This window comes from Brassica napus, chromosome A8, assembly GCF_020379485.1.
Source record: "Brassica napus cultivar Da-Ae chromosome A8, Da-Ae, whole genome shotgun sequence".
In the NCBI taxonomy this organism is placed as follows: domain Eukaryota; kingdom Viridiplantae; phylum Streptophyta; class Magnoliopsida; order Brassicales; family Brassicaceae; genus Brassica; species Brassica napus.
In genome coordinates, this window is record NC_063441.1 from 14518740 (window position 1) to 14588774 (window position 70035).

Genomic DNA, 70035 nt, shown 5'->3' on the forward strand with positions numbered 1-70035 from the left:
GCGGAGTCCCCGCGCAAGCGCGGGATTGTTGATAATTAGATGTGTTATAATACTTTTAAAATGTTATAGGAAGTGTTGTGGAGGATATCGTCAATGCAGGATTGATGGTTTGTAATTCCAATGGTGATGCTATCTTTTGGGGCAGTTCGTATTTGGTGATAGTATCTTCTGCATTAGAGGCTGGAGCACTTGCACGAATTTCTGTAGCACAACTATTATATTTTAGAGGTTTTGCTTGGATAGTATTTAACGTGATCGTCTTAACTTGGTAAAATTGATAAATGATCATAACTTCTTTTACAATATAGTTGTTGTGGTCCAGAATATGAAGTGGTGGGCCATATAAAATTGCTTTGCTTGTTTTACAAAATCGTCAAGTAGAAAAAATCATATATCAGATGCATTGGCAAAAGGACCACCAAAATATATTTTTTTGGTTTAGGATAACACAATTTTATGCAATATTTAGTTGGGCCATATAGGTTTAACGTTGAAATAAATAAAATCTAAGTCCATTATTTTTTTCATAAATTGGGCCATGTTTTGTGTTGAAATAGAAAAGCTTTGTTCTCTTCGAGCTTGAGACGACCGTCTGAGAAGGCCCCTTCCTGTTGCAAAATTTGATTTGCCTGGTTAGGAATTTTGAATTGAGGTAAGGAATTATTCGGGAATCTCATGGTATTCTTCTAAACCTGCAATAAGGAAAGTCAACTGGGGGCTAAATGTTTGAGACAATGCTTATTGTATATAGTTTTGTTGAACAGAGAAGTGAAGGTCGTGTGACATATCTGTTGTTTGTGGCAAGCCATTGAAAACTTCACTGTAGACGATATTAGCGATGGTGTTTGCCAAGCTACCATATCTTTAGTCCTTTTGGTGTTGTAATGTCCTAAATATTTAGTCCTTTTGGTGTGGTCACTCTTGAGAGTGCCACATATAATTGACCATGGCTAAAAACAGGCTTTGGCAAGTACAGAGCAACCTTAGCCAATGTTTGGCTTTACTTTTGTTTAAACAGGTTTTTACCTTTCTTTTTAATTGCAAAGAGAAGCTTTAAAATCCAAGGCTTTGTTTGCTGCCAAAGAAACAATAATCAATTACAAACAAAAAGTCTAATCTCAGATGACACAAATGACAGATTCATAGCTTTTGCTTCAAACTGAAACCAAAAGGAAAAACAACAGAGTAAAAGCTGTTTGTATTGCAGAGACAGAAAAAGACAAACAAATGACCGTAACACAAAGGTTAACATTTCTACTTAGCCTCAACTCTTATATATGTCATCTGTTAAACCAAATCACGAGCTTCTTATATCTCATCTTTTAAACCAAATCATGAGCTTCTTATATCTCTCCTCTCAATGGGTTACATCTCTCAACGATTGTATCATCTTGTTGGCTACCACCACCTGCTGAATCCAAGCTCAAATTTCTTTGTGTCTTTCTCTGTGATCACAATCGTCATCAATATAGCAGGCTCTTTCCTGCTGACAGTCAACAAATCAAAAATGCTTTAGAGAATGCGCTTAAAGAGAGACTATAACCTAGAGTTTTTTTAAAAGAGAAAAATAACCAACACTTGCGTACAACTAAATCTTGGATATGTTGTTCGAACAGAAATGTGACTCTTTTAAAGCAAAACACAGTGTAACACCTTTCATCAATGATGATGGCTTCTTTAATGCAACTTAAGGGGAGGTTTTCAGTACCCATTGCTTTAGAAAAACACTGTTTCTCCTTGATCAATCGAGCCATTGCTCAAAAAGGATATTCTCTCTTCCTACAATAAAACCATTTACAGCACCTAAGTGAATTAATATGTACAAAATAAATGCTACTTGATTCCAATTCAGTTTTATGAGTTTCGTGTTAACACACCTTGAATCAAGGTCCTTGATCAATGCTGGTTCCGGCACAGCTAGTTTCTGCTCTTGGCTTTTTACCTTCATTTGTTTCCCAAAAGAAAACCTAAATGGAGTTTGATCAAACTATGCATGGTATCACCATCTGTTAACAATAAGAAAATAATATTTAGAAGAAATTCGCAACCTTACACAAAGGCAAATATGCGTAACCAACCCAAAAATTGAAACAAACCTGTGCGTAAAGAGTAATCATCACCTTATGGGTCAAGATTCCAAGACAGCCACATCAGTCTCTTTGAGACTATAGGAGGTCCTGTAATACTAAAACATTCCCTCAAATTTCAAGCTACATATCTTACTTTATGCAGCATGGCAAACAGATACAGTTAGACGATTTAAATCATTGGGGCTATTCGAAAACAAAATTAAGATAAAAAATAAAATAAGATGCTTCTTGTTACAATACCTTCTCATCAAGGATAAGTAGAGTGATTCTATGAATTCACCATGTTCTTCATACTTTCCGAGTCCCAAAAACGGAGAAGCCGAGCGATAACGAACTGCGACGATCGACCGAGGCGAAGAGCGTCGAAGGCATTGCGCAACAGCAGCATCTGAAGACAGTTACGAAGATTCTTTGTACGCTTGATAAAGGAGATTAACTGGGAGCGTTTAGGAAGGTGGGGGAGAGGAAGAGAATCGACAAAGGGTCTGAGACGGCGCTTAGGGTTAGGGAGGATGAGTGATTTTCAGAGACACGGGATCGATAAAGGGATATAACCTGAACCGTCTCTTATCATATTAACATATTGGGCTGGGAAATGGTTTAAATGGACTGGGCAACTAACTTAATTTTTTTTTTCCAAGCCCAGTCTGGGATGACATGGCACTTTCATTGGCTAGGAATATTTGTGCCTATGTGGTAGTGCTTAGAGAGCTCCAATTTAGCTGCTTTTATATAGTAGGATCGTTAATGTGATAAAACCTATATTAAATAAATGTAAGGCCACGAATAAAAATAAAACCTATAAAAATTAAAAATCTATATACTATTAAAAATATTGATTTCAAATTCATTTAGGTCACCCAAGTCAAATTTTTCTTCAGACCAATCAAATCATCCAATATATTCACGTTAACTATGCCAAGGCACTCACGACCAAGAATTCTTGACTAATTTGCTTTATTTCTTTCTCCATTTTCAGTTTTGTTGTCGTCTAAAAGCAACCTTAAATCTTCAAATATACGTACGATGATACATCATTTCCACTCTTTCTACATCGCATCCACCTTCGTACTCAATGGCCGAACATCAGTTCACTGTTATTCCTCATAAAGAACAAAGATTTCGAGATGGTAGTAAAAGCGAATGTGTGAGCCGTGCGGACAAGGTGCCCTTTATTATCCTCTTCGATTTGAATCTGAATCAATATTAATTAATCATAAGAACAAGATTTTGATTGTAAACAAGACAGATTCATCTTCTATCATCTTCAAACCCTGTAGATATACATATGGTACATCATTCAAATTACTCTAAAAAGTGGTTTTACTCTCTCAAATAAGAGGTTCGGTTGTAGTACTTAATATCGAATCCACAGCGAGCGTGAACACACAATAAACTCAATACATTCGCAATTAAGCTAGGCAATAGATGAATAAAGCAGTAAATAAAGTAAAGCAGGGTAACAAGACAATTGTTCAGTTGGTTGATTGAGGTTGTAAACAATAAGAATAAATAGCTAGAGTTATGATTCATGTAATCAGAATTATAGAGATAGAATGATTCAGATATGAGGATGAAAATTCTAGAACTCAGTATCTAATGCACAAGATGTCTAGCTTCCGCTGCGAATCAAGTCTTTTGATTAAGTCCAATATCTCAAATGTCGTTTGTTGATATGGATCGAGCATCGATCGATGCTATTGAGTTAGCGTTGATCGATGCTGCCTTAGGCAAGCATTAGAGAGCTGATTGATAGCTTCACTAGTCTTAACTAAATCAATTGTTGCTTGTTTCTAGCAATCGTAGCTCAATATAATATATTCTGGTGCAGAACCTGCTGCGGTAGTTGTCCACAATCCTAATATCAGGGTTCGAGTTAGCTCCTCTAGAACACAAGCAGTAAGATTAATTCTAATAAAGGATTTTCTATAAATTCACCCTAGCAATTCTATAATTTTTTCTAATCCATCAAGAACCCTAATTAACCATATAAACTCACAAAAAACCATAGATGAATAGATAAAATAGAATAAATAATAAAAACAATGGAGTTTTAAAATTACTCCAAAGGAGTTCCTCTATTCTCTCTTAACCTAAAATTAAGAACAATGAATAAAATAAAGTGTAGCCGTCAACAATGGCTTAGAAAACACATAAATATGGTTTAAAGTCGGTCATAAGCATTCTGGTAATTTGTGGTGACTTCTGGGCTTAAGTAGGTCTTGAATACATACTTGGCCTGCGTTCTGGTATCACCGTCGATCGACAATCGATCGACACTAAGGCTGTGTTGTCGATCGACATTCATTCGTCTCCTCAACAGCTTCCTCTCGTGAGGCAGACATACCACTCTTCAGTAAAACGGACATAAGTTTAGATCTAACCGTTGGATTAACCTCAAATGGGTGGCATTGGAAATCTAACTCAAAGCTATATCTATTGTCAAAATATCAGCTAAATCGCTCTGTGAGAAGGTCTCCATCGATAGGTAAACTTCTAATGTATCTGTGCAGTTTGCACTTCAAAAGGTTCCAAAATCACCAAAGTTCTCCAAATCTTTCCTGAACCTGAAAACACTCTAAAACATACTCCAAGCTCATATAATAAACTCTATATAGTACATATAATATGGTCTAAATGTGGTGAAATCCATGGTATATCACCATATATAGTGAATGAGGGAGTTTAGAGTAGGATGTCAATTTCGTTGCTTAAGATTACTTCTTAAAATCTGCTATTATACCTTCTTTTAAAAGGGTCGTACATTGTAGTTTAATGCGTTGAACATATTTGTTTATCAGGGATACAACTCAGTGACACATCTATAATCTTGAGAAGAAGTTTGCTACGGGAGCTTCAGTTGTCAAGGTTTGCAGAAGATGGATTTCAAATACGAATAATAGTTTATGAGCTTACATATATATCAGTGATACTGAGTCCTGCTGGTCTTGTGATCAGTGGGGAACTATATGATCTAAGTTACGTAGCTTATGGTTTGTAGAGTTTGTTATTCCTTAAAGTTTGGGTCCCTAATTTCAAATTTGCATTTACAGAACTATTGACCCCTAAACGCATCAAAACGTAATCACTTGGTTTAATATAAACACGATTTTTCGATCTGTTTGTCCCTAACTAACTCATTAAGCACTTGATCGAACCTCACTGTCAACATTCCCTTAACAAATATTTGTACTCTTGATCTTCTTTTGAAATTATGGTTTTGATTGGTAATATTCTTGTATATTATTTCTCTATGTTTTGTTCAAATACATGTCAATCAGAGTAGCTAAGCTGGGAAAGGATTCAGCAGCTTTAAATGAAGATAGCTAAATATATAGGTCGAAATCCTGATACTTTTCCCGCACTGTTTTATAAATAATTTTTTATCCATGTGACAACAAAAATTTCGGGTCTTGTTTAACATCATACGAGATACATTTAAGCTTAGCAAGTGTAAACACAACTGCAAATACTGTGTGGCTTGCTAGGCTTGTTATTTGCCAGACAAAGGCCATCCCCCTGTACTTCATAAAAAAGTGGTTGGCATTCTTGAATATTGCATGGCCTGTTAAGCTTCAAGAGCACAATACGTGTTCTTCTATCCGCTCCATCTGCACTTGGCAAAGCCAAAAAGGTATAATAAGAATAAAAGAGCTTACCAATAGATTTATATTTAAATATACACTAGATTTTGATCCGCACAGGCGTGCGGATATATTTAAAAAAAAAATATAATGCTATTTGCTTTTTATGTTACTATTTAGAGTTGGGCAAAAAACTCGAACTCGAAGAATCGAACCGATCCCAATCCGAATAAGTAGTACTAAATCCGAACCAGAATTGATTAAATATCTGAATTATTCAAAATTTTGGTATTTGAAGAACTGAAACCTAATCCGATCCGAACCGAAGTATTTTGGGTATCCAAAATAGATTTATATATTTATATATATTAATTATTTTTAGATTTAATATATATAAATACATCCAAAATATATATGATACTTTTAAGTTCGCATAAATGCTTGAAAATATATACAAATAATCAAAAGTAAATATCTTATATAGTTAAAAAATACTCAAAACTCCAAAATACGTAAATAATTATTAATTCTCTATCCAAATATGTAAACCAAACCTATTTAAATTGGTTATCCAATTCCGAACCAAATCCTCAAAGATCTGAATTGGACACGAAATCCCAAAAAGACCCGAAAACGAACCCGAACCCCCACCCCTAATCACTATTATATATATATCCTATATGTGTCATCATAGGTTACAAAATATGTGTTATCATATAATTAATCGTATTTTATACGTACCATCAAATAATTGTTTTTATAACTAATAATATTTTATACGTACAATCATATAAATAATCACATATATTATATTTTAAAATTTAATTTGAAATATAAAAACCATAATTTAAGTTGGTGTTTGAAATTGGGCTTTGTATTGTATTTTTATTATATATATTGAAATCATTTTTATAATAGTTATTGGAAATATGTTAGTAAAAATCAAATTAATATATGTATATTTTTGAATGAATTTTTGATATAAATCAATTTTAAATCATTATTTTGATTTGAATATATATATCAAGTAACATAGACCCATTACTTTTTAATATAATGTAATGGATTTCCAAATTTTTAGTAGCATAGCCAATTTTTTTTCCTAACTTACTGCTATCCATGTTTCCAAACAGTACTATTTTTTTAACTACTATCCATATTGCCAAATAATTTCAATGTGTACTTCAACTTTAATAATATAGATACTTTATAGCAACAAAGGAAGAGTTGGTTTCACCTCTTTATCCGGAACTCAAGCATTATAAATAGTCTCTTCCAACAAAAGAAAAGTTCTATAAGTAAGTATATCCCCTATATATTAAAAGAGAAGCATTAAAAAAGTTATAACATGTAGTTTGTATTAATTAAAAAAGTGACATGCTGAGTTGTCACGTAATTGGAATGCTAATTTTGTTTAAGTGGCGGATTGAGAATCAATTGAGAATTTTGTTAGTCCAAAATTAAATTGTTAGGGTATGTTATATTATATAGTATGCCCATTATGGACCATTCATTTATCAAATTGAAATTATTATATATTTTTTCTTAAATAAAACCTACGAAATTACCTAATGTGATTAAGATTAAATAATAAAGATTTGCTAACAATCTGTATACTTTCTATCATTTTTGTTTAATTATTTATTATTAAAATAAATTACACAATTACATGAATCATATAATAAAAAATTAGATTTTTTGTATATGTTGTTTTTTGAATTTTTCAAAACGAGTATAAATTACTAAAACTGTTATAAGTCTCACATAAACTTTTGTGATTAAGGTTTAAATTGTTTTCTATAATAAGATACAATGATTATAAAATTATATGAATAAATCATTTTATTTTAGAGAAAAAGACTAAGATAGCACCAAACCAAGTTTTTGTTCACAAAGTAGCACTCAAGGCTCAAAGTCACAAAAATAGGTTTCATTAAAGAGGTAAATATACACTTATACCCTTTGGGTTAATTAATCCAAACCTTAGGGTTTAGAGTTAAGGGGTGGGGTTTTGGAATTAGGGTTTAAAATTTTATAAAAAATAAATACTAAAATAAAAAATAAAAATTTTAAAAACAGTTTCAAAAAGTATTTTTAAATTATAAAAAGAAAATTTGAAAAAAAAATAAAAAAAAATTTCGAAAAAAAAAAATTTCAAAAAAAAAATTATAAAAATTTCGAATCTGAAAACATATAATCTGAAACTATAAAAAAAAAATTATTTTTTTCATTTTTTTTATTTTTATTTTAATTATTTTTATTTATTTTTGTTTGTTTATTTAATTTTAAACCAAAGGTATTAGGGATATTTTACTCTTTAATGAATGTCATTTTTGTGACTTTCTCCTTATAGTGTTATTTTTGAAACATAAACTTCAAAAGGTGCTATTATTGACAATTGTCCTTTATTTTAATAGGTGTTTATGTTAATATATATATATCATATTTTTTAAAATTAAACTGTACATCTTATGAAAATACATACTTATATTTTCATATATGCGTTGAACACATACTGAAAAATTAATATTTTAATTTTGAAATATTTTTTTAAATGATTATAAATTATTGAAACCACTAAACATTCCACATTTTTTTAAAAAATCGTTGGTGTAAAATTTTGTTACAAAATTATGCAAATAATCATAAAATCAGTAGAAACTTCATTTAATAAATATTCATATTAAAAGTAATGTATACTATATATATATGTTAGTATCGTTTAAATTTAATTATATATCATATACGATAGATAATATTGATTGTTTTAATTTATTTACCCTATACGACCGTTTAATTTATATGCGTACACTATTTATTACATAATAGTAACTGATTTCTTAGTTATTTAATATATACTTATTATTTTATTATTTCATAATATGCATAAAACATAAAATAAGTAATAATATAAAATATGTATTCTGTTCAAGGCGCGGATCTTAACCTAAGTATGTATCTCTTTAATAATTTTAAATCTTAAACATATTCTAAATCTCAGGCCAAAACAAAATAATGAAATGAGAATAAACTCAAAAATCAATATTTATATCGAGCAATAACTAAAATGAAAAAAAACGACACAAAAATGAAAAAAACATATTGAAGATATATAGGATGGGCACGCGAACGTAAGGTTCTCATAACTATAATTAACTTTTAAATTTCTTAATTGTGATATAAAACCGATATGACATAGTTTCATTGTAATCAAATAGTAGGTCTGAGATTTTTCGGCCTAAACGTTAGGTTCTTATGCGATAAGTGATTTTTTTACCTAAAATATTTTTAAAAATGAGATGAGCTTATCAGTAAACAAATTATGTAATTAACAAAAATATTTTTTAAAATTTTTTTAAGAGCCAAAAATATTTATTTGATCAAGAATATAAATTTTATTTTTCCATACGATATTTCTTAAATAATTTTTATATAAATTCATCATGCGCCTTCGCAGGTCTTTATCCTAGTATGTTAATATATAAACGAACGAGCATATATTATTTGAAAATGATTAGTTGAAATATCTTATACATGAACATTTTTGCCATGACTTGGGAAAAAAACTAGAGGATTCTGGTTCCATGCACACTCTTAGGCTATAATTATTTTTTTCTCAATTTTTGTACATAACTATTCGTTCTCCTGATGATTAAAAATTTAACATTTCATCCAAAAAAAACTAGAGGATTATGTTAACACAATGATTATTTGATTGCTACAAATGTTATGATATTGATAAATGGGATAGACAAAGAGCGTTTATATTGATTAGAGAAACAGAGAGAAACTCTTTCTAGCAGGGGTGGGACTTTCTACCATTAAGAGGAGCATCAGCACCACCAGAGAAATGTTCGCTACTAGGTCGACAGATGGAGAGAAGATGAGGCACTGGCTTCATGGAAGAAAACCGTACCTTTGTCAGGCGAGAGATATCCAGACTTCTCATTTTGAGGTTAAAAGAAATGATTTAGAGCAACTTTTTTTTTGGTCAACAGAGCAACTTTGACTAAGACACTAAATTTGATGTTAAAATAATATTATATATATATATATTTTTTTATTATTATTATTATGATGTTTTATTTTATTTTATCTTCAATACAACACCAAGATTTAACATTAAAATTTTTGAATTTTTTTATACATAGTATTTGTTTTAATTGACTAATTCATTTAAATTTAAGATGAAAAACTGAAAAGAAATAACTGTTTATATATTGTTCCTAAAATTATTTGATCACATTTAGATTTTATGCTTGTTTGATTAAAATTTTGAATTATATAAACTTTTATCTTTTTAAAAAAGTTAATTTATGTAAAATACCAATTGAAATTAAAAATAACACTATTACAAATGTTAGTATAAAATATCTATGATATTTATCTTGGTTAAATTTTTATCTAATTTATAATATTCATTTAATTATATTATTCACTGAATTGTTATGAAATAAAAATGATAAGTATAAAACAACTAATGTGATATATTTATTTTTGCTTTAAATTTTGAATTAACTAAAAATATTAATTTAGTTATATTACTAAATAAAATAAAATTATGATGATAACTAAGATATGACAAAACAAAAATGTATTAATTACATTTGACTAATTATACACTTATACTGTATTATTTAAATGATTATTTCCATAAGAGATGCCTAGTTTCTTTTTGTAACACCTAAAATTTGTTGACCTCACATCTATATTTAAATGAACTGGCTAATTAAACTGACTGATTATTTTATATTTTATTTCGCTAATGATATCTCTAGTGGTCAAAAGTCTATTATAAGTAAAATCTGATATAATTTATTATATGTATTGTTTTTCTCATTTAAGTATATATTTTTATTTTATGTGATAAAAAATTAACAAAGAGAAAAAGAACATCCCATATTTTACAACCTGTATATATAGACATATAATCATTAATAGACCAAAGTCATTTGAAAAGAAAAATATCAAACAGATAATATTGATCATGGCCAAGTTATCATGTTCAAACAGATAATATCAAACAGATTATATTCTCGGGTAATTTCAATTTCTCATTTCCAATTAAAAAAAATTACGATTATCTAAGTAAGTGATTTATTTATTTTATTTTGTCGATGCTTTGCTTTTCTAGTATGTTTAATGGTTGAAAAATCCGAGGGAATGCTATGTGAAATAACCATTGACCAAGAACAGGACTGTGAAATGTTTTTTTGCACTCAGGACTGCGCCAGGCATTATAATGGCGTTGGAGAATGTTTGGACGATCCTAATGTTTTCGGACCTCGTAACTGTCGTTGTAAATATAACTAGATCTCGACCCGCGCAACCGCGCGGGTTTTTGTTTTATTTATTTTTATATAAACATTTTGTTTTCAATTTTAAATTGATATATATTATAATATATATATATATATATGTCTATCAATTTTCAAAATATAATAAGTTTATGGTATATTTTTTCATTGAATAGATTGTTTCAAACTTTCACATGTATTTTCTTCTATATATATATTTTTGGATTATTATTTCATTATTAAAACCGTAACTATATATAAAGATTAGTAAAATATTATTTTATTATTATATTCAAAGAGATTATAACATTTCATAAATTTATAAAGTTTTTTAAAAATTTAAATTTTCGTTTCATAGATTTATATTATCGAGTAAATAACTAAAAATTTAGTTTTTGTTGGTTTAAAGCAGTAAAGATTAATCATTGTTACATAATATGATTTTTGTTGTTTTAAAAAACATATTTATAATTTTACAAGTTAACATCGACAAATAAATAATTAACATATGGAGGTATAGTATTACAACACTAAATTATATCTATTTAATTTATACTATCTATAAATTCAATGGATCATCTATTGTTTAAATCCAATTAGTGATAACCCAATAAAAATTTCTGATATGTCTAAAATTTAAATGATAAGATTAGAAATGAAATATAATATGATTTTCTAGCAATATGTCCATTAAATTCATTTTTAAATAAATCACACATGAATCAAGGTTGTGACTTATGTTTTAATATATAAGATGATATATATTCTAATGAGAAAAATGTGTATATGAATTTTTCGAACACAATAATGTTATATCTTACGTGTTTCTCGTCAAGCTTCAAACTGTCACATGTATTTTTATATTTTCTATATATTTATGCTTTTTAAATTGTGTTTAATTATTATACACATTAATATATGTAAACTTTGGTACAGTAGAAAATTATTTTCATGTCGAATTCTTTTTAGTTGTGATATTATACGTTGCCTTAAAAATGATTGTAGTATATTTCAAATATTAGGTGAAAAACACCCACGAACAGCTTGCTTCTCTAACATATACCAAATTTTTGTATAAGTAAAAAATATACCTATAAGATATAATCAATACATTGACGATAAATACGGATAGTTGAGCACGATTTGGGGAAAATTTTAATTTGAAGATATAGTTAATTATTTGGCAATATTTTCGTTGATATTAATTGATTAGTTAACCAAAAATAGTTATAAATACCGAAATTTGTGTACAATAATTAATTACTTGTTTTTTTTTTAATGCGAACCAATTTCAGTTTAAGGTTAGAAGAATATATCCATATTATTAATGGAATATATCGGATTTTATTATGGAATACTCCACCATCTTCATCTTCTCCAAGTGCATAATGTGGTAAAGGTGTATAAAGATGTAACATTATGTTCAAAGAAAATAATATTGACTTCGATTAAAAAAATAAGTATTGACTTGTGTAGTATAACACAACCTCAAGAAAAAGGATTAATAGATGACACGATCACGATAGTTAAAAAAGAATACCCGATCAGCAACATTTCAAATCGTGTTTGAGTGTTTGTTCATGGCCACAGCGCTGCTACTATACTTATATATATGTTTAGAGTAGTTTCAGTAATCCACTTTAAATGCATGTGCACTACGGAGAAACTTTGAGGTTTCTTGATGTTGTAAACATGTCGAAGGATCTCAGGAAAAAAAAAGTAAACCTGAAGAAGAAACACGAGTTAAAATCATATAGCGTTTGATATAAATGTTTTATTATAGTAGTCACGATTTATATTATATAGCAAAGTTTTATTATGTTTTAACTCATAGACATTAGCTGATTTATGCAATATGAGACTTATGTGATGTTAATATGAAATTAAAAGATAGGACAACTAAATTTTATGACTTTCTAGTAGATAGTCCATTTTTAAAAAAATCACACATGAATCAAGGTTGTGACTTCTGTTTTAATATATAAGATTGTTAAAGGGATAATTTTGTGAAAATATGTGATAAATATATTAAATAAATACAAGGTTTTAAAATAAATATAAGGTTTTTAATTCATTTAGATCATCCACGTCAATTTTTTCTTCAGATCAATCAATTCATCTAACTTATTCACGTAATCTATTAACTATGTCAAAAGACTCACGACCAAGAGTTCATGACTAATTGCTTTCTTTCTTTCTCGCTCTTCAGTTTTGTTGCCGTCTCAAAAAACCTTAAATCTCCAATATACGTGCGGCGGTACGAGGTTTACATCTTCTTCCCACCCCTTCCATGAATTTAATTTTTAACTCTAATTATTATTTCATCCGTTTCATAATAGATTGATGTTTTAGAAGATGTTTTTTTTGTTTCAAAATAGATGATATTTTCATATTTTGATATTATCTTTAATTTTATTAAAAAATGTGTAACCAATCAGATTTTGCAGTTATTTCTATAATTGGTTGAATGATTTTTAAAATATATTTTTAAATTTACTTTTTAGAAGAAAAAAAAAATTTATTAATATTTTTGCATCAAAAGAAAACATCATGTATTGTGAAACAAATGAAGTATTATTTTTTGTTACTCCAGCTGTTACATAAATTTGTTATTTGAGAATTTGTATCCCTTTTTATATCCTCTTTTCCTCTCTTTCTAAGTCGCATCTGTCGTCTTACTCAACGTCCGAACATCAGATCACAGTTATTGCTCTTAAAGAACAAGAGATCTAGAGATGGTAGTAAAAACGAATGTGTGAGACGTGAGGACGAGGTGCCTCTCTTTTATCCTCTGCGATATATTTGAATTTGAATCGATCTTAACTAATCATATCATAAGAACGAGATTTTGATTGCAAACAAGGCAAAATTCATCTTCTATTATCTTCAATGAATGAGGGAGTTTAGAGTAGCATGTCAATTTCTTACTGGCAATTGCAATCGCAGAGTCTCAAACATCCGAGAGCTAAAGCATACGTAATAGTCCCTAGTAGGCCTGGGCATAATATCTGTAACCCGAAATCCGAACTAAACCCGAACCCAAAAACCCGATCCGTATCTGGTCCGAAATGTAAAAAATATCCAAGTTGATCTTGTAAGGCGGTACAAAACATATCCGAACCCGAAGTGTTATTAACCGAATCCGAACGGGACCCGAAAAACCAAAAAATCTAAAAAAATATCCGAAGAAACCGATCCGAATGTCCAAAATAACTACCTTAAATACTTAATTATATATAAATAAATATATATTTCTTATGTTTTACTTTTAAATTTTATTTTGGGTATATCCGAACCGATTCGATATAACCCGAATCCGAATTATATATGATTAGTTTATGGGTTCTATGATATGATACAAAACCGATCCGAACTCGATGTGTTATATCCAAACCCGACCCGTACTTGCAAATTTACTAGAATGAAACCTAAAAGATGTTATAAAAGAAAACCAAAATCTGAAAAACCCGATCCGAATGCCAACGGATACCCGAATGCCCAAGCCTAGTCCCTAGTATGTAGGAAATGGACTCTCAAACAGGGTGATTGAATAAAACAGAGAAACGGATGCTCTGTTTTGCTAGACAAGTAGATGCTTTATCAACGTGTGACTATAGTTGTTTCCCTTTAGATGCTTTACACAAATCTAATATTCAAGATTTTCCCAAGCTATGCAGTTTTTTTTTTTAACACCCTAAGCTATGCAGTTTAGAAATCTTTTTAAACAGAATGATGAAACTACACAAATACTTAAATCTGAAAAACTTGGAATCTGAAATAGGGAGCTTCAGATTACTTCTTTAAATCTGAAAAGGACCGTATATCTAATCTATTAAAACCGAAGTACATTTATTACTTAACCCTAATTTTTCCTAAATAATTATAAGGGATTGCCACTGACATAATACTATAAACTAGATTTTGACCCGCACGCCCGTGCGGGTGTATTTTTTTAAAAAATATGATGCTATTTGATTTTTATGTCACTATTTAGGGTTGGTAAAAAAACTCGAATTCGAAGAATTGAACCGATCTCAATCCGAATAAGTAGTACTAAATCTGAACCGGAATTGATTAAATATCCGAATTATTCAAAATTTTGGTATTTGAAGAACTGAAATCTAATCCGATCCGAACCGAAGTATTTTAGGTATCCAAAATAGATTTATATACTTATATACATTAATTATTTTTAGATTTAATATATATAAAAACATCCAGAATATATATGATCTAAATATATACAAATAATCAAACGTAAATACTTAAATATATGATGTAAATATTTAAGTTCGCTTAAATGCTTGAAAATATGATGTAAACTTTTAAGTCCGCTTAAATGCTTATATATTCGCTTAAATGCTTGAAAGTATATACAAATAATCAAACGTAAATATCTTAAATAGTTAAAATATACTCAAAACTCCAAAAATATTTAAATAATTATTAATTCTCTATCCAAATATTTAAACCAAACCTATTTAAATTAGTTATCCAAATCCAAACCAAATTCTCAAAGATCTGAACTGAACACGAAATCCCAAAAAGACCCGAAAACGAACCCGAACGCCCACCCATAATCACTATTATATATATATCATATATGTGTCATCATAGGTTACAAAATATGTGTTATCATATAATTAATCATATTTTATATGTACCATCAAATAAGTTTTCTTATAATTAATAATATTTTATACGTACAATCATATAAATAATCACATATATTATATTTTAAAATTTAATGTGAAATATAAAAACCATACTTTAAGTTGGTGTTTGAAATTGGGCGTTGTATTGTATTTTTCTTATATATATTGAAAACATTTTTATAATAGTTATTAGAAAATATGTTAGTAAAAATCAAATTTTGAATATATATATATATATATATATAACAGTTATTAGAAAATAACTAATAACTATTATAAAAATGTTTTCTATATATATATATATATTTGAATAAATTTTTGATATAATTTTAAATTATTATTTTGATTTGAATATATTATATATCAAATAACATAAATCCATTACTTTTTAATATAATGTAATGGACTTCCAATTTTTAGTAGCTAAGCCCATTATTTTTTTTCCTAACTTACTACTATCCATGTTTCCAAACATTACTATTTTTTTAACTACTATTCATATTGCCAAACAATCTCAATGTGTACTTCAACTTTAATAATATAGATATACATAAATTAAATGAAATAAATGGTTGCTAAAAACCTTATATCACGCTAAATACACTAGCTTTAATATTAGTTTCCTAAAATCACGTGATATCTTTTGTCGACAAAATCACTTGATATCTTATTTATTATACTTCACATATTTCAACTACAATCTAATATTTGTGATTTAGTTTTAAAAAAACAAGCTTAACAAAAAATTATCATGACTTTTTTAGATACAAGAATAAAATTGTGTTGTAGGTCTTTGCGCCAAAAAATTAAATTGATGGGACAACTAAATTTTGTCAAATTCATATATAAATGTTAAAGGTCCATTTTTAAATATTTCTGCAAAATAATTGTTACAATATTGTCGTTTTATAAACAAATATTCACCAAAACTTTATAATATATTTTGTTTTTAATATTAATATAGAACATCAGTTTATGTAAAATAATTATATTACAGTATTCCTATTTTAAAAATAATATTTATTACAAAAATTAAAAATATAAAGTAAAAAATTAAATTTATATAAATTATAAAACTTAATAGATTAAATAGGTTTAATATAAATGGAATTAAAAATAATTTATCTAATATACAAGTTATTTAATATTTTTTATTACGTCAATATACAAAACCAAATAAGCAACCGACATAACTTATAAATATTTAAACAATATAGTCAAAATGTATTAGATCAAACAACAATGCAATATATATATATGTGTGTGTGTATATATATATTACTTTTGAACAAAGTCAAAAATGTATTAATTGAAAACAACTATAAATATTATATATTACAAACTAAAATAACATCCGCACCCACGGATTAAAGTCAACTAGTTTTTTTTTTTGTCAACAGTCAACTAGTTTAATGCATTAAACACTTAAACGAGAAAGATATCCAAATGCACATCCTATAGTTTAAATGGGCTAACAATTATATTCAAAAGCCCAATATAAACTGCAACATCTGTAAACAAACATTAAAACCTCTCAAAAACCCTTTCGTCATCGAAATAATCATTTCCAGCTGCGACTCCTTCCTTCACTCCTTGTTAGCTCGATCGAGAGAGAGATGCCGCTCGGAGAGAGAGGAGGATGGGAGAGCAGCGAGTCCATGTACTGCGGCGTCGAGACTGATTTCTCCGACGATGTTCCTTCTCTTCTCTCCTTCCACATCTCCACCGGCGGATTCGACTATGTCCTTGCTCCTCTGGTTTGTTTCTTTCATTACTATTACTTCCCTCTGGATTCATCTCTCTCCCTGACTTCCCTTTTTGCTTTACGACTACAGATGAACCCTTCGTATAGGCCGAGCTTGGTGGAAGCAAACGGTTCTTCGGATACTCAGGCTCTTCCAGTCTCTGGCTCTGACTTAGTTTTGGCACCTTCTCAGTGGAGCAGCCATGTCGTTGGTACGATCCTCTTTGCTTTTCCCTATGTTATCAATGATGGGTTTTGATTAGTGGTCATTTTTTCATTTTTCTAGGAAAGGTTAGTTCGTGGATTGACTTGGATTCTGAAGATGAAGTCTTGAGGATGGACTCAGAAACCACTTTGAAGCAAGAGATAGCCTGGGCTACACATCTCTCCTTGCAGGTGATTTGTGAATCCGTGGGTTTGATTGTTGATGAATGAGGAGGAATTGCGCATTGCTAATGTTTGTTGTTTGTTGCAGGCGTGCCTTCTTCCTACTCCTAAAGGGACCTCGTGTGCTAATTATGCTAGATGTGTGAACCAGATTTTACAAGGGCTGGGTAACTTACAGGTGGTTTAATGAGTCTTTTGCTTTCTTTAAAGAGATTTTCATTCCAGCTTTAATAGTTTATTTCTCCTTCTTTTGTTTTGTTTGAATGTGATTCTGCTATGAAGTTATGGCTGAGGGTTCCACTGGTGAAGTCTGATGGAGATTCAATGGATGCCACCTCAGAGGGTCTGGTAAGACGTTGTATCACAGTTGATGCAAACTTTAGATTGTTCTTACTTTTTGAGACTGCTTGTGTTACAAATGAATGCCTTATAAACCTATAAAAACACAAATGAATATCTTGTGCCTTCGTGTTTTTTTATCCTTTTTGTTATGTCAAGTTGGCTCTAATAAATACTCGCGTTTATGCAGAATGATTCCTGGGAACTATGGAATTCGTTTCGTCTTCTTTGTGAGCATGACAGTAAGCTGTCTGTTGCTCTTGATGTTATGTGAGTTGAGAAGAAACTTGTCGTGATTGTTTTTTGTTAATCTGGACTCTAAAAGTTTTTTTTTTCCCCTCTGCAAACATAACACCATTTCCTTTATGCAGGAGTAACCTACCCTCTGAAAGTTCACTAGGACGCTGGATGGGAGAGTCTGTGAGAGCAGCCATAATAAGCACTGATGTAAGTCCCTCACCTTCTTACCACATTTTAAAAAATCGGTTTTGAAGTTCTGTGAATCACAAAATGCTTCTAATTTGGCTGTGCAGTCTTTCTTAACAAATGCTCGTGGTTATCCTTGCTTGTCAAAACGCCATCAAAAGCTAATAGCAGGATTTTTTGATCATGCTGTCCAGGTAATTTATATTCCAGTCTTTGATACGTAGAACACTAAATATAAATGCCAAGAATTTTTACTCTTTATGTGATCATCTTTTTTTACTGAGTATGTCATTCTGTGATAAGAATCCTCTTTTCATTCATAAATATATGTTGTCTCGTCCTAAGGCTCATTGTCATCAATCTTGTAATTGCAGGTTGTAGTTTCTGGAAAGCTTGTTCATAATCTTCAAAGGGCTTCTGATTCTAACGCTGAAGGTAAATTTTCCGTTTTTTTCTTTCTCCGCTAACACTTAGCTGTTATCCTCCGTCCGGGCTTGTTTTATAGTGGTTCAGTTTATAATCGGCATCGTTTATAAGAACATCCGTTCCATGTTTCGAGCTAATTAGTTTGTATATAGTGTTGTCTTTTGACAAGTTCCCAAATGTTTTGTTTCTCAGGTACGCAGAGGCATCCCCTGCGGTCATATTTGGATTATGTTGCTTATCTGTTCCAGAAAATGGAACCACTTCCTGAACAGGAACGCATAGAGGTCATTTGTTGGATCCTTTACCTCACCCCTCTATTTCTTTTTCTTTTTATCACCAGAGATGCAGTCAGGCAGAACAAAACTCAATTCTTATCTTATTTTTTTTACAGCTTGGCTACAGGGATTTTTTGCAGGCACCCCTGCAGGTTATTCTCTCTTAATAAGTATAGTGATTTCTGTTTGTTTACACTAATACCTTACAGTCACTGTCATGAAACTGCTCCATTCTTACTGTAAAGAGCTTCTACTGTGTTTTAAGTACAGCCTCTGATGGATAACCTTGAAGCCCAAACCTATGAGACATTTGAGAGAGACTCTATTAAATACATCCAAGTATGTTGCGTATGCTTGTTTTATTTCCTTCACATCTTAAATTTTAACACCTCTATTTTCTGGACGACCCTTCTTCTGTTTTCCCTTCGGTTAGCAGAAGGGAGTAGACCAATGGATGATTTTGTTATACAACTCAATATTATATGAATATCTTGCGTGGTTGCTTCTTATGTCACGCCTAACTTTTGTCTCTTTTTGTTGCCAGTATCAAAGAGCAGTTGCCAAAGCCTTGGTGGACAGGGTCCCTGATGAAAAAGCGTCTGAGTTAACTACTGTACGTTACATGTCAATGTTTTGCTTTCATCATAGCTTACATGTGGCATTTTCATTTATAAGTGTTTGTTTTTGATACCTTATAAAGTACTTCAATAGCACTAAAGTCATAGTTTGTAGGTCTTGATGGTTGTGGGAGCTGGAAGAGGACCCCTTGTTAGGGCATCGTTGCAGGTAAAAACTTATGATGCAACTCCACGCTGATCACAATGAAACACTGTTTATTAATCAATTGTCTTCATTTTTTCATCGGTTTCACAGGCAGCTGAAGAAACTGATCGCAAGTTGAAAGTTTATGCGGTCGAAAAGAATCCTAATGCAGTTGTAACTCTCCATGTGAGTTGTCAGCAACCGAGTCAGTTGTAACACTGCTAAGTTTTATGTTTGTTTCTTTCGGACGTGCGCAGCGGTTTTATTAACTCAGAGAGCATCTTTATCCTTTCTGACAGAATTTGGTTAAGATGGAAGGGTGGGAAGACATGGTTACGATAATATCATGCGACATGCGTTTTTGGACTGCTCCTGAAAAAGCTGATATATTGGTCAGTATGTACAGGTTTTGGCAGCTATTAGGCATACCGACATTATACAGTTCATCTAATTCTCGTTTGCCTCTGTTCTTCAGGTTAGTGAACTGTTGGGTTCTTTTGGGGACAATGAGCTCTCTCCAGAGTGTCTTGATGGAGCCCAAAGGTTTCTGAAGCCAGATGGAATTTCGATACCATCCTCGTATGTGTACTCCTTCGCTAAGTTGAATTTCCATTAAAAAACTATGCTCTTATAGCTGCTAGTACAGTTTTAAAGCTTGAAGTATATTACATCTGTTCTTCTGTTTCTCTAACTCGAGTATCATTATTGTTACTTTTGCAGGTATACAAGTTTCATACAACCTGTAACAGCTTCGAAGCTTTACAATGACGTAGGTCCATCTTCTGTGTACTCTTTCTCACAAGAATTTTCAGTTCAACTTAGTATTTTACACTATAATTGTGGCAGGTTAAGGCCCATAAAGATCTTGCGCACTTTGAAACTCCTTATGTCGTCAAGCTGCACAGTGTAGCTAGACTTGCTCCTTCTCAACCTGTGAGTGTCTCTCTGTCTTCAGGATTGGCTAGTAGTAGCTTAAGGCGTTCTCTTTGAGTACATATATGCATGTCTTGTAGATCTTTCGATCTCATGTATTTTGTTTTGAACTTTTGATCTTAATTAGGTTTTCACCTTTGCTCATCCAAACTTCTCAACAAAAGCCAACAACCAACGCTACAAAAAGCTTCGTTTCAATCTACCAAGCGACGCTGGCTCAGCCTTGGTTCATGGTACAAGGCTACAAGCTTTTCTAGTCTTTTGTCAGCTAAAGTGGGAATTATTATCTCCGTTTTTCCTATTCTGATGTGATCATACATAACTCAACAAAACAGGATTCGCTGGCTATTTTGATTCCGTCCTGTATAAAGATGTCCATCTTGGGATCGAGCCTACAACAGAAACACCAAACATGTTCAGCTGGTAATGGCTTAATGTTTTGAGTATGACATTTAGGCAGTTCAACCTACCTCTTGCTTTAAAGAAGAAAAAGAAAACCTATTTAATATGGTTTTCTTACTGGCAGGTTCCCGATCTTTTTCCCATTGAGGAAGCCTGTGGAGGTTCACCCAAATTTTCCATTAGAAGTACACTTTTGGAGGTGTTGTGGTTCGACGAAGGTACACAAATTGTTAAAACCACAATTGTTGCATAACTATACTTCCATTGTCCTGGGAACCATTAATTGATACTCTGATATTCGGATTCAGGTTTGGTATGAATGGTCGGTGTCTTCACCAGCTCTATCTCCGATGCACAACACCAATGGCCGTTCCTACTGGGTCGGCCTTTAGGATCAGAGGATACTAAGACGAGTCTTGGACTGATGATGAAGTGATGTAATTTCATTGTGCTGTATTTTTATGTCGAATGAAAGACTACAAGTTAATTAAATCTCTTTTGACATTATGACAAAAGACCAAGTGTTGCAAGTACATCAAATCTCGTTTGACCTTACGACAAAAGATGAAAGTTTACAAGTGAATCAAATGTCTTTTGACCTTATGACAAAAGGCCTAAGTGATCAAATCTCTTTTGAATTTATGACTAAAATCTAATTCACAAGTCAGTCAAATCTTTCATTAAAATTTAATTTTGAAGAAAATATACAAAATGAAGAAACTGTAACTCATAGTATTTATTACAAATATGATCCAAATTTTAAGATTGGATACATTGACAAATGTAAATCAAATTAAAAAGAATTAAACCCCAAAAACGTATTAACAATCATCGTTTACCACATTGGAATCGTAATATTTACCCACCAAAACCATGTTGTCTTCTTGTATACGCAAAACTGTAAGCACCTTATTAACAATTCATAGCAAAAAAAAAAAATACCTGAACGAGTACTCACATGCACATACACACCCACATAACTCTCCCTCTCTCTGTAACACAAGCACACAAAAGCCTTCTTTCAGCTTACTGGATTACTCAGCTGGGTGTTCCGGTCTCAGTAGTCGCAGCTTCCTCTATTTCTGGAATGGGGCTGTTTCCACGTTCACTAGACGAGCTGCTGCTATTAACCACTTCACTGGTTTCAATCAATGACGGGGAGTCTGTGACCAGTGGAGCGGGAACAGGAGGAAGAAGAAGTGGATTCTCCTGTGAATACTTCGGTTTGTTCAGGGCGTTACAGTGAGGGCAATAATACGTAATGTATGCGAAATCCTCTTTCCTAGCAAGTCCTGCCGAATTATGAAACACATTGCAAAACCATGTTAGAAGCCAGTAATATATTGTAATGATTCAAGTAACGAATGATGTTTAGAGATTCATTTACCGTTGTGCATATGACAATTTTCACAAATAATTGCAAATGACTGTGTAGGGTCTTCGCCAACAAGGAGAGCCGCGATGCGTGAGATCCAACTGCCATCGGGAGCCGCATATCCCTCAGGACTGTAATGCGTGAGATCCATCTGCTGGTTTTGCTCTGCGGTGCCGAGTAATCTCTCGCTTGCCCCAGAATGGCGAGACTCATCATCAGAATGATGTGTTGAAGTGCTTGCAGAACTGTGGGGTCTAGCATTCGGATGTCTTCGATTCCTCAGCCCTCGTGATTGGTTAACCTCCATGTCATTGCTCTTTCCCCAAGCCGGATCGACTTGGGATTCATCTCCTAACACTACTTTTAAGCCAGAGTCAGCACCTAATTTGGAGGCCAGGACAGTTGCAGCTGCTGCTTTAGCCGCGGGATCGGGGTCATATCTCTGCATCAAAAAGGCCCATGTTAGCACCAGATGTAGCTGCAGTAGTAAGCTATCAAAGACCTCAAGTCACAGTGACAAGCATTATCAATTATTAGAACATACTGCACCAATATCCCACGCATACAATAATTACTTTCAAAACAACTAATGTTTTCTTATGGGATGCTTGTCACCGTAGTAAATGAATTCCATCTGCCAACCCTATCTACGTTCATATTCGCCATCATCCCAAATACAGCAAACAAACTTTGAAGTTTGAACACATAGTAACTACAAGTGATAAGCACTCAAAGCATCAGTACTTGAACAAACCAATACGAGCAAATAAAGAAATGGCAAACAAACCAAGATGTTAACCACACTCACAAAACTCCCTTGGTTACCTTACCTCAATAAGTTGTTGCGTGATGTAAAAATTGGTCCTTTCCTTAAGCTCATTGATCTTATCCAACCTCTCTGCTCGAAGCTTTTCCAAAGTCCTTTGATCTCTGCGGTCAACTATACAACCAGTTTTACACAGAGAAGAAAATACAAACATACAAGAGCCTATCAAACACAAGACTCACACATCTTTGAGAAAGTGACGATGGAGGAATAAGCAAGAGCAGAGAGAGCAGGTAAGAGAAACATAGGCAAGATCCGGAAACTCCTCATCTTCCAATCCAAATCCTTAGTTCTGGTTGCCATGATCGCATACCCCACTGCAATTACCTGAAAGGAAGCATTTTTAGCAACCTATTCAAAGGACAGGGCTTGAAAACAACTAAATGATGAATATGCAAATGATCAAAACATCAAAAATTCAAAATTCAAAATCAATAGTGCTGACCTCAAAGAAGAGGGAGGAAAGGACGAGGTTTCTAGTGAGTTTCCTCCATGTGATCGATCTGCGCTTGATCCTTGACAGAACATTTGCTTCTTCCTTTGAGATGTACTCAAGCCTCTTCTCGAAATCGTCTCCTTTGTCTCTAAACATCGCGTTCCAAATACGCGAGAAGAATCCATTTTGTTTCTTCTTCACGCTATCATCGGAGGTTGCGGTGGCGACGGGGGAATCATTCTGATCACGTGTCTCAGCCACCGCTCCTTCCTGCTCCTGCGCCATGTCCTTTATTACTACCTTATTGATCTGGAGTTTCTCTTAGAGACGAAGGATTTGAATATTTTGAAGGATCATCAGCTTCATCATCATCATCATCTCTCTCGAGCCAAAGGAGAAGAGGGAGGAACACCGGTAAAGCCACGACGACGTCAACGCACGTGATTCCCGCGTGCTTCTGTATCATAAACTCGACTATTGGGCCCAGTTCTTCTTGCCCATTCTCTTCCAACTCTATTTGGGCCCAGTTTCTATCGAACCTTTCATAATTTCCTTTTTTTATTTTAACGTTTCTGATTTTGGCTAATGTAAGCACAATTTACTTATGGATCTTAAGTTCGGTTTATAAAAAAGTTACTACCGAAGAAAAAAAAGTAGTTTTGTCAGATAGTGACACACCCAGTGGGACTCGAACCCACAATCGCTTGATTAGAAGTCAAGCGCCTTATCCATTAGGCCATGGGTGCTTGTTATTATTCCACTATGAGGAAGAGATTATTTATGTAAAACACACCATAAACTAAGCTTGAAGGTGGTGTAATGCATTTTTGTGGTTTCAGCAGATCTTAAGCTCATCAGTGCTGTCTTCTCTCTTTCTTGCATCAAGTTGGTTTCTACTCATAGCCTGATATTGTCGGTTTTATACAGAGGTTGGTAAATGGAGAAGTGTAGTAGGAGAGGAAAATCATGTGGGAACAGATATTGAAAACAAATGCCTCAACACATGCAACATAGAAGTTAGGTTGGACGCCAACTCCTAATCGTTTTATTCAATTCTTAACATCTCATGAAGTCCAGTAGAGAAGAAAAAAGGAGGACACACATGCAAAACCAGAACAACAAACTGCATGCTAAACAAAACAAGTTCAACAAATACAATGATACAAGTATACCCTCACAAATAAGCATCTAAAGGAACACATGTAACTAGTTGTTAAACCATATTTAGCACTAAAAATGACTGCAAGCACTAGTCTAGATTGTTTATCCAGTCCATTATGAGGAAATTGTCCAGCTGTAAGTCTTCTACTGAATATATTGATTCTGCAGTTGCGTCCACTGGGAGATAATGTTCATTGGCAGAAGACGCATCAGAGGAAGCAGGAACATGAGATGGAACCTGATATGTTGCCGGGACTGTGGTGGTCGGCGAAGAAGGCGCAGACGCAACTGATAAAGCATAGTCTGTTGCTATTGTCTGTATGTCATGCTTGGACAGAGGCCGGACAGAACCTTCAGGAAGCTGAGGCTTTTTATCATTTGGAAAGTTGAAAGCTCCTTTCTCACCCTTAATGCAAAACAAAGCAGAGTCATAGGCTCGAGCTGCCTTCTCTGGAGCATCATATGAGCCTAGCCATATTCGTCTTCCGGTCCTTGGAACTCTTATCTCAGACACCCACTTTCCCCAGGACCTCTTTCGGACACCCCTATAGCATTTGAACTTCTGATCTTCTTCAAGTGAAGAGCTAAGAAGATGAGATTTAGGAGTAGAGGGTGGCATCAGGACCACAACAGAAGCAGATCTTCTAGATTAGTGTTTATGCACAAGTATAGAGACTGAAAAGTAAGGGTATAGCAAGCACAAAGAACATTTGGAGCAGGTGGAGATGAAATGGAGAGGCACGCTAAGTTTGTTAACAGCACGTGTCAATGAAGAAACTGCTGTTGTGACAGGATAGTAGAGTTCTATCCGAGATATCGACTGACAAAGTAAAAGACAATGTACTTTGTCAAAGCATACGTTTCTTTAAAAAAGAGACACTGCAGAAAGAAAGTTAAAAAAAAAAGAGGGGAAGAACCTACGGGTTGTTACAAAGTCTAGTGACCGTTTTTTTCCCAAGTTGAGACACTTGTAAGAACCACCACAGATTCGGAAGTTATTATGCGATTAATCCAAAGCTAGATAAAGTTTAAGTTTTCTTCCATGTTAGTCAGAAAACCAGTAAAAGCATTTATGTAGACTGACACACCCTTTGATGGAAACATTTGATCCAAGTCATGTGAGCGTTAGGAAGATACCTCTAGTGGAAGCTTCCTGCGATCCTGAGGAATCGAGCCAAACAACATTGAAACTGAAACTGTATAAATGAGAAAGAGCCAAGAAAAAGATAAGATGGACTGCAACCTTCTAAAGTTAGAAACATTAACTATGTCATATAATTATGTGCTAAACTTCTGAAGGCACTAAAGCATAATCTTGTCCTTGAGTTGGAGAATCTTCTACTATTACCTAGATGGACAACAAAGGGTCCGTTGATGATCGACATACATTGCTCAGAGCAGTCTAACATCATATGCAAGTGGAGCTGTCGAACAAGGTCTAAATCAAAAAATAATTAAGAATTTTGAAAATAAATATACAAGTTTAGACCTTGTTCGAGGTAAATTTAGATAATGTTTTTAAAAAACATATAATATATATCTATAAAAATAGTTAGTTAAAACTATTTCATTACTTTGTTAAATTTATCGATAATATTTTTGAACAGGACTCAAAACATAATTTGAGACGGCCCTGACATAGCTGATAGCACATTGATCTCCATCAGCAAATTGCAAACTGCATAAAGTCTGGTACGCATAAAAGAAATATCAGCTAGTTATGGAAATCACTACTGAAAGCTCATTTTATTAAAAATGAATTCACCATTATTGGACTAACACTAGTTGCTACCTTTATCTCTTTGACGCATAGGCTTGGCCTTCAATTTCAGCAAATACCTTAACGCAAGAATGCTTCCCGGAAAATTTAGGACACAAACGCATGTTCGTGTCTCTTCTTAAAAGATCTAAAGATAGATGTGTATAAAGTGCGAGTAACTATTTGAGCAAATAGTTTACAATAATGACAAACAGCCAATAAACCATTTTTTATATTCAAAGAGATTACAAATAATGTTATAGAGATTGCAAGGATTTTTATCACTACAAACATTTGAAAGACTCAGCTTTCAGAATATTAAGATCTGAAACAGTTTGCTTCTCGATTTGAAGCTGGAAAACTTCAGAGAACTCCTTCAGTAAAGACTCATGAGCTACATCCATTAACCTCAAATCCCCAACCATTCCTTGTTCTTCTCCATCTCCAAGCAAACCCTTTATGCTCCCAACTTGCCTGTCTCTAATCCCACATGGAACTATCGAGTTAAACGGTGCTAAATCCGTTGTGACATTAAGAGCCAGACCATGATACGTTATCCATTTTGACACACGAATCCCTATGGCCGCCACCTTTTGGTTGCCTATACAACATTATCAAAACCAAAAGAGATCAAAACTACACTACACGCATCTAAAAGACAATATAGGGGGTTTGAGACATACCGACCCAAACACCAGTTAAACCATCAAGACGAGAAGCTGTGATGGAGAAAGCTGAGGAAAGAACACGGATGACAACCTCTTCAAGCGTTCTGAGGTACCAATGAAGATCCATCTCGTGGTTCCTAAGGTTGATTATAGGATACATAACTAGCTACATTGTTCAAAACAAATCACATTCTTTCTTTAGCTTCAAGAACTCATAAAGAAGTGTATTGGTGAGATTAGTTGTTACCTGACCAGGGCCATGGTAAGTGACTTCACCACCACGCTCGGTTCGATACACATCGAAAGGAGCGTCCTTTATGTTGAAGTTGAGATACTCCTCTGAGCTGCCAGTTCCCATTGTGTAGACAGGAGAGTGTTGTAATAGAATCAGAGTGTCTGGACAGTCTTGGTTTCTATCAAGCAATATTTTTTTCTCCTCGACAAGGCTTTTCTGCCATGTCCAAGCTTTCTTGTATGGAACCAATTGGTCGTAGAGATCGAAACATTGACACCTGCAAACGGTGATTGCACAGAAGGTGTTCGTGAAAATGCCTCAAACAAAAATAAATGGAGTGACTTGAAAAGATCGAAACTTTACTTTCTTGAGTTTACATGATTGGCTGTGTTTAAGATCTTGACAGATCTGGGAACTCTGTTTCTGCTGGCGTTAGTACGAGGGTGATAATGGAGACCAGAGAGTAGTGTTTCTACTCGATGCAACGACTCCATAACACTCAGATTTGTAGCAAGTTGGAGTTATTTTTTTTAACTTTTAACCAATTAAAACCCATTAAAAGAGAGTGCCTTTATATACTTATTTGTTCGGAGCTTCTTGCCCTCTTCTTCTTCACTGAGTTCCGTGTTCAGGGACTGTAAAGCTGTAGACTTTACAAAGGAATATGCTGTTTTTTTTCTGGGTTTCTTCGTTAAAGAGTATGTGTACAATGTTGGGTTTGATTCTTGTCCTTGATGAGAGAGGAGTGCATAAGCATTTGATCACATTGGTAAGAAACTGAAAGTTCATACCGGAAAAAAAGAAAAAAAGAGCCTGTCAGACAACCGTGCGACCACCCTAGAGAGGTCAAGCCAGACTAGGTAGCGATCCTCTACAGCTTAGAGAGTCCGAGGACAACCGCAGCCGTTAATCACACTCAGATCGCACGGCCATGATTCATCAACCAGGGTTTAGGGACTGTCTCCTTAGAAATCAAGGATACAGAGGTACGAGCCTATAGAACAGATCCTGTTCAAGTAAGGTCGTGACCAATGATGCTTTCTAGACATATATAAACAAGCTATAGTTTTTCTGTCTCTCCGATGTGGGACTTTTACTTCCTAACTTATTAGCTCCTTTTGTGACACGTGTAATTGTTAGTTGAACTCTTTTTTTTTCTTTTAAACTTTTATAAAGAGAGTCGCTTCATCTATCGTTTGGTCCAATCATCATCCTCTTCCTCTTGCAATTGGGGTTGTAACTTTGTTCGGAGTTTCTTCTTCTTCACTGAGTTCAGTATACAGAGGGACTGTAAAGGTGTAGACTTTACAAAGAAATATGCTGGTTTGTCTGGGTTTTGCTCGTGGATGATTATGTTTTAGACAGTGCTGGGTTTGATTCATGGTCTTGATGAGCTCGCCATTAGTCTTATGCCACTGCTTACCTTATCATACGATGAGATTTGTTCCTAGTGAGGGGAAGAAGGATAGTAAGAGAAGAAGAAGCTGGTGGGAGAGGTTTTTCTTTGATGATAATGATGATGGGAATTGGCTTGGTTTGAGGGAGGAAGACATTGTTGATGAGATGTCTAATGAAGAGAAGTTGGAGACTTGGAAGAAGAGACGAGCAGAGGTCATTGTGGAGTTACGGGAAGTTCAGGAGGAGATTGGGGATAATGTTGATGGTGATGTGAGACAGAAATGGGAGCCGATACTCTGCTGGTCGTGAGGGAAGTGAAGACAATTCAGAGCTTGATGATTTAACTGGTCCTGAGAGAGGGTTTGTTAAAATGGTGAGGGATATGGTTTTAGGAGTAGAAGAGGAAGATACTCTATACGAAGAAGACAAGACCGTGTTTTTGCTTATGCATCTTCAAAATCGGTGAGTTGTGTGATAATCTCACTATGCAACATCTTTGCAGTTGTAGCATATGTGTCTTATTACATGTGTTGTTGAGTCTAATGTAACTCTCTTTGCAGGCAATTTTTTTTAGCGGTATTGATCGTCATACCATGTACACTGGACTTTCTAGCCCGTGTTATGTACTCATATGCCCTTTTAGACAGGTGATTTCTTCATTTACTACTTTTAAGTTCCCCAGATTCTTTCTCCATTTACATTTTGTTAGTCCCCAGCTATAGGTCCCCAGTTTGATTGTTTGGTATGTGCCTTTGCTTACAAATATGTAAAGACTGTACCACTTGCAAGTTGCAGCCAAGACGCTTGCTGTGAGACGTAGTCAGAAGCTAGTAATGGTGAAGGAACTGCATAGAAAAAAAGCTAGGTACCGTCTTGAAGTCGGGATTGGCAAATCTCCGCATCTTTCTGATGATGATTTATGGTTGCGTGGTAAAGCGTAAGATTCAACACCACAGTTTTAGTTTCTTTTGATGTTTAAGTGTTGAAAACTCATCTTGATCTATATGCCACGAATAGCCTCACTGTTGTTGTTTTTTGGTTTCTTCAACAGCTTGGAGCTGGCAGAGGAGGAGGTCAGAGAACCGGAAAGCATTTGCCAACATATGGTCTGATATGGTGTTTGGGATCTCGCTTTTTGTTATTTTGTATGCCAAACAGAGTAAAGTAAGCTTCTGTTTCCAACCTATAATGACATTCTAAATTCCATGTCAAGCTACTAGCTGTTAAGTCTACTTTGTTCACATGTGCTGTTTTTCGATAAACCTTTTCAGGTAGCCTTGTTAAAAGTTTACAGGATATCAGACACGGGGAAAGCATTTCTCATCATCCTTGCCACCGACATTTTCTTGGGGTAAATGTCCTATTCTTTGCTTTAGTTAAGAGCACAACCACCAAAAATGAAGCTCGTAACAAGTGTTAAAAAAACCAAAGATGTTATAGTTCTAGTAACCTTTTCATTAGAGATAAGAATGGCTCTATTGACAACCAGTTTATGTGTAGAGAAGGTATATAACTTAATGCTTCTTCTTGTAGGTACCAATTCTGAATCTGGAGTGGGAGACATTGTTAGAATTAATAATGGAACATTATGGTCTTGCAGTTGAGCAATCTACTATAACAGATTTACACCATTTTAAACCAAGTCAAGTACATATAGATTTACGTATAGATGCTGCATAGATCATCCATGATATGCATAAGCTAATGATAACATACTACTATACTAGGTAGCATTTTGTTACTAAGCTTAGCATATTCACCATTACTTTACTAGACTTCTTAAGAGATGATATTGTAGCTTCCTTTGCATAAAAGGTGATATTCATTGATATACACCTGTAGTTGCCTCAATTTAGCATGGCCGATTTCAAGGGGCAGTTACAAGTTAAAACCTATAATAAGCACCATCTTGTATGATTTAATTGTATCATTAGTATACACCATTTGCTATGATAATAGTCAAAATCTGAAGCAGACAAATCCCAAAAGCACACAAATAGTGTCAGAAATTAAAAGCAATGGTGAATATGCGTTAAATTTGATTTGATCCGATATTTGTTTTGCTTCGATCAAAAAAATCCGGATATCCGTAAAGTTTCGGAGCAAAACAAATATTAAAAAATTAATATTCGTTAAAAACAATACAAATCATAAATATTGAAATTTTAAGAACTGAATATCCGCTCCGACAACTATATAAATACATATATATTGATTAAATATAGAGTTTTAAATATATGAGTTTATATAATTGTTATTTTAACGTATGATTAAATAAATTTATCACATTATTACTTATAAAAATATTAAAATAAAAAAAAATTATGATATCTATAACTTTTTCTTAAGTTTGTCTTTCTTATAACTAGTTTTAAAATTTACAAACATATAATTTCACTGCTTCTTTTATTTTATATTTTATATATCATGTAAAATATTGTAAAAACAAATTTATTCCAATTTTTCTGGATTATTTGTATTAACTAAAACGAAAGGATATATCCGTAAGTATTCGCAAATATCCATAAATATCTACATATTTTTTGGATATCCGTATTTTTCCGGAGCAAGCAAATCAAAAATTTTAATATCTATATATACTAAATAAATTATAAATACTTCTAAAAACCCGGATATAAGATCTGTGCCCATCCCTACTTGTCCAAACAGAAAATGACTCCTTTGTTTTCTACTGCACTTAAAACAAAAAGTGAAACAATAAATTGTAAAGTGAAAACATGACAAAATAAGGAAAAAATAGAGAGGAATGTCTGACTTATCTGACAGTCAGCAATTCCATGTGAGACCATCACTAGCAGCCTTTGACCGAATCCTAGCCCTTCAAAGGCTTACGCAGCATTTTAGTTACATAAACAGAAGTTTAATTTTGACTAGGAAAATATATATTTTTATTTATTACGCCATCATAATTATCAAACCATGCACGATGTTCTGAATATTATGCGTCATAACTATTGTTAAATCCTAAGAATTAAAGATTAAAATGCATTAGTTGACTATGATTCTATAAAAACCTCTTGAGATAGTTGGTTTGATAAAAGAGAACACAGCTCATCTTCTTCTTTCATCCGCCAAGATCGGATCCTATCCATCTCTCCTCCACCACCTTATCTCAACAAGTTAACACAATCCCACCAAACAAATAACAAAAACATTTTTTTATTCTTTTCTTAGACAGAGAGGGAGAATTTGGGGGCTTGTGTTCTTCTCCTTCTCTTCATTGAAAGTTGTCTTTTATTTTTATATTTCTTGTTGGATTTTGTTTGGTTAGATGGGTAATGTGACATCGAATGTGGCGGCCAAGCTTGCCTTCTTCCCACCTGAGCCGGCTACATACACCGTAACGAATGATGAAGAGACCGGGAACCTGGTCTTCTCAGGAGTCTCGCCTGACATGAACATGGAAGTCCATCAGCTCAGCACCAAGCCAGGCAACAGAGTTGTGGCCACGTTCTGGAGACACCCTTTTGCTAGATTCACGCTTCTCTATTCTCATGGCAATGCAGCTGATCTTGGCCAAATGGTCGAACTCTTCATCGAGCTGCGTGCTCATCTCCGCGTTAACATCATGAGGTATATAATAATAATACACATTCAGATATCTAAAACCTTCTAATGTTTGTTGTTGTTAGATTCTTGCATTTAATTTTTTGTGTGTGTGTTTTTTAAACAGTTATGACTATTCAGGGTATGGAGCTTCAACAGGAAAGGTAAAAACATACAGAGATCATTTATTTATATTTCAAAAGTTTAGTGTGGTTTTTGATAATTTTGTTGGTTTTTTGGTGGTATAGCCGTCTGAGTTCAACACATATCATGACATTGAGGCAGTGTACAATTGCTTGAGAGGCGATTATGGTATCAAGCAAGAGGAGGTGATTCTCTACGGACAGTCTGTAGGAAGCGGGCCAACGCTGCATATGGCTTCAAGGCTGAAGAGGCTGAGAGGAGTTGTTCTTCACAGCGCCATCCTCTCTGGCATTAGAGTCCTGTATCCTGTCAAAGTGACACTCTGGTTCGATATTTACAAAGTAAGCAAACACATAAAGAGGTTTCTTCATACTATGGTTCTGTATTTAATGTGTTTGTTCTGAATGTCTATACTGCAGAACATAGACAAGATACGACATGTCAGCTCCCAAGTTCTTGTCATACATGTACGTAAAGCTCTATCAAGTGTTAAGAGTCTGTCTTCACTATTTATTCTGTTGATTGATTTTTTTTGTGATTTGACCTGCAGGGAACAAATGATGAGATTGTGGATTTGTCTCATGGGAAGCGGTTGTGGGAGCTGGCCAAGGAGAAGTATGATCCGTTATGGGTGAAAGGAGGAGGGCATTGCAACCTCGAGACTTATCCTGAGTACATTCAGCACCTGCGCAAGTTCATAAACGCAATGGAGAAACTCTCTCTAACCAACCCACCATCAAAACAACTAGCCAACGAGCCTAGTATCTCTGAAACTAAACATAACCGGTGCTTGAGATTTCGAAAAAGGTAGGATGGGTTAGTGGCAGAATCAGAAGACAGTTGGTAGATTCCTTCCTTTGCATTCGCATGTGCTTTCAACTCAGAACACTCAGAAGCTGCTCAAATGGGATCTCTTCAGAGTTCAGACTCAAAAACCTTGTGCAGAGTCATTTCCTCAGTGTGATAAAGAAACAATGCTAAACACTGGCGATCATCTAGGGATGTATTTACTGTAGAATGTAGCTCTCTGTTCTTGGATATTCTTGCAAAAACATGTATTGTAACACTAAGTTTGGGGGATTGTAAAACATCATTGCTTGTGGGAAGGAGGTAACAGAGAAAAGATGTAATCAGCATGTTCCTCAAGCTTATCCACTGTTCCTAAGCGAAACAAATAAGTACAGCACATGAGTTTACTTTCACAAAAACCTCCCAAAATCTTTAAACATAAAATACAGAACCAACTTAGTGGCAGTGAAATGGACAATTATAATTATGCATATAAAGAGAGTCAATACAAGGCCAAGCCTGTCTTTAGCTACAATCTGATCCAGAAGCAAACCAAAAAAAAAACTACATATATGGAGGATAGAATTGTCTTCTTTGACAATTCAACAGTTTCCTTTTCTTGAGCTAAGTTGGGAAAGTTCGGTTTTCATGGTAGACATGAGAAGTGCAATCAGTTTTACTCACCTTCCCACCCTGATTGCCGAGCTCTCTTCTCCCACAAAGCAGTGATCTTCCTCTCCTTGATCAACAAAGCTTCAGCTCTCTCCCTAGCTGACTCACAAATCTCAGTGGCGGCGTTGCATTTCTCAGCTTCCTTTTGGTACTGAGACGCAACTCTCTTAGCTTCTGCGAGGGTAACATTCATATGACGGCTGTGCTCATCTGCAACTGCTTCTTGCAGCTTCAGCTCCTCGGTAAGAAGATCCACAAACTGCTTCTCCATTTCCTGTTTGAGCTCTGGATCATCACCTCCACAATCTGTTCACAACACAAGTCAGAGAAGGAGCGTAAAGACTTCACAGGAGAATACAAGAGCTATATAACTTTTATGCTATATATCAGTAAAACGTCATGCAACAAGATAAGGAAATGATATTGTGTCCGAGTCTGATCACGGATAACTATCAGAGTGCTAGCCTATTCTGGAACCAAAACTCAATTGGGATAACTAATGGCTACTAATCATCAAAACTTCACTTCTTCAAATTACTGAAGGCTCCTAAATAACAATCAAGCCATTCTTGTAACTTGACAGAGAAACATTACACGCATAGCAGCTAAAACAAAATCAAGCTTCAGGATCGAGATCTAACCTGTAACAGAGAGATTCGCAAGCCCTGCAACAAAAAAGAAATCAACTTGTTAAACTATCCACAGGCTGAGATTCATTCTTAATTGCTTCAAAGAGGCAGCTTTGATTCAAAGATTCAATACTGAAACCAGATCAAGGACACGTCAAAGTTCTGATCTTTAACACTAGAAAGGAACTAACTTTTCACAAGAAGCTGTGAAAACAAACTTGCCATCACGAATCCAAACGAACATTCAGATCCAAGACACCTAAAAAGTTCTGATCTTTACTCTAAAAGGAACTAACTTGCCATCACGAATCCAATGGAACATCTAGATCCAGACCAAAAACGAGAAAGAGACAGAGGAGAGGAGATGGTGGTTGTACCAGGAGCAAGCTCGAGGAGAGACACAGGAGGTGGGCAATCACATACGCAAGGAGGACAAACAGAGGTCTTACGAGTGGATCCAGCGAAACCCTTGTTGAATTTCCAATACAGGGCAGGCCCACACACCACTAAAGCAGATACAACCGCGAAGATCACCAGACATTTCATGCAGTCTCCGGAACGACGCGCCATCGCTGCGTAGAACACGAAAGCTCGATCGAATGAAACCAGAGTGGAAGTTGCAGCAGCAGCAGCAGCAACAATGGCGATTAGTGTGGAAGAAGAAATAGAAACAGAGCTAGCAAGTGTGAATGAATGGGACAAAGTGACAAACGACGGCGTTTTAGTGGATCCGGACCAGTTGTCGGTAGTGCATTTCTCACGGTATATCACTGTAACTGATTATTTTGTTCCAACCAATTACTTTGCTATATTTATGAATTTACCCTTTTAAAATTTTGTGGTATTCTCAAATGGAACTCTACTTTCATCTGATACATAAATTTCCCTACTGTACTGTAGCTTATGTATTGTTGGTATCAATACCAAATCCAAAGTAAAAGCCTTTTTATTACACGACCAAAACTATCAGACAATACTCTAATAATTGTTTTGTTCTTTTACTTTTCTTGCTCTTCTTGTCTTAAAAAAACTGTAATACTCACTGATCCATTTTTCTATTACATCAACTTCTTGCCTCCTCTGTTCTTTCAGCCACTTAGGGTCGTCTTTTGTAGCAGCTATGAGATCTATATGGTGAGTGTTCGGATTTCTTGTTTATAACAATTAACAACAGATGTGTATTCACTCTTAAATTTCATAGACGTTAACAACAAATGATGCTTCAGAACCCTGAAAAAAGCCACTAACATCAAGTTTGTGTTTTAGACACTTTATATGGATGGGAAACTCACGCTCCTTGGCTTCATGGATCTTGCATTCCATTGGATGATATAATGTTGCTGCCAAATCTCTTGAACACAATCTTTATTCTCTGCAATAAACAGACTCTGATCAAAAGCTGCGCTTAAGTATGTTATCCAGTGTCGTCTGGGTTTCTTGACACCGTATTCCCCTAGACAATATTCTTGGTCTGCTTTGCCATTATCATTTTCAAATGGTGGAAAAATGGTTTGGTTTTTTTTTTTAAACTAGAAGTCACAATGATTCATTGGTAAGATATTTTTGTTCCTTTTGAATTGTTTAAGCTAGACTAACTGAGAAAATATAGAATACCTTTAAAATGTTTGTGCTTTACACAGTGTACAACAATGGAGTACAACACACAAATAATATGAAGTCTTAGATGGTCTCTTTTCCTTTGCTTAACTATTCTTGTGTTCTATGACTTGTCCTGACAAGTTGATAGTATAAGTAACCTGTTTATGATAAACATATATCACATTAGTTTCACTTTTGTTAAGAAAACGTATCTTAACAAGAGGAAAGAATTTTTAGAAGAAAGCACTTACAAAGTGTGAGAAGCTAACTCTGTGAAGAAGAAACCCATCTTCTATTTCTCTGACACTGGAAATGATGCATTATTCTCAAACATTAGATTGAGCGGTTATAGGTTAACAATGTCATAAGAGATCTTGTTACCTCTTACTACCATTCGTTGAACCTCGGTTCACCCACGTATTAAAACCCGTAATGCAAGTGAAGCTATAGTACTCCTTGGCTCCGCTGATGCAGTCTTTTTCGATATATATATATGTTCTTGAATCATCACAGTTTTTCCTCTCAGATGTTTTCCATTTCATTGGACTAGATGCAGATATTAAAAAAAATACTTGGATATGCAGTGGTATATTCAATGTATTTGATGGTTTTGCTGAAATGTCCTTGCAACTCTCTTGGCTTCGTCTGGACCCTTACTTAGTGTATAGGTGAAGAATGGGTGTAATCTAACCTCAATGCGCCTGTATCAAGAACAAGAGTGTCTATGAGCTGCGTAGCAGACTTACCAGTCTCCATCTTCTGCTTTTAGAATCTCTTAAGCCCTTTCCATCGACTGATCATCAAGCCATTCAGTGCTACACCTATCATATCCTTGAATTGCAGTAAGAGGGTAGAATGATTAATCAGACAAAACAAAGAATGAAAACGGAAGACCCCACTTATCTTTTAATGGGTGTATTTGAGCGTTGCATGTGTGAACCACGCATTTGGGCTCCATAAGCATAACACAGCATTAGATGCCAAGTGTTTTTGGAAGAGAACTTGCCCTTGTAGTTGTCCTCTTTCTATTTCCATGTTATTATTGGTAAGACTAACTAGTGAATGACTAACTTATTTCAGAGCATTAGTTCAAAACAAAATCATGTCTACTGATTAATCACTTTCATGAACCCTAAATTTAAACCAAGGACAAAATACTATACCCATCTTGAATGTTTGTTATCAAGATAGTGTACTTGATTATATCGAGAACACCTTTTCCATACACCCCCTTGCTTCTTATGTTATGATTCCCCTCTGTTAAAACATTAACATCAAATATGAGTAATATATATGATCATAATACGAGAAGAATGGCCCAATGATCATACCTTTTGCTGTTTCTGAGTCTCTGAGGATTGGATTACTGAAGCACTTTCATGACAGATTTTGGCGTATCATCTTTTACGCTAAGACCTAAGAATCGGACACATGTCTTGTTTTAGGTGAAAGACGATAAATCCAACATGAGTGATATGCAAAAAGTGGTTCACACAAGAACATATTTTAAGATAACACTACCCTTTTGAATCTGCTGTTACAAAGGAATAAATTAGCAAAAGCATGAAAGGGTTTGGCTTTATGGACTAAGGGCAAAAAATCAAAGAAGAAACCAGTCAGATGGCAACTCCATATAAAACAAGGTAACAATACAGGAAACCTGTAGATGTTAGCTAGTCTATTCCGGGCTATTCCAGTTATGCAACTCACCATATAATATGATTTGATTGAGTTTTGGTTAGTGAGTTATCAGCAAAGTTCATTTCCAGGTTTTAGTGTGTAAGCCGTTTACTTCCCTCATTAATATGCTTGTAGCAAAACACGAGACAAAACGATTAAAAAAGCATGACACACACCTTCAAACTGACACCATCCACATGAACCAAGTTCTTGACTACAAAAAGCAGAGAGAAATCGACAAATGCCTCAGAATAGAGTAACCAACAAGTGCTCTTGCCAATCTTTAGTTTCAAGTCAAGAAACCCCATTGAATCCACCATGACTGAGAAACGCGTCTCTATATATTATCAACCAATATAAACTGTTAAACTGCGAAAATCAATATTAGTGATTGAACAATGACAAACACGTAATGGAAAATGCAAGCAAACTGAGGTAATGACATCAATGTTTCTCCACGATCATCAAACTAAAAATCTCTAGTCAAAATTACTATGTTATTATCAATGATTTTACCTGATTGCTACACTTTCAACGTTGAAATTTATATATTTGAAGTATCTTCCCACTTGATATTGATCTCATTCTCCTGTAAAAGCAAGCAATTTAGCAAACACAAAACCAGGTTGTTATTATTGCTTTAACGGGCTGTCTTCTTGCATAGGTCTTTTGGTGATGACAGTGCCTAAACCCACAACACAGGATCCTGTTCAACTACAATAAACTGACTTGCACAGCAAGGATTAAAAACAAATTAATCAGCACTTTTCTCACAATGATATCATCATTAGAGTTGCTTAAATGCCCTTAGCTCTATAACTTTTCTTTTGTTTTAGTTTACCTACCTAACAATCAGTACAGCTTAATTGCCTAATTGGAGATGCAACAAAAGGAAGATAACAAAGATAGCCTAACACATCAGAATATCACATGGCGCATCACACGTAACTTCAGCGATCTGGTAGAATCTGCCTCTACATCAATCCATGGTTATGAAAATATGATACTCCAACAAAATATAGTTTGAAATATTTCACAGCATAAATACAATCATCTTTCATCTGAACTCACTGATTGGACTACTTCAAGAACAAATATCTGAATTTAAGCGGATGAAGATAAGCAGAAACAACAGTCATCATAAATAACCTAAACCATCACAATCATCTAAACCAACAATAAGTACATGGAATTTCTAACGTCTGCTTTATATAGAGTATATGCATGATTACCATGCTAAGGAAAATAAGCTGGATATAATACTTAAGACAATGATAACATACACGGAAAATCTAGGCCTCTCCGCTTGTTATCTGTTTAGAGACTTCATGTATTAGATTCAAGGTGAAGCACTTAAGACACTAGAACATGTAACTAACCAAGTTTACAATTTGATTTTATCTCACACAAAACAAGGTATTTTCAATATACAGTATATGGTGAATATGATTAAAAACCCAGTTACTCATTCATGGAAATTAACAAAAACACCACTGGTTCTTAAACCATTAAAAGAGTGCATTTTGTATCTTAGCATAATCATTGCAAAACTAGGCATCCAATAGACAAAATTTAAAAATATTAGCTTGAAGCAAAACTAATGATCCAACCAGCAAACAGTAATATCTGCTGAGAAATAAATCAGGCAACCTAATATCAATCATTTCAGAAAATAAAATTCTATTTCTAACATTAAATCCGGCTCCAGTGTTATTTATTCCATGACTTCTATTATGGATTTCAAGGTGAAGCACATTAGACACCAGTACCATTACACATATTTCACAATTTGATTTCATCAAACACAACACAAAGACATTTTCTTAATAGAATGTTCGACACAAGTTTAGTAAAATGCCCTATAAAGCCAATATTGCGGAGATAGAAAAAACACAAACTCATGCTTTTGCTCAAAGCAAACTCCACAAAATCACTGCAAAACTAGGCATCCAATTACAAAGCCCTAAGTTTTGATTTAGAAGAAAAAAAAAAGATTAATAGTTAAGCTTGACCAGCACAACGAAAGATCAAACCAACACAAAAAACATAAGATCAAATACAGTGTATTCTGAAACTTTCATTAAACCAACCATTGCAATAAAAAATAACAAGTTTACTTCTTCAGCAGCAGAAGATAACCAATTTCAGTACAAAATAGCATTTTCAACCTTCTTTGTTACCATATAAGATAAACTGTCTTAGTATAAACTAATATTTCGACTTGGAAGAACTCAAAAACCAAGAACAAAATCTATTTCATAGCAAAATTAGACGCAGAAATAAATAAATTTGCAAGGAAAAAATGATATATATTAAAAAGTATTAGGTATAGGGTTCATCAATCTTTTTATTTTGGATCACAACTTGCAAAGAAATCAATTTAAGCGACTCTCCTCCACCTACTTTCGGGTCACATTCCAAGATAAAACTTCAATGCAAAAACTAGCATTAATCCGTACAAACCTAACACCAAAAAGGAAATTAGAGATGAAAGACTTTTAAGAACAAACAGCTAGATTCAGTGTTTCATTACCGACTCATTAGAAAAATTCATACTTTCATTAATTAAAACGGTACAGAACCAGTGTGTAAATGATTCTAAACTGAAAAAGTGACCACCATTCACAAAATTCCATCATTTATGGCTTCTGGTGAAACCTGAAAACCACATCTGGTTTCTAAAATTTGAAAAGAAAGAAGATAGAAGGAGAAAAACAGCTGCATATATAATCTGAGATTCACTTGCATATAGCTATAAAGATTTTCAGAGAATTTCAGCATGCAAAAATTTAAACACACAAAAAAAGAGAAGAAAAACTCAGATTATATTTTTTTTTAAAAGACAAAGAGACAATCAGTAAATAGTTATTTAATCTTTGAGAAGAATGTGTACCGGTGGGGGTTCATGATCATCAAAACTCGCGCTTTTCCTAGATCCGGTAGAAGAAAACAATATAGCACACTTCACAAAATCTGATCTATAAATCTGAGCTTTACTCCACCAAACTGCTTGAGAAGAAACATTCTAGAGAATATGCCCGCAAGAACCCGCAACCCGTAACGAAAAAAAGCTAAAGAAAAAAACGTAACCCGTAACGAAATGATAATGAAAGGGCGTCAGTCTTATCCACATCACCATTCCAGTGCACAACAAAAGAGATGATAAGAAGGTAAGTGATATGTAGATGATAAAAAGGCCAACAAAGTTGAGAGAAGAGAGAGAGAAAGCGAGAAGTCAGGCAACTGACAGAAAGAGAGGTGAGCACGCACACGCAAAGTTATTGACACATAACAGTGCCTTGCAAGTGCTCACTCTCTTCTGTCAGTTTTCTCTGTTGCATTTCTTCTCTGTCTTCTAGCAACTTATAATTAAATAAAACCCACATAGATTTTCCGTGCAAAAAGACTCAAAATCTCTCATCCTAACTCCCCGTTCTCACAGATCTCTCCAAACCCTAGTGAACACAAGAGAAAATCCTCAATTCGATCGTATTTTAATTCTCAGAGATCTAGCTGTTTGATGAGCATTGCTTTCTGCCAATGGCGACACAGTCGGTATATAAAGGGGAGAGAGAGAGAGAGAGAGAGAGAGAGAGAGAGAGAGAGAGAGAGAGAGAGAGAGAGAGATCTTCTTTCTTTTGTTTTGTTTGGTCCAATCCTTGGCTCCTTGCTAAGAGTTCTACAGAGTTTCAAACACGTGTTTTATAGTGACTGGGTAAAAGAGCACACCTGGTCTGTCAAATCTGTAAACAGATTGAGAGGTCTTCGATTTAAACCGGCTTTTCAAAGGTGGCGCGTGTGTAACACAGCCGGGGAAAAGGCCATATGTGTTGTGTGTGTGACTATTTTGTCCAATGAATTCTTATGTCAGACCTACTTTTTCCCTTTCTATTAATTTCATGAATTAAACATTTAATTCTGTTGTTCATATAAGCCACCCTTTGTATGTATGACAACCCAATCTGCTAAAGATTCTACTCGTGAATATGTGGTTAAGAGTAACATTCATTTTTGTTCCTTGGCCCTTCTCAAAGAAAACGTTTACAGCTCAAAAAAATGACAAATTGTTTAAGCTTATAAGTTTAACTCTTTTTTTTTTCATTGCACTGAAAGAATGCTTTTCACCCTAAGATTGTTTAGTTTCCTAATTACAACTACCATTAGGTCAGAAAGCAATTTCAAATTTTCGACCATTTCACGAGTAGAGTTTCCGAGAAAGCTAAACCCCAGTAATGGAGATGAATTTTGGATTGGGAGTTCAGATGATTTGTGAAATCTATTCAGAGCTTCTAAAAAATCTTAGAAATTGTGTTCTTCAGTTTGAGAAAATTCGAATTGTCATTTTCACTACAAATGAACATTTTCCATTTTTGTATAAATTATTTCAAAATTAAATCGACAAAACATCTATCTTATTAAGAAGAATAATGAACCATATGAAATTTTAAACCACCAATGACGAAAGTTCATACATATGTATCAAAACATAATGTGAATACAGAAAGTTCAGACTTATGTTGATATGTATCTTTAAAGGTTTGTTCTTTCTTAATTGGGTCATGTTTCGAATTTCCTTTTTAGACGCTAATCATGATGACTAATTGTCTATTAATATATTCAGTATCGTAATCAATAATTACGTGAAAAAACACTTCCACTAACTCAGAATATATTTTAAACTAAAATTATTAATGGCATTGGTACACTGTACCAAGCGACTGAATTGGCTTAAGGGATGAATGGCTACAGATGTTAAGATACAATCTTATCAGATCCTCTTGTCTTCCTCATTTTCATCTTTTAGAAACCCCATTTCGGTAATCTTTCTTGGATAAACAAATGTAATCGGTAAATTATAGAATTGTGAAAGAGAAACTTCATTATGCGATTCACCGTATTTTTACAAATATAAATGTATACATATTTGCAGTTATATCCCATCGATTATATTATGTTAAGATAAATAGGCAAAAAATTTACAGTAATTAAAGATTATACAGTTTACACTGCTTCTTTGTTCAATCTTATGTTTTTAGATAACATATTTTAACAAAAAGCAAGATCTTCGTATAAAAGTTTTAAAAACATGTATGAAGCAAGATTTGCACATAAAATCACAACAGATAATTATACATGAAAAATAATAATCCAAATCTTTTCTTTCTATCTTTCCAAGAATTTTGGATTCCATATTTGGGAAGACTAGGCCAGCAGATAAATATGTTTTATTATGTTTCCACCTCCATAATGATCGGTTTTTCTTTGGTCAACATATTTAACAATCAGTATATTATTTATTGTATATTGAATATTGAATACATAGAGTCATAGACAGCATAAACACATTTAACATCACAGGGAAACATAACCCAGTCTAAGTCAGGTTTTTATTATTTGAATGTAGAGTGCTTAAACGTAAAAACACTAGAAACCTAAAACTACACCATCAAATCAAGTGACATTATTCTTGTAGTACTAACCACTGCTTAAGATATATATATAGATTTCGATAACAAAGCTTAATTAATTATTTTGTCGACTTGAAACAATAATGGCTATAATGAGCCCATCACATTCTAGTACAAAGTACAATGCATCCTTGTGGTTATATTTGCAATATCCATTATTATCTATCTAACTAGGGTCGGCCCGCCCTACGGGCGGGATATACTTTAATTGTGATCTATGGTTATTAAGTTTTGTACGATTTTATGATTTGTGTTTCAGGTTTGCATTTGCAAGAACTGTATATAATAATGATTTTTTGTCTTTTAGAAAGTTTTATGTGAGAAGAGATTATATGTGATAAGATATATTTTGCTTGTTTACGATTGTTGTTTATATGATATGTCATTTATATCATGTTTTTGTTTATTACATTTTTTATATGGCAATTATTTTAAATAACATTTTTTAAGTTTTTTTCACAAAATAACGTTTAATAAGAAAAATTATCAAAATAGCCTTTTTTTATTTTGAAAAGTTTTATATTAATTTTTTAATTTTAAAAATTTGAAACTCTATCCCTCAAAACTCAACCCATTAACTCTAAAACAAAGTATAGATTAGTTAACTCAACCCATTAACTCTAGATGTATTTTTGCTCTTTAATAAAATATTTTGGTCATTTTTTTCGTTGAATGCTGTTTTTATGACAAAAACTTAAAAAAAACTATCGTAGGAAATTTTTCTTTCTTATATTTTATTTAATGTTTATAATATATTTTATTAAAATTATAATAAGTAAAGCTAATACCAAATATTCACTGTTTTTAGTAAAACTAAATTATCTCTTATTTAGAAAATATATTTCATACCAAATAAATTTTTTTTCTTAAAACACTGTATAGGAGCTTTTTTTATTTTAATTTTTGATAACGAACGTTGTATAGGAGTTAAATACACTAAAACTTCTATAAAGAATATCACTATGTACTATGCTATTTATTAAACTATTACCATAAAACAATATATTACAAAGCTAACTATAGTTAAAATATAATTCTGGATTACAACTCGGTGTAAAATTATAATAAAAATATTCTCAATAAATATGAACAATTTATTTAATTTTTCATTATTAAATATTATTTTGTGTTACAATTACTATGTTTTCAAAAATACCAATCAGGTTAGTACATAGTTATTTAAATAAATTGCATATACTCTCTCACTTAATCTTTAACTTTTTTATCTTTCATTTAAAATATTAAGTATTAATGCATCTGTTTAATAGGCCTAGGAAATTTTTATGATGTAAAAAAAAGATTATATTCTTAACCCATACTCCCTCTATTTCAAAAAGATGCATGTTCTAGAGAAAAAAAATTGTTTCAAAAAGTTAATTTTTTTTATATTTCCAATGCAATTTTTGTCAACTAATAATAAAAAATTTGAAGTTCAAAAAATTAATTGCATTTTTAAAAATCTTATTAGTTTAAAAATATAGGAAATATAAAAGTACAAAAAATATGCATTTATAACTAAATTTTAATATGGTTTATTATAAAATGTGAAAATTTTAAAACATGTCTAATTTTTTTAAACGGATAGAGTATTAGTGAAACCTAATAGGTATATTAATCAAATATTTGTATATATGTGAGAATACAGATTTAAGAATACATTTTTTAATTTATAATTTATTATTAGATAATTATTAAATTTCATGGCTTCATAAATTTATTAAATCTGTGGTTTTGGCTAACCCGTGATTTATAAAGATTTAGAAAATTCTTATGTAAATGGTTCTACTAAAATTATAAATTAATAACTATTATATATAACTCATTTACATAAGAATAAAAACATTGTATTATTTATTTTTATTCAAAGTAAAATTCATTTATAACTTTTATTATTATTTTAATATTTTATTTTTTATTCAAATTATATCTAAAATCACATATATATGTATATCTAAAATCACATATAGTGTAAAATACATATTTCGATATATAAGTTAATACCAAATATTCTAACTAAATAAATGCATGAGTTGTAGGAGTATTTCCTTTGTTTTTATTGATTTGGTTTTAGTTTTCCACATATTCTTATTATGTTTATTTGATGATGTCGACTGTTTTATATTTTATTTTGGAAGTTGTTTGATAAGAAAAAGGTCTTATTGATTTTGAATTACTTGACTGGAAATTCCTTTTTCTTTATAACGAAAAGATAGAAAATTAATTTATAATTATTTATCACTTCTTCCGTCTTTCGCAATTTCTTGTTAAACATGCGACAACATTCAATTTATAGTTTTTTCTAGGTTAGTTACATGTAAGACAAAAATTTAATTCAATCTTGGATCGCTTTATTTCTATAATGCTTTGGCATTTTCAGGATCGCTAAATAACATTTATAGATATCTTTCACATACCCTTCCAAGTATACTGCATAATTAGTTGCATTTTCGTAAGGTACCTTGACAACTCTGTGAATCTATGCCTAGTGACTTTCCCACATTCTAACAGGAAGCTGAACCAGATGAGGGCTCTGAATCACCATCTCGCTTGTTCTTTCCATTACCAGTCCAGCCATTAAAGAGAATCTTTGATTTTCCTTCTCTCCATTCAGGTCCTTCCTCCAACTTAAATGCCTATGCTTCCTTTTACCACCAACTCCACAATGTGAAGAACTCTCTTTACCTGTACAAAACCAAAACTTCAAGGGAGCATTGGGATTATAGAAGTATCCAGAGATTAGAGAACTCTTAAATCAGATTCATCTAGATAAAAGTCTATGGAAACACTGATAATCATAAGCTGCATCTAGGGAAGGCATCAAAGGGAGATGTAATCTGAACAGGAAGGGCTAGGAGTTTTATTTCCCAAGAACATTGGGAAGAAGAGTTCTCTTATCATCACTTGCTGAAGAAAAGTTTAAGAGAGACCTGGGAATTCTTAAGGCAAGTGAGCTTACTAAAAGGCGGACTAAAATCTTGGGGATACATTGCATACCAGAGATGTTTTCCCATCGGATCAGAGAGGTGCGTATCCATGGTGGTATCAATCCAACTGAGAAGCAACACCAGAGAAAGCAGATAAAACAAAGTTAGTGTCATCCAAAACCAGTAAAACAGAAACTGAAGGTACTGTTTAGCCAGAAAAACCAGAGACAGAATTACTTGCACTAAAATCAAGTCGTTTTAGTAGATTTCAATCGGTCAAGCAACCTATCTTCAGCTTTGATCCCTACTAACGCTTAAACTTGGTCCATGACAGTCTATGTGTTCAGTACCACCTCACCATCATCTATGCTGCTGATGTCTGCTGAACTTGATCGCTGAAATTCAATCTGAAGGATGGGGAAAAAATTAGCAAAAAGAAAAAAACAATATGCTGAAGTAAAAGATAAGGGTAGGTGATGGTTCATTTGAATATGTTTTTCGAAACCATGTGCTAAAAATCTAATTCTATGTTCATCATCCTACCAAACAACCTATTATATATATACTGTATATATGTATATGTATTCATTATCTGTTTCTGTGGTTAGAATTCTGACCAATCTGTCTATTCTTTTGTCCTAAATAATTTATAAAAAGTCGACTTTGAAGGACATTGACTGTGAGAGATCAGAACCTCCGTTTCGAAACCTCCGCTTCTCCATCTTCTTCATCATCATCTTCCTCTTCCCAATTGACCCATTTGAGATCATCACCCTCCAAAGTTCTCAACTTTACGTCCTGCTCAAGGTCGTCATTCTCCGTCTCCTGCACCATCGCCAAGGACACGCCTGTTCTAATGACCTCCCGATCTAACCCAACCCTGTGGCAACGACCCGATTCGTCTGAACCGTTACCGGAAATGCAAAGACAGGACGGAGGCGACGATGTAAACGCGATCTAGGGTTCCTCTTCACTCTTGTTTACGGGCCTGTTTACCGAAGCCCAAAACAGTAGAGAAAAAGGAGAAAATAAATCACGGTCTGGGGAGAAGCAAGACACGTGTCAACCCTATAGGGATGGACTTTCCACGTGGACACTGCAGGAGGGAACCGAACAATTTTTTATATAATTAGATTTGATCAGTGTTCAAAAATCGCTAGATGGTGATTAGATGCTTTAAAATATCAACTAGATTTTGATCCGCGCTTCGAAAGCGCGGGGTTTATGGATTATATATGAAGTTAGATATAAGATAGTATTTTAAGTATATTGTGTATTATTATGTTATAAAGTCGTATTATATCGAATACAAAAATTTGTTTAAAATTATATAATTTGTGAATAAGTTTATTGAGGTTTTTTATATACACTCTTATGTAACTATTTCTTAAGTATAAAAATTTTACCCAAATTTGATAAACGAACCAAACCAATACGAAATACAGGTTGATGTTCGGGATTGGGAAAAAGTACCTATTAGATTTTTTTGGACTTGCGGGTCTCTGTTGGACTCCGGGTACCCAAAGTACCGAGAATGTTTTGTTCATGTTATGTATATTTGAGTAATTCATATATGTTCTCAGTATAAACATATTATTGTAAATTTTGGATTCACTTTTTCTGTTATAGTTTCAGGTTTTGGGTAAAATTTCAAATTTTAAAAATATATTTAAAATATTTGATATTTTTGGTTCTCGGATAAGATTTTGGTCTTTTAGATATTTAGTTATTTCTTGTATTTGTTTGATTTTGGGTATTTTTGTGCTCTGATTTTTTGGATTTTCAGAATCTTTACATCTTTTTGTCCTAAATACTCGAACAGCTAGACTCATTACGTAGCCAAATTACATAGTAAATTTTACAGATACTTGAATTATGGACTCAAACTGACCTAGAACTAAAATGAACTGATATGAACAAAAAAAAAATTCAAATACCTAGTTGGATATGTCCAAGACCCAAAGAACTTGTACCTCAAAGAAACCGATTTATATTTGATCCAAAGACCCAAATGCCCAAATCTAACATTTCATTATATTTTTATGTATTTTATAAAAGTTACATTTGTTCAGTTGGTGAAACTTAAGATTTATTTGAGAGGTTTTTGGCTAAATTAATAGTATATATTTGTAGGTTTTTTTGCCGAGCAGTAAAAAAAGATTTGTTGGGTTTTTGATAATTTTAAACTTATCTTAAATACTAAATTGTTATTTATCAATAAAATAAAATTAACATAATATATAATTTTTAAATTTATCGTAATTATGAAGTTAATGAGACATATTTAGAGAAGAATATAATAAAACGTATGTGATATTATATTTTTGTGAATTAAATTTATGTAGTCGTATATATATGGTATAATAGGTCCAATAAATAAAAATTTTGACTAAATAATTGTTAGAAAAATTTAAGGTAACATTGTTTGTCCAAATCAAAGAAAGACCAAAATATCATTAGTTAATAAAAAGGTCCAAACAACCTTTTTAAGTAGATTTATTAAAACTCTTTCCTTTTTAATAGTATTGATTTGAAAAAAATGTCTCGTTTATATCCGATTTATCTTCCTGAACGGATCACTTAAGCCCACACCAATTTTTAAAACACTGGTTTTAATCCATTAAGCCATAAACCAAACTAAAATGAGCTGAAAAGGAAAAACCAAATCAAATAAATAAATAAAGATACACTTTTCCAGCCAAAGATAAAAAAATTTTATACATAAAGAAAATTACAAATTTACACTTTTTCATCCAAGATAAATAAATCTTATAAATAAATAACAGTACGATACTTTATAGTAAAATTAAAAATCAACACAAATTACCTCAATTAAAAAAATTCTAAACAACTAAATTTTAAATAATTATAAGTGATTTTTAAGGTTAGAGTTATTGTGACAATATAAACAATGCATAGATTAAACATACTTGAATTCTTGGTATCAACAAACTAAGCTTTGGTGCATGAAATGTATTTTTTTATTTTAAAATAAAACAATATATATTTAACAATCATAATATAAGTACTGAATCTTTTTGGATGACTAGAAGTTTGTTGATTGAAATGGATATATCTCTCTCTACATCCTGAACCAAATGTTATATGGTCTTGTCAAAATTGTTTCAAATGCCATTGGATTATGTGATTTTTATGTTTTTTTTCAATCCAAGTAGTGATATTAAATAAGTATACTCTTATGAGTTATTCTATATGGAATTGTATATGCCTTTTGTAAATGGTTTGTACCATTTGTTGGATTATTTTCTAAAAGAGTATAATACAGTGAAATTGTGATTATTTTTGTCTTGTGTTTGAATTTTACGATTAAAGAAGATTGAATGTCCACCACTTGACTCTCTTTGTATGCTTTCGGTTTTGTGTTTGAGTATTGGTTTGTACCTTTGTCGACATTGGAAGGCCTTTTATTATGTTCACCAACCGCGTGTTTTCTTTTAGTACTCCTTTCTCAGTTTCACTGAGCCAAATTATCAACTGATTCAAAGAAAACGCAAAACGCTTTATTTGGTGTTCCTGTGCTATTTGATTTACAAACTCTTATTTGTTTCTAACCAATTCGACTAAGATTTTTTTTTCAAGATTGGTTTGATCTTGGGGATTCTCTTTGATCTTGTAACAAAAAAAAGAAAGAAGAGGAGGCATCTTCAAGGATCAGATATGATTAACCAAGTGTACTTTTAAAAGAGAGTGTGAGAAACAGGACATCAGTTATTTTGAAGAGTGTATTTAACCTGAAAGACGAACAGGGAAACTATATGACAAAAGAGTTGGAAGAAAAAATAAAGTTCTAAACATCATAGAGAAACTATATGATAAAAGAGTAAGAAGAAATAAAAATTGAAGTTATAAATATATAGCATGAATGACCAATATATAAAAGCTGCAACTGGATTGACTATTTTTGGAATGGAATGTTTTGGAATGATCAATTCCATTAATTCCATAAAAAAATTTACCATTTAACATGAATGGAATGGAATGCTTATTCCATCAATTCCAAAAAAATCTAATCAAAATACAAAGCAAAACATTCCAAAACAATTTTGATAAGGAACAAATGGAATGAATTCATTCTATTTTTTTACTGCATTTCATTCATCTTATTTCATTCCTTTCTATTCCATGTATTCCTTTCTTAATTTACCAGTTACAAATAAAATATGTTGCATCTCCAAATTAACAAGTATTCAGGATAAAATCAGATTAGGGCTTTTTTTTTTTTTTTTGTCAACAGTTTTATTAATTGGGCTGAAGCCCAAACTTACAAGAGGTTGCAACCCATTTCCATACATATTTTTAGCCCAGTCGAAGCCCAATACAAAGGATAAGGATCCAAGAAAAACACGTGTTTCTTAATAATAAAACTTTGACGGATGATCGGCACGTGCACCCTTGTGTGGCAATCGACGTTTCTGGATCCGAAGAGAACGGCTCTGGTTTTGCCGGAAAGTCACCGGACCGAGAACCATCAACCTCTTTCTTCGCCTGGTTGCACCGCTTGACCGTTCCTCCTTCCCGTGTTCGCCGACGATCTTGGAAACTTTCACATCTTCGCGCTAGAGATGAAATCCGGTGAGAAGCTTCAAGGAGATAGACACAAAACTTCGCCATAACGCTTTCAACGAGAAAACTCCAGCTAATCTGAGTCTGCATCAGGTCTCCCCCCACTTAATCAATCATCTCGATCTCCTATCCTCAAGGATACTTCGCCTTAATATCATGAAGCGAAGATTGATACCTTTTCTGAGTAAGAGATCCAGCTTATCTATCGAGAAGATGAGAACTTCCATAAACCGATCGGTATATTGATTTGTCAAAGAAGGAAAGAGATCGGATTTAAAGTTAACACAACAAAATCGCCTAAAGCGAAGAGATATCGCCAACGCGAATTTATTAAATTCAACCTCAAAACCGATAAAAAAAAAGAGAATATGAAGAACATATCAGTTTAGGGTTGAAAACACAAACAGAAATCGCCAACGCGAAAGAAAAGTCGATCAAAGATCGAACTATATTACACCAAAAAAGATAAACTCGATCCCCTGTGATAATCAGATTAGGGGTTTCTTTTTTAATGGGATGCAATGTTTTCTGCTTTAAAAGAGAACTATCCAAAAAAAAATAGGACCTAAGAGTAGTTTTAGTAGGGGAAAACTCACTAAAACTCACAATAAATAAATAAAAAAAATAAAATATGTTATTTTAATTTTTTAAATGGATGATTTTCTGTAATGTTTTCCCTTCACAAACTATATAACAATGTGTATTTCAGTATGACCAGAATATAACTTCTTAAAAAACTATATAAACTTTTGAAATAGTGCTCAATTATATGTTGACCGTGATCAATTGACGTGGCGTCATCGTTTAAGATGATATCGTTTAGCTATTTTTAAAGGAAAATTGCAATGTATTTTATGTACTGAATAACTAAAAAGAAGTTACCGTGATATTAACGTATTTTATGTTTTATATACCAAAACACTTTTAACATCTATTGGATCAACTTCTTCAACCTTTGTTTCTTGTTTTTGAACTTTCAAAATTTGTTTAATCAATAAGATTGTTGACAAAATCCTTCACATCTGAAATAGGATCAATTGGAATTTAACACGCGATATCTTTTTGTATTATTTTATATTAGTGCTCAACTAATGTAAATGGAATAGACTAAATCTTCCATACTATTTATAGATGATCCATACTATATTTTATATATAAAAATAACATATTTTAAAATATTATATAGATTATATTTGGGTTTAGCATTTAGTGATTAGGATTTAGATTTAGTAATTGAGAATTGGGGTTTAGTATTTAGGGATTCGGGTAGAGTTTAGTATTTAGAAGTTGAATAGAATTGAAGTTCTATACTATTTTAGCGATATGGAACAGAACATTCATAAACTTTCAGACCATGCGATTATGTATTCTATGTTGTTTGTAGCACTATCAATATGATTTCATATAACACAAATTTATGTCATTCTTATATAAGATAGCACCATTCACTTTTAACTATCCATTTTACTGTTTAAATGCATAAATATGTGGTAAATAAGTATATCAAGTGTTTTGCATTACGTAAGGTAATAGTAAATAGTTGTGTTTCATTTTTGTCCATACAATATCACTCACTCTCACTTTCTTTACTAAGTATTTACAAATAATAAAGGTGTAATCGGATAAAATAAGTGTTAAATATTAGTGAGAATTATGTCAAAATCATTAACATATTCTTAATTTTCATTGAGAATCTGGTTCTACAGAAAATTAACCTTGTTAAATTAAATTTTTATCTTTCACAGAAATTGAATCCACAAAAGAAAAATCAACCGAAAACATGTTAACCACTTAGCCAAAGCGAAGTGGATATTATTTTAACATATGATACAGTTTCTGTCAATTAAAATCCCAACTGTTTTTTTTTCTGCTGGACAAATTTATTATTTTTCTTCCACTGAAACTTACACTGTTGAGTTTATTTTCTTCCACTGAAATTTAAAATTTTGGAAGTTTCAATAGAAACAGAAAAACATGTGTCTAAAAGAAAATACGTTAAAATAATGTCCTATTTGTATTATAACCAAAATATTCGGTTAGTCAAATAGCTTAAGTTACTATTGACTGAGTTTAAGTTTACCTTAACGAAAATTTTAAAAATCCATTTTTATTATATTTATATTTTTACACTACTAATATAAATAAATTTCTTCTGTTGAATTTATATTTAGTTTGATAAATTAAGCAGTGTTAAAATGTTTTTGTTGTTGATGTAAGCAGCTAGGTAGCATAGAAGCTTCATTAGACGTGCGTTTCGTGCTTCGGAACCAGAATCGAAATTGGAAACTCGTGGAAGTTCCTAAAAAATTCAATAAGTTTTTAAAAATACCGTTTTTAAAACACGTTGGAAGCTTGAAATTCATTTAGAAATCACGCTTCCATTTTAAAAATTCAGTGTGATGAATAAGCAAGAAAATAAAATTATGTTTTTATTTCATATAAGATCCAAATTAATAGTATTAAATAGAGAAAATACAAAATATGCATATATCAAAACTAATACTATAAATTATTTTGTGCATTATAATTTTTATAAGAGATTTTGCAGACACCTATTATTATTTTTATAACTAAAATATGAAGTCAATTAAATGGAATAAAATTATTAAAAATGGAATAAAATTATTAAAAATGAATAAGTGATTTTATTTTGAATCACATATCTTTAGTCATAATTTTTATAAACTCATTTTAATGTTATATATATATATGGATATACTCTAGCTTCCAACACATATCTGTTTTCTATTTTGTTTTTTTTTTTAATATTTTTGCGATTCTGCTTTCGAGTATCCACTTCCCGTTTTATGCAAGATTCTATGCAACTTAACCAGTGTTAAAATGTTCGTGAAGAAAATTGCAAAAAGATGATCGTAAAGAAATAAATACTATGTAAAATTTCAGTTTTAGAAATAAACTTTGAACTTTTCCCCCGTTCTATACATTAGCAGTGAATCGACAACACAAGTAAGTAACTATTCCTTGGATTCTTTCGCACGTGATAAAATTTGGCATTGTACTTGTACGTGTATATAAGAGTTAAAACAAACAAACAAATAAACAAGAAAAAGAACGGAAATTGGAAGATGATGATGTGAAAGAATTTTGAACAATTAAAAACGGATGATGGGAAAGAAGAAAACTAGTTAGGGACATCTCGAGTTGCGAAAGCCATGAAAACTCAAAAGCTATTTTGCTTTATTTTTTTTCATAGCTGTAGACAAAACACTTATCTACATCTCATTTGTCCACGTTTTATATTTCCCCATTTGCCTTTCACCAACATGGTGTACCACTTCTCAATTCGTATGTCTAACAATCTCTATTCTCTGCATCTAGTATCTAATGCGTGTAGAAATACTTTAGGTGGGACTAAGCAAACTGTATCCACATGTGTCTCATTAGCCATAAGACTCATAACATGCTTGCTTCCACAGTGCAATATGCCAACTATATTACATGTTTTTAGTAATGAAAAAGAGTAGCTTTTTTTTTTTTTTTTAAGAGTAGCTATTTGTTTTTCAAACGTAACCATTTGTGTTGGCAAATATATAATTAAACTATTGTCATTGTCTTTTACAAAAATCATTTACAAAATTATAAAAAAGAACGAGATACAAACGAGGCCAGGTAAGAATATCTCCAATGTATTATTCTATATTTTACTCTAAAATAGCGCAATACCAAAATAAAATAGAGTTTTACTCTAATGTATTACTCCATTTTCACTCCAAAAATGATTATTCTAAAAAAATTGTACTTTTAATTAATTAATAATTGTTACTAACACCTTCTACTTACAAAACTTACCAATTAACCCTTAAATATCTTATGTTTATAAAACATCCACAAAATATAATTTATTTAAATTAAATATTTCTTATTAAAGTTACAATAAATCATATATATATATATATATATGATAAAATATTTTGGTTCGATAATGAGTATTTGAATATTTTTCTCACAAATGTTCAACTAATGCATTTCAAAATGAATAATGAGTTTCTTTATCCATGACTTTCTTAAATTGGGCAAGAAAATTTTAAAATCGAACGTTTTCATCGTTTGGAAAATACTCAGGAAATTCCATAAATGATTCAACGGATTGTTAAATCACTTATTTTATGTTATATTTATAATATATATAAGGTTTAGTTTGATATTTTTATTAGTTTATGTAATTTTATGTAAAATTATTAAATAATCTCTTATGAAATATTATATTTATTTTATACTATTTTCATATATGATATAAATATGAAAAATAAATGCATTCAAAATTTAGAAGAGCATTCTATAAATAAAAAAGTTCAACTCCAAAATGGAGTAAATGTAGGATTACTAATAGAGTAATCCTAGTCATTACTTCATTTTGGAGTTGAAAATAGAGTGGAGTTGGAACATATTTTACTCCAAAGTGATGTCTGAAATATAAAATGAAATAGTGCTGGAGATGCGCTTCGTAATTTTTGTTTTATATGGACGTAAATGTTATTTAGGGTATACCAATAAGTGAGGAAACAAGCTCGGGTCTTTGAAAAGTCAGGGTATAGTCCTATAACATACAAACAAATCATAAACCCTAAACAAATTCAAAATAAATTATGGAACTTAAGACAAGCTGTTTCCTCACTTATTCTTTTTTTTTGTTTGTCGGCCAAAATTTTATTAATAAGCATATGTTATTACAATGTGTTGAAGATAAGATGGACAAGAATGAGAAATATTAGAAGGCTTAGTAGCGGTGTTTAAGAAAAGATGGACAGCATCTGCCTTGGCAAAAACATCATCACATCGATTTCCATCTCTATTTTGGTGAGTAAATTTGATCCCAGAAAAACAACTTTTCCAAGCATTAATCGTATGAGAAATGGACTGAAGTTTAATGTTGATATCTTCCGAACTTATGAGCTGCATAATGCCAAGGTTGTCTCCTTCGAATATGACATGCTGATATCCTAAACCCCAACAACATTGTATAGCCCATAATAAGGAGGAACATTCTGCTTCTTGAACTGTTGTTCGACCCTCAAAAACACCATTACCACTATTTAGGAAAGTCCCCGTATAATCCATCCTAGACGAGAAGGAATATTACCTTCACGATGAGCAACGTCAAAGTTACATTTTACCCAACCTAATGGCGGATTTTCCATTTCGAGGACAATGTTGATGGACTGGTAGTTTGTTGTACCTGAAATTTGTGTCCTGTGATTTGAATCCATTCCTTCACATCGTTTTGAGCTCGTTGTAACAGCAGTTGTTCCGTCAAGACCTTCTGTGCATAGAGTAGTTCGTTTCTTGCTTTTCAGAGACGCCAGAAAATCCAAATTGGTTGAAGACGGATTTCACGAGGGAGAGATTGATCATTAGCAAAGTTGATAATGAACCGGAGTTTATCTGTGACAGCAACAGTTTCATCGATTAGTAGGACTTATGGCATTCCTGAAAGTCTCCAAACGCCTTGAGCATAATTACAAGTAAAGAACACGTCATTTGTTGATTCTGAATGCTGACAACACCTAAAATATTGGGAGTTGGCCACAACATGACGATGACGTAGATTTTCCATCAAAGGTAGGACCTTCGATAATAACCTCCACAGAAAATGTTTTATTTTGGGAACAGTGTCTACTTTCCAAGCTGTCTTTGCTAGATCATGATGTTGCGCTAGAGGAGGAGAACATTCCACTAAATCAGTAGAACGATTGATGATAAAATGATAATCGGTCTTGACTGTAAAGTTTCCTCACTTATTCTTTAGACAAGTTAATTTTTTTAAAATCATGTCATTTCTAACGAACTGGTAAAAAAAGAGCCAAAAACTTTAAATATACCTCAAATTTTAACAAATGATGAATTCCATATCGTTTTCTTACATATTGTCGGGTTTTTCGATTGTTATATTAGTTGGATGGCATTTGTATTTCCAATACCGGATCTGAAATTTAAAATTCAAACATTTTTAGGTTAATATTAATAAATAAAAAAAGTATTTGATTACATATAGTTTGGATCTATAAATATCAGTGTTTTAAAATTTAAGGATTAAAGCAAATATTTCATCCGAGTATACCTAAAACCGGTCATGTGTACTTTATTTTGCTTTGGTTATTCCGAGTGTCTTTTACGTTTTAAGTTTTAGAAACAAACACATGCTGAGATCTTTTGTCAAAAAAAAAAAGCACATGCTAACATGAAGGGCTCAAAATTCATACCCATGACATAAATTATTCCGTCGACTGTTTCGGCTCTAGCCAGGCCCATTTGTCGTTCAACAGCTCGGGCAATGTAACTTCCCAAATTAAAAGATATCAGCCACTAGTATAATCATAATCAAATATATCCCTCTCTATTAGTTTCCTTAGGGATATGCATTCACGTACTCATTCGGATTTGGTTCGGAGCTATTCGGATTTTAAATTTTTGTAATTAAATATTTCAGTTTTATTTAGGTATTTATAAAATTTGGTTCGAGCTTGATTTGGATTTTAGTACGGGTTCTGATAATCCATTTTAATTATTTTTTAAAAAATTAAAGTTTATATATATTTAAAAAATTCCAAAATCTATACCATATAAGTTTGAGTAACATATTCTAAAATACTTAAACTTCATATAAAATTGGTTTGGCTTGAATATTCGGATGAAAAATTATTAGTTATTCTAAGTATTTTTTATTGTTTTGAGTATTGTGTAACAATTTTAGATATTTAATTTTGACTATTAATATATATTTTCAATAGTGTGGACAACTTCAAAATAGCTTATATAATTCGGATATTAAATAAAAATAACTAATATATTTAAGTATATAAATCTCATTTGGATATATTTAGATACTCGAAATATTTTGGTTCGGATCAGATTCTGTTCCAGTTTTTTAGATACCAAATTTTTGAACACGTTCGGATTTTAACTACTTTTTGGTTAATTCTATCAAAAAGATACTAAAATGAGTTTTCAACAAAAGAACAACAAGGAGAAAAATTATCAATTTTTTTTATTAAAGAGGTAAAAGACTTTTCAACTTCTATTTTATTAATATATAAATATAAAAAAATTATTTAAATAAATAGTAGAAAACAATATTATTATTTTTGAATAATACGTTTTCAATTCAAATTTTTATTCATTTTTTTTTTTCGTTTTTTTCAAATTTCAGTTTTGAAATCTAAAAATTCTTTTTGAAACTATTTAAAAAAAAATATTTTTGAATTTTAAGTAATAATTTTTAAAAGAAATCATAAATGTCAACCCTCAAATCTAAATCATAAGTTCATATTAATTAATTATAGAGATATAAATGTTTATTTATAAATCTATCTATCTTCAATATTTTTCTACAGTGATCAAGAAAAATGTCAGTATTAAAAGTCTGTATTTGGTTAGAAATTTGATGGTACTCGGACGTTATACATTTCCAAATACTAATGTCACAATTATTTTCTTTGAAGTAATAAATCATGGGTTGGTGGTTTGCATCTTCATGATTGATCTCACATGTCAAATATGAAAAAGGAACTTTACTAGTAAGATGTGAAACAGATAAGATAATACTATATAATATGGTTCGTGAAACATCCATCACAATCATGCAGCTTCTACTCTTGTTTTGTTGCCCACCTCGTCTTCCTTTTTCCTTTTAATATTATCAGGATCCATCAACTTTTCTACTCCATTGTTTTATTATCTTCACCAAATCAGGTAATACTTATCCCCATTCAATATTTGATGAAAAAAATCAAAGCCATCGCTAATCATATAATCTATATCACGTTTGAGCTGTAATACAATCACTAAAGCTAGCATCTCCAACCCCACTCCATATTTTACTCCAAAATTGAGAAAATGGAGTGGGAAATGGAGTGATGAACAAAAAATAAAAGGATTATTCTATAAATGGAGTAATCCTTTTATTTTTTGTTCATTACTCCATTTCCCACTCCATTTTCTCAATTTTGGAGTAAAATATGGAGTGGGGTTGGAGATGCCCTGACTGGATTAAATGACTTTACTAATCATCTTATAAAATGGTATGTATGATTGATAATTCTTATGTGTACATAGGGAGTAAGACTCAATAAAGTTAAACGCGGCTCAAATTCAAATGAGTTATGTCGACACGCATCAGAATAACAGATGAATCAATAAGACACTAGTATAAACTGGACCAATTCCAATTGGAAGAGGTTTAGACAAGATGATGATGATGTCCTAATCATTCCAGTGTAATGCAAAACAAAAATAAAACAGACAATGAGAATGCATAAGAATTGACTATTGAACATTTTTAAAGAGTCATAAATATCATTTGTTGATATGGAATCTTTAAGACATCATTCTGAACAACAGGAACACACACACACAACAGTCTCTGCTTCGTGAAGCAACATATCGACAACAACGAGACAACATACAAATAATCAAAGACACAAACCTTTATACACGATCCAGACGATTCAAGAATCAAGAACAAGAATCACGAACCAAATCTAGAATCCAACAATACTTTTTTCAGGAACTTAGACAATCAAAGATTCAAACAGGTGTTGAAGTCCAGAAAATGTCTTTGAGGGCTGGTCTAAGAGCCGTACTGCAAAAGTTATTGTACTCAAGAGTATCTCCATGATCTTTCTTCACCTCCACGACAACAAACGACGGAGCCACCGCGAATATCTCCGCCTCCACCGCCAACTTCCCTTTCCGACCATTCTGTTTCCCTTCAATCCTCACTCTACTCTCACTCTTCCTCACATCAAACTTGTCCCCAACTCTCGCAGCTTCCTCAAGACTCGAGATGACACTACTCGCGGGACGAGAAGTTGCAAACCTCATCTCTCTCTTCTCCTCTTTCTTCTTCTCCTCAAACAAGGGCGAGAGATCAAACCCTTCAGACAACGCGATGATGTGAAACGCGTTTAGCGTTTCAGTCTCTTCCTTGGACTTATGCACAGAGATATCAAGATCCTCAGCCTCGTTCTTGGATCTCGTCGAGTGTTTCTTGAACCAAGCCGAGTCCATAACCTTATCGATACTGATTCGGGTATTCGGATTCGGATCCAGAAGCTTCGTCACGAGCTTTCTTGCATCGGAAGAAAGCCATCCAGGGCACTTGAAGTCTCCTCTATAAATCTTCCTATACATGTTCACAAGATTATCATCTTGAAACGGTAAGTACCCAGCGAGAAGCACGAAGAGGATCACACCGCACGACCACAGATCCGCCTTAGCTCCGTCGTATCCTTTCTTCAGTATAACCTCCGGCGCAACGTACGCCGGAGTTCCACACGTGGTGTGGAAAAGCCCGTCTTGCTTCAAATGCTCAGTCAAAGCAGAGAGACCAAAGTCAGTGACCTTAAGGTTGCCTTCTTCGTCAAGCAACAGATTCTCCGGCTTAAGATCGCGGTGGTAAACTCCGCGGCTATGGCAAAAATCGACGGCGGAGATTAGTTGCTGGAAGTACACGCGCGCCACGTCCTCGCGTAGCCTTCCTTTGGAGATTTTGGCGAATAGCTCGCAGCCGCGGACTAGCTCCATGGCGAAGTAGATCTTGGATTTGCTGGCCATGACCTCGTGAAGCTCGACGATGTTGGGATGCTTCACCATGCTCATCACTGAGATCTCTCGCTTGATCTGCTCCACCATGCCTACCTTTATGACCTTCTCTTTGGCCACGACTTTCATCGCCATGCTTTTTCCCGTTGTTACGTTACGTGCGTGGTACACTTTCGCGAACGTTCCGTGCCCTAGGAGACGACCTAGCTCGTAACGGCCGTGGAGAAGCCCCGCACCGTCAGATCCTTTCTCCATCGTTTTCACAGGTTTAGCTCCGACCATTGTTTTTTAACCAAAAAAAAGGGAAAAAAAAAGATTTAAGCTTTGTTTGGTGTTTAGAACTAATCACCCGTCCTCAACGTGTTTCCGGTGGCTGTTTCTGCCGCCGACAGATCGGTTAAACCGATCACACAGCTTAGTCTTCACCGGCGAATCTCCGACCATCTCTCTGCATTCCCTTACAAGTTTTTTTTCTCCTTTTTCAAAATCAGTATAGAGAGAGAAAATGAAAACAAGATCTAAGTGAAACACGAAACTCGTTGTTCTGTTTTTTCTTTTCACCGGACAAAAGCAGAGAAAGAGCTGTCTTTATATAGATCTTAATGATTTTGTTATTACGTAAGTGCCCTTATTAGTAGTGAGTGATTAACTTTACCGTTTACTCTTCCGTGAATTGGCCCCCACAGGTGTGTGGAGACTTCCTTGTGGCGGCTTCGTGATTATCAATTATTTGAGAGGGACGACGACTCGTGTCCTTATTCTACCGGTTGAGATAACAGTTTACTATTCTACCCCGGCTAGTCTTTGATACTCGATAAGGTAGACATTTCTTGGAAAGTTATCACATCTCTCGTTGATTGCCTAGTTACCGCTTGAGTTGCATGCATACCACGCATATGATAATGTACTTAATTTCATCAAGTTTCTTTAACTACAATTTTTTTTTTTTGCTATAATTCTTTAACTACAAAGATGAAAATTTTATTTAACAAGTAGTATATTGGTATCATAATGTAGGACCTAGTTTGTTGTGGTCCCTGTGGACCATTATGTACATGAGTCTAGGGTTATCTACTTCACCTCTTTGTTATTTTGTACACGAAGACAGAAGATAAAAATGTGAAGTTATTTTCGCTAGTTTATGTGGAGACCGGTTTTTGAAATAGTTGGCTATCGGGATTATTTTTGATAAAATGTCGTTTTTTTTTTGCTAACAATGATAAAATGTCGTTAGAATATGAAATTTTGGTTATCTGAAAATTAACTTGATAACCAAAATTTCATATTCTAACAACATTTTATCAAAAAAAGAAAAAAATTAACTTGTCAAAAGATATTGAACTGTAAATATATGTTTCAATAAGAGACTATGAATCAGTGAGATGTTATGTGTGTTTTGCGTTGGAAGTATATATATAAAAGTCTATTATTATACACAAAAGAAGATATGTATGCTGTTTGTTATACGTACATATTTACATACCATATAACTTTCTATCATACTTTCCGTTTATTGAAGGAGAATTATAACTTTCTAGTGAAAGTTTTTACCTCATATCATCAAAAGTGCATAATATATTAACCACCCAAATTTCCCTGTACACATAGTTTCTTCTAACTTTACTTGTCACTAAGGGCATCTCCAACCCCACTCCATATTTTACTCCAAAATTGAGAAAATGGAGTGGGAAATGGAGTAATGAACAAAAAATAAAAGGATTACTCCATTTATAGAGTAATGCTTTTATTTTTTGTTCATCTCCCACTCTATTTTTTCTATTTTGGAGTAAAATATGAAGTGAGGTTGGAGATGCTCTGAGAACTAAATGAAAACAATTGTGGTAATGATGCTGCTGCTTCTAAGTTCATTGTGGTTGCGCTCTGACTACAGTCAATAGACTCCATTCTTACAGTTAGCAAACAACACAAAACAATGTGCAATTAATGCAGTTTGGAAAGTCGATCGCATTCGAACCGCTTTCTCTGCAATTAATGCAGTTTGGAAATTTTATTGTAAATAGTTTAAGTAAAATTTGTTTGTTTCAAAATATAATTTGTTTCATAATTTTAAATAACTTTTATTTTTATTAGACATAGTGTAACCAATCAAATAATATATATTTATTTATGATTGGTTCAAATACACTTAATTTATACTCTTTTCGTATTCTTTTAAATGACGTTATAGGATATTTATCTTGTGTCAATATACTTGACGTTTCCAGAAAACAATGCAAAAAGTAGTGATATTGGCTCCGAATGGTAACTGCGGTTTGAGCGGTGCGGGACAAACGGTTTAACTGCGGTACGGTTTTAACAGTTGGAAAAACGTATAGATTTATGGTATATGTAGAGATTTCTATACTGTTAACTGCGGTGAAGGGCGGAACGGTTCGTAACATTCGAAGCCATAAGACTTTATTTGCCCTTCCATTATTATTTCAAAGTGGAATAATTCTAGTGTGAGTGTCTTACGAGAAGTGATAATTAATCAATGGAGAAGGGTATAAAAGATATTGTATTAGGTACCTTAATATGTGTGAAAAACATATAACGTCAAATATATAAAAACAGATCAGGGAGTATTTCAAATGCTACTTTTGAAAAAATTAATAATTTTCTTAATATTTGTGCATTCATCTGAAACTTGATGCATACAAAAACACAGAGGGAGTAGTATTAAACTACTCCTTCTGTTCCTAAATAATCCATGTTTTAGAATTTTCACACTTATTAAGAAAACACTTAAAATTTGATAATAAATGTATGATTTTCTGTGTTTAGCTATTTTCTATGATTTTTAACCAATCAAAATTCAGTAAACACAATTAATGTTTTTGAAGTTTACAATTTGCTATTATTACATACATTGAAAATGTAAAATATAGATTTTTTAAAAATAAAATATTTTTCTAAAACATGGATCATTTAGGAACGGAGAGAGTATTAATAAGCAACTTTCTTGTGAATATTCGCATTCACGAGGGTCCTTCATTGTCTTCTCTGTTGCTTCTCGTTAATAATTCATCTGAGAGACATACACTTGCACAAACACAGGAAAAGAGGTTGTATAAAATATGTATATATACTATTATTGCTGACATGTATGGGAAAAGAACATATTTAAATCGACATTTGCCTTTTCAATGATGTAACACTGTTTTTTTTTTTGCTAACAGTGTTAATACTGGTTTGTTTAGATAATTTCTTGTATCGGTATCAATTGAAGGTCAAATGATATACATGATATATTATGGAGACAACCTAAATATTATTGCATACACGAATAAACAAATGGAGGCGTATACTCAAATTATAGTATTAAGTGAACAACTTGAAAGAAAATGACCCAATATTATTACTTGCACAAAATATAACATTCTCAGTTTGAACGATGCGCCCAATTCCTAAACAATTAATTGCATAGTGGCACCATTGTTCCATCTCTGAAGAATACTATCCCCTGCAAGCATTTTAATTACTTTGCATCATAAATTCATAATTGCTGTGATAGTTTTAGTTTTAGTTTGTTGTTTGTGTTTAGATACCAAAAAACTCATACAACAAATCACAAAACAAAATGTAACAAGATCATATATAGGAGTTTTCAGTCATTATCTTTCTTGTGTAACAACGTCTATTTGTTTCTATTTATGTAAACTACATACCTATGAATTTTTAAGCAGCTGGAGTGAACCTACAGAGTAACACAGTCTTGTAATTTGTTGAAATAATGCATGTTCCCGTGCTAGTTTAACAGGAAGAAAGGAGCGAAGCAAAAACAGAAACAATCGCAAAGAAACAAAAGATGGGCAGGCATTTGCTGGTTCAGGTTTTATTACATGATGACGTAATCAATGGACCCAAGTAAGATATTCTCTTCACAATTTGGTTGGCGGTTTCTTGTCTTCTTGTCGCCCATGGTGGACCTATTTCCTTCGCCAGTAACATTTAACTATCAACCAATATTCGAGTATAAGGTTATTTTTCCAAATTATGATCATTGAGATTTGAGACCCATATGTGAGTATATTATTAAACATAGTTATCATCAATACTTCGGTCTTCGGGTCGTATTTAGCTGCTAGTCCGTTTTCAAATGATTGGCGATGATATATTCACCAATGCGATAATAATGACGGGCATCTCCACTTGAACACAATTTTTTTTTAATATTTCATACTAAAATAAGGTATTATAGAATTGGATTTGTTCTAATTATTCATTTTATAATAAAATAGAGTTATCCTATAATAGGATAGAGTTACTTTATAATAGAATAGAGTAAAATATAGAGTAATGTTGTTTTTTAGTCTATATTTAGAATAAAAAACAACATTATTCTATATTTTACTTTATTATAAAGTGAATTATTGAAACAAATCCATCCTTATAATAGAGTTATTATATTTTATAGTGAAATATAGAAAATATTTTTATGTACACTAATAAACTAAGTTAAGAAAATGAAATGAGAACTTTCCTCTAACACAGCAATATCTTTTTTTGTCTAGCTTTGAACAAAACAAGTAATTAACAACACATGTTTCTTGACTAATAAATAAATTAACAACACATGTTTCTGAAAATATGTCAATTTTGGGTGCTGCTTATAAAATTACGATTTGTTCCTATAGTTTTAGATTGATCGTAAATAAACTGCACAAAAGATTGACAAAACATGTATTTATTCATAGCCAACTTTGTCGATTTTGTTGTAAGATTGGAATCTAAAATACATCTTCATTAGCGAGTCTTTTAAAGAATCTCTCTAAAATAAAAATAAATATAAAATGATCATTTAAAAAGGGAGAAAATATCTTGTTTGAGATAATTTTCATAAAATTTCGGAAAACTTTCTTTTTATTTGTTAGCATTTCATTGATTAACATTTTTTTTCATGCGAGAAGTTTAATAAGTTTCTTAGCTAATAGTAATGATGGCCTAATGTATTAGTTAGTATTGTTGTTATAAAAGTTTTATTTGTCATCATCGTTTCATCACCTTTTTCATTAGGAATCAAATCTTGTTTGTGGAGAACCAGCAGAAAGTAAACACGTGTGACTTAATTGCGCGCCAAAGCCAAAAAGAACATGTACTCTGCATGCAGGCATCACTTGCAAATGAATTATTAATGCAATAATTTTATACATTGATATATTTATTTAATTTTCATACCCTTCAACACCAACATATTATAGCATCTTGTATGTGCTATAATTCCATATTTTCTCCTATGACGAACAAAGACGTCTCGACTGCCACTAGACAATGACAGAACCCGTAGAAATTCCGTATTATGATATAGCTTTGATTCCTATATAAAATATCGATTTATTCATAAAATATTCAGTAATATGTGCATATACGGATATACCTGCATGATGCATGTCAATATGTCATTCACAGTTTTTGCAATGTGTTTCGCTTATTGCGGACTTATCAGTTACCCACTGATTTTGGATAGAAACTTTCAAATCATGACTGAAAGAGTTTTCGCATTGTGAGGTGGCAAAGGACAGTAATTTTTTTTAAACAAATTATTATTCGTGGACACATGTATTGGAAAGAAATCGATTGATTGCAATTGCAATACCATGGGTAACTAGCGGACAAGAAAGATTCACATGGAAGGTCTGCATAAAATCAATAATGGTGTGTGTTTGGTTCTAATAACTACATTTTTATATATCATTGATTACGATAAAACATCAAATAAACGGAAACTATTTTTTATTCAACTAACAATAGTGATTCGGTTAAAAGTCTTTTTTTTGGGTTAAAAATCTTTTTCTTTTGGGTTAAAAGTTAGTTCATGGAGGGATCCAGTGAATGTTCAGTGTGAAAAATATAGAGCCAATATTTTAATAAATACTAGATTTCAACCTATGTTAAAAACCGGATTATATTTTTTATTTATTTTTTTCTAAAATTCATAAATAAAATTTTATTAAAATTTTAAGATTGGAAAAAATATTTGAACCCGATCCAAAAAATTTATACCAAATCAAAACTGGTAAAATATTTGAATTAATCTAAAATTTTGGTATATAAAAATCAGATCTCAACCCAACCCGTACCAAAATATTTCGAGTATTGGAATATGCCCGAATAAAAAAATTATATTTAAATATATTAATTATTTTTAGATTTAAAATACTAAAAATATCCAACATACTTGAAAGATAAATAATATTAAATATCATAAAATATTCAAAAATACTCAAAACACGAAAATGCCTAGTAGTTCTCTATCCAAATAGCTAAAATAAACTATTTCATTTTAATCTTAGATATTTAGCATAAAATATTCAAATTTATATGTTGCATACTATTTTGGACTTTAAGGTATCCTGAGATTCTTGAATATGTTATATAATTTTAAATGGAATCCAAACTGAACCCGCAAAAATCTTAACTAAATCCGAACCAAAAATTATAAATAGGTGAATGAGGCTTAAATCTCTAATCCTAAATACTGTAACAAAAAAAAACTCAAATCAAATAGATCCAAACCGAATTCAAATATATACTTGAATGTCATCCTTTAATTTTTTTAATGATTATCTAAATTTTTAATGATTATAGTTTATATTAGTAAAAATTATTGTTTTAAATATATAGTCAAGATTCAAAAATTAAAACAGCTAGATTAATATTGAATGTATAGTCAAGAAGCACTAAAATTATGAATATTGTATGTATTATCAGTATTTGTTTAGATATATAGTAATTTTAAAGTATTAAAGATGATCAATTAATGATCATATTTAATGAAATATGAATAGGTCCAAAACCGAAATGATAATATTCTAAATAGATAAAAAAAATATGAGTCTAAATTAATAGATTATAGATGTATAGATCAATATTGATTTTTATTATTTTGTTTTAAATATTAAACACACCAGCTTGGGTTTTCAGTCATAAAATAATATTGCTATTTGATCTTTAGATCTACTGTTGGTCGTAGCCACTTGGATTTTGTATTTTTCCCTTGGTTAATTAAGAATTAGATAATAGTGAACGTTCATATACGTTTTTTTATTTAAAAAAGGACGTTCATATACTTCACAAGTTTTGATCTGTCCTCTGGATTTACGAAGAATGTTTTCTGTAGAAAATTTTGAGCATTTTAGGCGTTCTTTAATTAAATGTTGACCTTTCATTTTAAAGCATTATATATACTAGAGCCTTTCCCGGGCTACGCCCGGGTTGTTTCCATATATTTTAGTTAAATTTAAATTTCTTTGTAATTTGTATATATATATATATATATATATATATATTTCTATACTTAGACTGATTAACTCACACTATATTTGGTAAACCTTATTAATATTAGTAATATCCGAATCCTTCAATCACATAACATGCATATATATATATATATATATATATATATATATATATATATGTGTGTGTGTGTGTTAGATTTATAAATTTATATGAGCCACCAAATTTATAATCCCAAACCAGAAATAATCGATGGTAATGTTCTTTATGCACGCTTTTTGTTCATGTTGTCAACGTTTTCGTTTTCTTTGCTTAGAAAAAAAAGGGAAGGAAAGAAGTTTGGATGATAATTAATGACACGTTTTTGCCTTTTGCTTATAAAATATAGCTTTTGGTGTGGAATATTTACGTTGTTCATACTTTATTATGATGAAATTACAATATTTAGCTTGGTCAGTTTATAGAAAACTAATATTTGTATTGTTGCTCTTTTCTGGTATTTATGTTTTCTCTACAGTTAGCAATCTAAGTTACTTTTGAAAATGCATTGATTTATAATATGTTGTAACAAATATTTATTTTGTTAAATGTTTCATTTCTTACGCATATCACCAATTTCTAAAATCTTTGAACATCACATATTGTATCTGTGAGATAGATAAATTAAGGTATTTAATTTGCAAGAATATTTTCTTCAAAACTTTTAAATGATGTTAGTTTGTCATATGTGCGACTTGCTTATTTTTTCTTTTTTTAAAGATGCAAAGAATATCCGCGCTACAACAAAAATATTATTTCAACTTGGCATAACTATCATCAGAACTAACACTAATCCATATTTCCATGTTAATATCTTAATCTCTTTGTTTTTTTTTTGGCTCAACCTTCATACTTTTCATTAACCCAATAGTTTACACATTATCACCCTCCACTAAGATATTCAACCAACTTGGCAACAGAATACAATATAGGAGAATTATTCTAAAAAAAAAGAGAGATCTTCCTTTGCAATTTTTTCTGCCATTCTATTCCCTTCTATAGATTGAAAGACTACCATGTGATCTCCTATCTTTAAGTGCACGAGTTGAATATCTTGGATATGGCGATTGAGAGCAGGCCTTGGTTCATCTTCCTGCAAATCATACCAAAGATGGATTGAACGCGTGAGAACGTAGACACTTGTTCATATTTGTTCAACTGGTTTTATAAAATCAGTCATAAGCAAAGTAGCTATTGCTGTAAAAAAGTAAACGCAAATATACTTACCGCATCATAAATTGTTTTCTTTTTTGTGCAACACCAATTTCTGTGTCACTAAAATCTGTTGATCATTACACACTGAAAATCATGTAAATCTTTTTGTCCACCATCACGTGCTCTAAAAGCTGCAAAAAAGAGAAAGAATAAGATATGTTCATACTCAGTTCTAAAAAAAAAGAGTTCATATTCAAAGATTTGTTTGCTCTTGATTCACACAACACAAACAAATTTATATGATCAGCTCATCAGAGAAACATATATTTGGTTATGATAAAATATGTTCCACATCAGGAAATAAATAACTTGGTAGTGGCTTTTGCTTCCTCAAACATTACTCTGTTCTCATTGCTAACTTAAAAGCCATAACATGCAGGCCAACAGAGATATCAGGGAAACGGTTGCAGATCTACCGGTAATTCTGCAAATTCAAATAAAAAAGAACTAAGAAAGGTTACCAGCAGAAGCTGCTGAGTCAGGCTCCTTTATGTCGACAACAACACATTTGGACATCAAAGATGCTTTAGCTATGGCTGAAGCATATTGTAAGCAACATCTCACAACCCTAAGAAAAACACTCGGTTAGCATGCAGAATGGAGTACTTCAATCTTTAATTAAGTAATGATCATTTTTACTTTGGTTGGATCAATGGCTCCTGCTGACAAAATATCTTTATATGTGCCAGTTGCAACGTTGCAACCGTGTTTTGGGTGGTCGATAGAGAGTACCTGTGAACCCAAAAACAG

At 32.5% G+C, this 70035-nt stretch overlaps 8 protein-coding genes, 3 long non-coding RNA genes and 2 other non-coding genes across 16 annotated transcripts in view; 3 read left to right on the forward strand and 10 right to left on the reverse strand.

Moving 5' to 3' along the window:
• Window positions 1-1052: 1052 nt before the first annotated feature.
• Window positions 1053-2853, reverse strand: LOC106421193. 3 transcript variants are annotated; one of them, XR_007315852.1, is made up of 5 exons: window positions 2331-2853; window positions 2097-2177; window positions 1878-2006; window positions 1654-1779; window positions 1053-1483 (listed from the first exon to the last, which is right to left on the reverse strand). It is a non-coding gene; the product is annotated as an uncharacterized LOC106421193 (long non-coding RNA). The 3 variants fall into 3 exon arrangements; XR_007315851.1 differs by having other exon boundaries at window positions 2097-2185; XR_002664417.2 differs by having other exon boundaries at window positions 2097-2853.
• Window positions 2854-17143: 14290 nt separating this feature from the next.
• LOC106424099 (protein arginine N-methyltransferase 1.5) lies at window positions 17144-21931 on the forward strand. The gene is made up of 23 exons (XM_013864842.3): window positions 17144-17383; window positions 17462-17582; window positions 17657-17766; window positions 17846-17935; window positions 18040-18105; window positions 18287-18366; window positions 18468-18543; window positions 18630-18716; window positions 18897-18957; window positions 19141-19232; window positions 19340-19375; window positions 19494-19562; window positions 19768-19836; window positions 19956-20009; window positions 20097-20171; window positions 20285-20377; window positions 20461-20564; window positions 20706-20754; window positions 20832-20918; window positions 21046-21151; window positions 21254-21341; window positions 21445-21538; window positions 21629-21931. The coding sequence occupies exons 1-23, from the start codon at window positions 17243-17245 to the stop codon at window positions 21710-21712; spliced, it is 1932 nt and encodes a 643-aa protein (XP_013720296.2). The 5' UTR covers window positions 17144-17242; the 3' UTR covers window positions 21713-21931.
• Window positions 21932-21984: 53 nt separating this feature from the next.
• Window positions 21985-24401, reverse strand: LOC106424096 (uncharacterized protein At2g24330-like). Of its 2 annotated transcripts, none has more exons than XM_013864839.3 (5): window positions 23967-24401; window positions 23704-23872; window positions 23526-23635; window positions 22708-23137; window positions 21985-22612 (listed from the first exon to the last, which is right to left on the reverse strand). In XM_013864839.3, the coding sequence occupies exons 1-5, from the start codon at window positions 24240-24242 to the stop codon at window positions 22359-22361; spliced, it is 1239 nt and encodes a 412-aa protein (XP_013720293.2). In that variant the 5' UTR covers window positions 24243-24401; the 3' UTR covers window positions 21985-22358. The 2 variants fall into 2 exon arrangements, with proteins under 2 accessions (XP_013720293.2, XP_013720294.2); XM_013864840.3 differs by having other exon boundaries at window positions 23704-23848; window positions 23967-24399.
• Window positions 24402-24630: 229 nt separating this feature from the next.
• On the reverse strand, window positions 24631-24703 carry TRNAR-UCU. Its single transcript has one exon. It is a non-coding gene; the product is annotated as a tRNA-Arg (tRNA).
• Window positions 24704-24940: 237 nt separating this feature from the next.
• Window positions 24941-26543, reverse strand: LOC106424173 (ethylene-responsive transcription factor ERF015-like). The gene has a single exon (XM_013864916.3). It carries the CDS (start codon window positions 25735-25737, stop codon window positions 25207-25209), a length of 531 nt encoding a protein of 176 aa, XP_013720370.1. The 5' UTR covers window positions 25738-26543; the 3' UTR covers window positions 24941-25206.
• Window positions 26544-27079: 536 nt separating this feature from the next.
• On the reverse strand, window positions 27080-28802 carry LOC106424156 (octanoyltransferase LIP2p, chloroplastic). The gene is made up of 4 exons (XM_013864902.3): window positions 28144-28802; window positions 27793-28057; window positions 27561-27711; window positions 27080-27478 (listed from the first exon to the last, which is right to left on the reverse strand). The coding sequence occupies exons 1-4, from the start codon at window positions 28272-28274 to the stop codon at window positions 27162-27164; spliced, it is 864 nt and encodes a 287-aa protein (XP_013720356.1). The 5' UTR covers window positions 28275-28802; the 3' UTR covers window positions 27080-27161.
• On the reverse strand, window positions 28591-28806 carry LOC125577508. The gene has a single exon (XR_007315917.1). It is a non-coding gene; the product is annotated as a small nucleolar RNA U3 (small nucleolar RNA).
• A 742-nt stretch (window positions 28807-29548) lies between these two features.
• LOC106424131 (chloroplast envelope membrane protein) lies at window positions 29549-30533 on the forward strand. Its single transcript, XM_048737491.1, has 5 exons — window positions 29549-29640; window positions 29739-29825; window positions 29951-30108; window positions 30230-30342; window positions 30450-30533. The coding sequence occupies exons 1-5, from the start codon at window positions 29549-29551 to the stop codon at window positions 30531-30533; spliced, it is 534 nt and encodes a 177-aa protein (XP_048593448.1).
• Window positions 30534-31756: 1223 nt separating this feature from the next.
• Window positions 31757-34291, forward strand: LOC106424212 (alpha/beta hydrolase domain-containing protein 17C). Its single transcript, XM_013864965.3, has 5 exons — window positions 31757-32772; window positions 32873-32909; window positions 32994-33230; window positions 33309-33356; window positions 33440-34291. The coding sequence occupies exons 1-5, from the start codon at window positions 32471-32473 to the stop codon at window positions 33698-33700; spliced, it is 885 nt and encodes a 294-aa protein (XP_013720419.1). The 5' UTR covers window positions 31757-32470; the 3' UTR covers window positions 33701-34291.
• Window positions 34069-35723, reverse strand: LOC106424213. Its single transcript, XM_013864966.3, has 3 exons — window positions 35357-35723; window positions 34992-35015; window positions 34069-34656 (listed from the first exon to the last, which is right to left on the reverse strand). The coding sequence occupies exons 1-3, from the start codon at window positions 35547-35549 to the stop codon at window positions 34355-34357; spliced, it is 519 nt and encodes a 172-aa protein (XP_013720420.2). The 5' UTR covers window positions 35550-35723; the 3' UTR covers window positions 34069-34354.
• An 848-nt stretch (window positions 35724-36571) lies between these two features.
• LOC106424115 lies at window positions 36572-49177 on the reverse strand. The gene is made up of 9 exons (XR_007315853.1): window positions 47345-49177; window positions 46888-47057; window positions 41152-46777; window positions 38775-38847; window positions 38435-38595; window positions 37910-37994; window positions 36960-37835; window positions 36830-36884; window positions 36572-36736 (listed from the first exon to the last, which is right to left on the reverse strand). It is a non-coding gene; the product is annotated as an uncharacterized LOC106424115 (long non-coding RNA).
• A 10359-nt stretch (window positions 49178-59536) lies between these two features.
• On the reverse strand, window positions 59537-61394 carry LOC106424192 (CBL-interacting serine/threonine-protein kinase 6-like). The gene has a single exon (XM_013864938.3). The coding sequence runs from the start codon at window positions 61075-61077 to the stop codon at window positions 59779-59781; it is 1299 nt and encodes a 432-aa protein (XP_013720392.2). The 5' UTR covers window positions 61078-61394; the 3' UTR covers window positions 59537-59778.
• Window positions 61395-68847: 7453 nt separating this feature from the next.
• LOC106440886 overlaps window positions 68848-70035 on the reverse strand; it is a 3079-nt gene continuing 1891 nt past the window's right edge. Inside the window, exons 5-8 of the long non-coding RNA XR_001287782.3 lie at window positions 69925-70017; window positions 69747-69853; window positions 69298-69416; window positions 68848-69163 (exon numbers count right to left, since the gene is read on the reverse strand). This is a non-coding gene — a long non-coding RNA (uncharacterized LOC106440886). The remainder of the gene's footprint in view (window positions 69164-69297; window positions 69417-69746; window positions 69854-69924; window positions 70018-70035) is intronic.

What these genes read in the sequence shown, in the direction of transcription:
- LOC106424099 (XM_013864842.3), top strand. Translation starts at nt 17,243, where the DNA reads ATGCCGCTCGGAGAGAGAGGAGGATGGGAGAGCAGCGAGTCCATGTAC. An exon ending in TCTGTTGCTCTTGATGTTAT is followed by an intron (nt 18,367 to 18,467) that starts GTGAGTTGAGAA and finishes TCCTTTATGCAG; the next exon opens with GAGTAACCTACCCTCTGAAA. An exon ending in CTGAAAAAGCTGATATATTG is followed by an intron (nt 20,378 to 20,460) that starts GTCAGTATGTAC and finishes TCTGTTCTTCAG; the next exon opens with GTTAGTGAACTGTTGGGTTC.
- LOC106424096 (XM_013864839.3), bottom strand. Translation starts at nt 24,242, where the DNA reads ATGGCGCAGGAGCAGGAAGGAGCGGTGGCTGAGACACGTGATCAGAAT. An exon ending in TCACGCAACAACTTATTGAG is followed by an intron (nt 23,138 to 23,525) that starts GTAAGGTAACCA and finishes TTTTTGATGCAG; the next exon opens with AGATATGACCCCGATCCCGC. An exon ending in AAATTGTCATATGCACAACG is followed by an intron (nt 22,613 to 22,707) that starts GTAAATGAATCT and finishes ATAATTCGGCAG; the next exon opens with GACTTGCTAGGAAAGAGGAT.
- LOC106424173 (XM_013864916.3), bottom strand. Translation starts at nt 25,737, where the DNA reads ATGCCACCCTCTACTCCTAAATCTCATCTTCTTAGCTCTTCACTTGAA.
- LOC106424156 (XM_013864902.3), bottom strand. Translation starts at nt 28,274, where the DNA reads ATGGAGTCGTTGCATCGAGTAGAAACACTACTCTCTGGTCTCCATTAT. An exon ending in AATCATGTAAACTCAAGAAA is followed by an intron (nt 28,058 to 28,143) that starts GTAAAGTTTCGA and finishes CACCGTTTGCAG; the next exon opens with GTGTCAATGTTTCGATCTCT. An exon ending in CTTACCATGGCCCTGGTCAG is followed by an intron (nt 27,712 to 27,792) that starts GTAACAACTAAT and finishes TGAACAATGTAG; the next exon opens with CTAGTTATGTATCCTATAAT.
- LOC106424131 (XM_048737491.1), top strand. Translation starts at nt 29,549, where the DNA reads ATGGTGAGGGATATGGTTTTAGGAGTAGAAGAGGAAGATACTCTATAC. An exon ending in TCATATGCCCTTTTAGACAG is followed by an intron (nt 29,826 to 29,950) that starts GTGATTTCTTCA and finishes AAATATGTAAAG; the next exon opens with ACTGTACCACTTGCAAGTTG. An exon ending in TGATGATTTATGGTTGCGTG is followed by an intron (nt 30,109 to 30,229) that starts GTAAAGCGTAAG and finishes TTTCTTCAACAG; the next exon opens with CTTGGAGCTGGCAGAGGAGG.
- LOC106424212 (XM_013864965.3), top strand. Translation starts at nt 32,471, where the DNA reads ATGGGTAATGTGACATCGAATGTGGCGGCCAAGCTTGCCTTCTTCCCA. An exon ending in CTCCGCGTTAACATCATGAG is followed by an intron (nt 32,773 to 32,872) that starts GTATATAATAAT and finishes TTTTTTAAACAG; the next exon opens with TTATGACTATTCAGGGTATG. An exon ending in ATGGAGCTTCAACAGGAAAG is followed by an intron (nt 32,910 to 32,993) that starts GTAAAAACATAC and finishes TTGGTGGTATAG; the next exon opens with CCGTCTGAGTTCAACACATA.
- LOC106424213 (XM_013864966.3), bottom strand. Translation starts at nt 35,549, where the DNA reads ATGGCGCGTCGTTCCGGAGACTGCATGAAATGTCTGGTGATCTTCGCG. An exon ending in TCTCCTCGAGCTTGCTCCTG is followed by an intron (nt 35,016 to 35,356) that starts GTACAACCACCA and finishes TTTTTGTTGCAG; the next exon opens with GGCTTGCGAATCTCTCTGTT. An exon ending in TGCGAATCTCTCTGTTACAG is followed by an intron (nt 34,657 to 34,991) that starts GTTAGATCTCGA and finishes TGTTGTGAACAG; the next exon opens with ATTGTGGAGGTGATGATCCA.
- LOC106424192 (XM_013864938.3), bottom strand. Translation starts at nt 61,077, where the DNA reads ATGGTCGGAGCTAAACCTGTGAAAACGATGGAGAAAGGATCTGACGGT.